The 72089-nt window shown below is 37.0% G+C and overlaps 3 protein-coding genes across 9 annotated transcripts; all 3 read right to left on the bottom strand.

Moving 5' to 3' along the window:
• Positions 1-14342: 14342 nt before the first annotated feature.
• Positions 14343-17528, bottom strand: LOC121653766 (regulator of G-protein signaling 21-like). Of its 3 annotated transcripts, XR_006012851.1 has the most exons (6): positions 17169-17519; positions 16787-16846; positions 16423-16487; positions 16101-16267; positions 15132-15930; positions 14343-15090 (listed from the first exon to the last, which is right to left on the bottom strand). XR_006012851.1 is itself a non-coding variant. In XM_042007436.1 (5 exons), the coding sequence occupies exons 1-5, from the start codon at positions 17246-17248 to the stop codon at positions 15742-15744; spliced, it is 558 nt and encodes a 185-aa protein (XP_041863370.1). In that variant the 5' UTR covers positions 17249-17528; the 3' UTR covers positions 14343-15741. The 3 variants fall into 3 exon arrangements, 2 of the variants coding, with proteins under 2 accessions (XP_041863370.1, XP_041863369.1); XM_042007436.1 differs by having other exon boundaries at positions 14343-15930; positions 16423-16484; positions 17169-17528; XM_042007435.1 differs by having other exon boundaries at positions 14343-15930.
• Positions 17529-24019: 6491 nt separating this feature from the next.
• Positions 24020-32219, bottom strand: LOC121652520 (regulator of G-protein signaling 21-like). 4 transcript variants are annotated; one of them, XM_042005315.1, is made up of 6 exons: positions 32201-32219; positions 28051-28104; positions 27868-27963; positions 27735-27790; positions 27473-27639; positions 24020-25223 (listed from the first exon to the last, which is right to left on the bottom strand). In XM_042005315.1, the coding sequence occupies exons 2-6, from the start codon at positions 28074-28076 to the stop codon at positions 25038-25040; spliced, it is 531 nt and encodes a 176-aa protein (XP_041861249.1). In that variant the 5' UTR covers positions 28077-28104; positions 32201-32219; the 3' UTR covers positions 24020-25037. The 4 variants fall into 4 exon arrangements, with proteins under 4 accessions (XP_041861249.1, XP_041861248.1, XP_041861246.1 ...); XM_042005314.1 differs by lacking the exon at positions 32201-32219 and adding an exon at positions 31461-31496; XM_042005312.1 differs by lacking the exon at positions 32201-32219 and adding an exon at positions 28245-29682.
• A 7387-nt stretch (positions 32220-39606) lies between these two features.
• On the bottom strand, positions 39607-52780 carry LOC121652554 (regulator of G-protein signaling 13-like). Of its 2 annotated transcripts, XM_042005363.1 has the most exons (5): positions 52497-52780; positions 47686-47747; positions 44285-44451; positions 41600-41690; positions 39607-40481 (listed from the first exon to the last, which is right to left on the bottom strand). In XM_042005363.1, the coding sequence occupies exons 1-5, from the start codon at positions 52499-52501 to the stop codon at positions 40360-40362; spliced, it is 447 nt and encodes a 148-aa protein (XP_041861297.1). In that variant the 5' UTR covers positions 52502-52780; the 3' UTR covers positions 39607-40359. The 2 variants fall into 2 exon arrangements, with proteins under 2 accessions (XP_041861297.1, XP_041861298.1); XM_042005364.1 differs by lacking the exons at positions 39607-40481; positions 41600-41690 and adding an exon at positions 43094-44025 and having other exon boundaries at positions 52497-52733.
• Between the last annotated feature and the right edge of the window lie 19309 nt (positions 52781-72089).

Below are 72089 nucleotides of genomic sequence, written 5' to 3'. Positions count from 1 at the left end.
GCTTTGAGAGCTTAAATAAAATATGTGTTCCAGCCCAGGAGGACATGTCTGTTAGCCAGGCGGAGAGAATGAACCAATTTTCTCTCATTTAGACATAAACAATGTGGCAGTGAGAAGAAATGAAAGAAAAACAGTGGAGAGTAGCCCATCTACCTTAATATGGACTTTCTAGCCTAGCTGTAACTTGTATTTATGATTAAGAATGTAATAAGTGTCCATGAAAAAAACTACAGAGCAGCTCAATCTGGTTTCTGCTCGGAAATTTAAAAAACCAACTGAAGCATCTCTCATCCTAATGTAAAATACTTTATTAATCCCAGAGGGAAAGGGCAATGTTATAGTAGGGGTTTTATTTGTTTTAAATTACTTTTTAAATGAATAACATTTTACTTATCATAAATAAGTATGAATAAATGAATTAAAATATCTAGCGTTTATCGATAGTCAGCCTGGCATTATTATAGATTTAAATGAATTCTGAAGTGGATGCAGATTCCTAAAAAGAATTTTGGCTAAAATATAGAAGAAACACATGCATCTTTACTGAGACAAATCTGCACGTTTTTTTTTTTTGTTTTTTTACCTTGTTATCCCTTTCTGCAAATCACAAGACTGGAGTTTTGTGATTCCACAAAGACAAAAAACTCTTGTTATGAGCACATAACAAGAGTGTGATCAAAAGCCTGATGAAATGAGTATTTTGGTGTCATCCTAAAGGAAACACTTGTGAAATGTATTACTATGTGTAGATATCAGTATGTTACTGGGGAAGTATAATTGAAGATGGCACATAGCACAAATGCAAAAAAGTTTCAGGCTTGCCTAAAAAGATCCAAAAAACAAATCAAACCAAACACTGTCAGGGTGAATATGAATATCCATTAGAAATATAAAGGTATAGCTCTAGATCTCCATCAAACCATAACACAAAATGTGAACATTATCTCTGCAAAAGCCAAATAGAATACAATTAGAAAAGCATTAAAGGTGAGGTCTCCAGAAGTGGCTATTGGGTTTTAAAGGTTAATGTAGGTGCCTTTTCTGTAGCACCCAAGAGTTTGATCACATCTAACTTCCTGTTCAACTTTTATGTTGATCTAAACTACTTGAACATTTTTGTGATTGTATCTTGCAAGTTGGGACACTATCATGTTACAATCTCTTTAAAGACATCTAGACCAGACAAACATCCTTGTGTCACCAACACTCTTCTAGGAATGTTTGTCCACACAGCATTAATGTCACAGTTTATGTTTCACAAATTTTGAAATGATCACAGAGCCAATTGCTTTGCTGTAAGGTAATACCCACATCACATGATGACACACTGTGACTAGTTTATCTATCCCTTTATGGCTCGTGTAATGAAAAAATGGTAAGAAAAGTCCAATTTTTTTAATATGAGGTCATTATTTGGCCCTTAAAAAATGTAACAAAATAAAATAAACAAATTTTGTATTTGGGGGGTATTAACCATGTATTCCTATGTGATGTGTGAAAATTATTATAGTGTGTTTTTCTGCTTCCTGGTCTATTAGATATAACTATTAGGGGGCAGAGGACAAGTATAAGATTGTGTCCAACATGATTTTGAGCAAAGTTTTTACCATAAAGTGGTACAAAATGTCTCAGAAACTGTATGTATCAAATATCACGTTGGGTTAGTTCTGATCCTATTTTTAATCATGGACCTTAACTATTTGGAAGCAGAAAAATGAAAGTGTCCAAAATGTTTATCGGGATGGGTCTCAAACAGGTGGTGTCTTGAATGGAAGTCAGGAAGAGTAGAGTCTTTTGTTATCCCTTAATTTCACTTAAGCGTGAGAGACCAAATCCATGGTGGTTAACTTGTGGAGTGGGCATGATGATGTATTGTATAAACAAGATGTAGACACAGGAAGACATGTAGATTTGTTGAACCTTCATGTCATCATATAGCGAGTTATATAGTAAGTCAGTATGAACATGTATTAAGATGTAGGTTGAAAACATACTTTTGAACCTAACGTTTGCAGCTTACAGAACAGCATGTGTACACTAGAAACAGCTGTTATTAGCATAACAGCATGTGTGAATGCTGTCATGCTGAATGATTGGAATAAAATGCTGAAAAGTGGCTGAAGATGGTTGAAAAAGGCTGAAATGTCTTTGTTGAAGAAGGATTTATTAAGCTGAAGTGAAAAGTTGAAGGACCTAAAGCTCAAAGTGGAGTGAAAAGGTGCTGAAAGGCTGAAAGGTTGACCTGAAATGTGCTTAAGATTGCTGAAGATGGCTGAAAAGGGCTGAAATATGGTTGTTGAAGAAGTGTATATGAAGCTTAAGTCAATAGTTGGAAGGAATTAAAGCTCAAACTGGTGTTTAAATGTAGTTTAAATGGTAGAAAGCTGAAGTGCAATGTGCTTAAGATAGTTCAACAAGGCTGAAAATGGATGAAGTCTGGGTGTTGAAGCATCAGCTGAAGTAATCATGAAGCTGAAGTCAAAAGTTAAAGTATTTAAAGTTCAAACAGAATATTAAAGGTGCTGAACCGGTTGAATGCAGAAGAAGTCATTGTAAAAGGCAGAAAGAGCTGAAACAGAGTTGAATTGGCAGCTGAACCACAGTCCATCATGTAAGTGAGCAGCAAAGGACATGATGGGAGGACAGACAGAGGAGGAGAGATAGAGGAGGACATGTGGCCTGATGTAATGAGAAGGACAAGGAGGAGACAGGAGAAGAGGACAGAGACATACGTGGAATCAATAGGAGGCCAAAACCAGGTGAAAAGTCCATAATCTGGATCAATAAAGCTGAATGAATTAGGTGAAAGGTCAGCTGGCTGCTCACAGCTGAGAGCACTCAGTGAGTTGTCATGACAACGGCCCCCCACTTAACTGACAAGCAGAACTGCACTGTTCCAATCACTCTGCGCACCTCCCGAACAACTCTTGTTTAAGAGAAAACTATGAGCGTTATCCGAATAATTTTTTCACCGTGAGCGCCAGGAGGGTCTGGGGAACGCAGGGTTGTGGTTTATTTTACTGTAATGTGGACAGAATTTAAATGGTGACGAGTTAAAAACACATGAGAAATGCATTTTCCTCTTAGAATCCAGATTTGAATGGAAGTCTATGGGAGCAAAAGTAGACTTTTCCTCGCTTGGAGAGGCATAGCTCGAGATCTGTAAATCCCAGCTCTGTCATTCTTGGTTCTGCTCGAAGCCAACTTAAATTCCTCCGTGTTGATGTATAATTTATGTCTCTACGATGAAAGTTGTGGGAGTTATGAGAATTTGTTTGGAGTAGTGGAACAGGCTGAAAGGTTAGAGTGAGGGCTAGAGTGGGAGAGAGTGGAGTGAACATTCTAAAAGTTATTGATTTTTAAACTGCCATAAATCAATAACGCTAAAAGATATCAATAAGTTGTATACAAGTTTAATAGCCCAATCCCTTGTAAGTTGTTTAAAGTTTGAATGGTGTTTCTAGCTGAAAATATGTAGAAGTAGTAGGAGTTGAAAGAGGTGGAAGTTTTTGAAGGAGTTGAAGGCTGAAGAGCTGAAATGCCATTCATTTCAATGGGAGCTGAAAATCAATAAATGATCAATAACTTGAAAAGTTGAACAGATAACAAAAAGTTGAATAGAAGCATAAATGTCCTGAACGAGCTGAACGTTTTGATACCAAAATTGTTGAAATCGGCTGAAGCTAGCTCAAGTTATAACGTGACGAAAAACGGCGGAAGAATAATAGAAAATAACTAGAAAAAGCTGTTATTGCATAACAGCATGTGTGAATGCTGTCATGCTGAATGATTGGAATAAAATGCTGAAAAGTGGCTGAAAAGTGGCTGAAGATGGTTAAAAAAGGCTGAAATGTCTGTTGAATAAGTATTTATTAAGCTGAAGTGAAAAGTTAAAGTATTTAAAGCTCAAAGTGGAGTTAAAAGGTGCTGAACTGGTTTAATGTAGAATAAATCATTGTAAAAGACAGAAAGAGCTGAAACAGAGTTGAATTGGCAGCATAACCACAGTCCATGTAAGTGAGCAGCAAAGGACATGATTAGAGGACAGACAGAGGAGGAGAGATAGAGGAGGACATGTGGCCTGTTGTAATGAGAAGGACAAGGGGGGGACAGGAGAAGAGGACAGAGGGACATGCCTGGACTCAATAGGAGGCCAAAACCAGGTGAGAAGTCCATAATCTGGATCAATAAAACTGAATGAATTAGGTCAAAGGTCAGCTGTCTGCTCACAGCTGAGAGCAGTCAGTGAGTCGTCATGACAACGGCCCCTCACTCAGCTGACAAACAGAGAGCAGAACTGCACTGATCCAATCACTTTGCGCACCTCCTGAACAACTGTTCATTAAAAGAGAACTATAAAAGTTATCCAAATAATTTTTTCACCGTGAGCGCCAGGAGGGTCTGGGGAACGCAGGGATGTGGTTTATTTTACTGTAAAGTGAACAGAATTTAAATGGTGACAAGTTAAAAACACATGAGAAATGCATTTTCCTCTTAGAATCCAGATTTGAATGGAAGTCTATGGGAGCAAAAGTAGACTTTTCCTTGCTTGGAGAGGCATAGCTCGAGATCTGTAAATCCCAGCTCTGTCATTCTTGGTTCTCTTCGAAGCCAACTAAAATTCCTCCGTTTTGATGTATAATTTATGTCTCTACGATGAAAGTTGTAGGAGTTATGAGAATTTGTTTGGAGTAGTGGAACAGGCTGAAAGGTTAGAGTGAGGGCTAGAGTGGGAGCGAGTGGAATGAACATTCTAAAAGTTATTGATTTTTAAACTGCCATAAATCAATAACGCTAAAAGATATCAAAAAGTTGAATAGAAGTTTAATAGCCCAATCCCTTGTGAGTTGTTTAAAGTTTGAATGGTGTTTCTAGCTGAAAGTATGCTGAAGTTCTAAGAGCTGAAAGAGCTGAAAGTTTTGAAGGAGTTGAAGGCTGAAGAGCTGAAATCCTATTGATTTCAATGGGAGCTGAAGATCAATAAATGATCAATAACTTGAAAAGTTGAACAGATATCAAAAAGTTGAATAGAAGCAGGAATCTCCTGAAGGAGCTGAACGTTTTGATACCAAAATTGTTGAAATCGGCTGAAGCTAGCTCAAGATGTTGAACGTCAAAAAACGGCGGAAGAATAATAATAATAAGAACTAGAAAAAGCTGTTATTGCATAACAGCATGTGTGAATGCTGTCATGCTGAATGATTGAAATAAAATGCTGAAAAGTGGCTGAAGATGGTTAAAAAAGGCTGAAATGTCTGTTGAATAAGAATTTATTAAGCTGAAGTGAAAAGTTGAAGGATTTAAAGCTCAAAGTGGAATTAAAAGGTGCTGAAAGGCTGAAAGGTTGAACTGAAATGTGCTTAAGTTTGCTGAAGATGGCTGAAAAGGGCTGAAATATGGTTGTTGAAGCAGTATATATAAAGCTTAAGTCAAGTGTTGGAAGGATTTAAAGCACAAGCAGGTGTTTAAATGTAGTTAAAAAGTTGGAAAGCTGAACTGAAATGTGCTTAAGATAGTTCAACATGGCTGAAAAGGGCTGAATTATGGTTGTTGAAGCAGTATATATGAAGCTGAAGTCAATAGTTGGAAGGATTTAAAGCACAATCAGGTGTTTAAATGTAGTTTAAAAGGCGGAAAGCTGAACTGAAATGTGCTTAAGATAGTTCAACATGGCTGAAAAGGGCTGAATTATGGTTGTTGAAGAGGTATATATGAAGCTTAAGTCAATAGTTGGAAGGATTTAAAGCACAATCAGGTGTTTAAATGTAGTTAAAAAGGTGGAAAGCTAAACTGAAATGTGCTTAAGATAGTTCAACATGGCTGAAAAGGGCTGAATTATGGTTGTTGAAGAGGTATATATGAAGCTTAAGTCAATAGTTGGAAGGATCTGAAGCACAAGCAGGTGTTTAAATGTAGTTAAAAAGGTGGAAAGCTGAACTGAAATGTGCCTAAGACAGTTGAACATGGCTGAAAAGGGCTAAAATATGGTTGTTGAAGAAGTATATGAAGGTGAAATGAAGAGTTCAACAATTTAAAGCACAAATTGGTGTTTAAATGTAGTTAAAATGGTGGAAAGTTGAACTGAAATGTGCTTAAGATAGTCAAACATAGCTGTAAATGGCTGAAGTCTGCTTGCTGAAGCACCAGCTGAAGTAATCATGAAGCTGAAGTCAACAGTTAAAGGCTTTAAAGCTGAAAGTGAATGTTAAAGGTGCTGAACTGGTTGAATGTAGAAGAAATGATTGTAAAAGGCAGAAAGAGCTGAAACAGAGTTGAATTGGCAGCTGAACCACAGTCCATCATGTAAGTGAGCAGCAAAGGACATGATGAGAGGACAGACAGAGGAGGAGAGATAGAGGAGGACATGTGGCCTGTTGTAATGTGAAGGACAAGGAGGAGACAGGAGAAGAGGACAGAGGGACATGCCTGGACTCAATAGGAGGCCAAAACCAGGTGAGAAGTCCATGATCTGGATCAATAAAACTGAATGAATTAGGTGAAAGGTCAGCTGGCTGCTCACAGCTGAGAGCAGTCAGTGAGTCGTCATGACAACGGCCCCTCACTTAGCTGACAAGCAGAGAGCAGAGCTGCACTGTTCCAATCACTTTGCGCACCTCCTGAACAACTGTTCATTAAAAGAAAACTATAAGAGTTATCCAAATAATTTTTCCACCGTGAGCGCCAGGAGGGTCTGGGGAACGCAGGGATGTGGTTTATTTTACTGTAATGTGAACAGAATTTAAATGGTGACAAGTTAAAAACACATGAGAAATGCATTTTCCTCTTAGAATCCAGATTTGAATGGAAGTCTATGGGAGCAAAAGTAGACTTTTCCTCGCTTGGAGAGGCATAGCTGGAGATCTGTAAATCCCAGCTCTGTCATTCTTGGTTCTGCTCGAAGCCAACTTAAATTCCTCCGTTTTGATGTATAATTTATGTCTCTACGATGAAAGTTGTGGGAGTTATGAGAATTTGTTTGGAGTAGTGGAACAGGCTGAAAGGTTAGAGTGGGGGCTAGAGTGGGAGAGAGTGGAATGAACATTCTAAAAGTTATTGATTTTTAAACTGCCATAAATCAATAACGGTAAAAGATATCAAAAAGTTGAATAGAAGTTTAATAGCCCAATCCCTTGTGAGTTGTTTAAAGTTTGAATGGTGTTTCTAGCTGAAAGTATGCTGAAGTTATAAGAGCTGAAAGAGGTGAAAGTTTTGAAGGAGTTGAAGGCTGAAGAGCTGAAATGCCATTCATTTCAATGGGAGCTGAAAATCAATAAATGATCAATAACTTGAAAAGTTGAACAGATATCAAAAATTTGAATAGAAGCAGGAATCTCCTGAAGGAGCTGAACGTTTTGATACCAAAATTGTTGAAATCGGCTGAAGCTAGCTCAAGTTATAACGTGCCAAAAAACGGCGGAAGAATAATAAATTAACGATAATAAATAAAAACAGGAAAACTATAGTGTGAATGCTTGAAAGCATTCACACAACTAGAAAAAGCTGTTATTGCATAACAGCATGTGTGAATGCTGTCATGCTGAATGATTGAAATAAAATGCTGAAAAGTGGCTGAAGATGGTTAAAAAAGGCTGAAATGTCTGTTGACTAAGAATTTATTAAGCTGAAGTGAAAAGTTGAAGGATTTAAAGCTCAAAGTGGAATTAAAAGGTGCTGAAAGGCTGAAAGGTTGAACTGAAATGTGCTTAAGTTTGCTGAAGATGGCTGAAAAGGGCTGAAATATGGTTGTTGAAGCAGTATATATAAAGCTTAAGTCAAGTGTTGGAAGGATTTAAAGCACAAGCAGGTGTTTAAATGTACTTAAAAAGGTGGAAAGCTGAACTGAAATGTGCTTAAGATAGTTCAACATGGCTGAAAAGGGCTGAATTATGGTTGTTGAAGCAGTATATATGAAGCTGAAGTCAATAATTGGAAGGATTTAAAGCACAAGCAGGTGTTTAAATGTACTTAAAAAGGTGGAAAGCTGAACTGAAATGTGCTTAAGATAGTTCAACATGGCTGAAAAGGGCTGAATTATGGTTGTTGAAGAGGTATATATGAAGCTTAAGTCAATAGTTGGAAGGATCTAAAGCACAAGCAGGTGTTTAAATGTAGTTAAAAAGGTGGAAAGCTGAACTGAAATGTGCTTAAGATAGTTCAACATGGCTGAAAAGGGCTGAATTATGGTTGTTGAAGAAGTATATATGAAGATGAAGTCAATAGTTGGAAGGATTTAAAGCTCAAGCAGGTGTTTAAATGTAGTTAAAATGGTGGAAAGTTGAACTTAAATGTGCTTAAGATAGTTTAACATGGCTGAAAATGGATGAAGTCTGCTTCCTTAAGCACCAGCTGAAGTCAATAGTTAAAGGATTTACAGCTGAAAGTGAATGTTAAAGGTGCTGAACTGGTTGGATGTAGAACAAATCATTGTAAAAGGCAGAAAGAGCTGAAACAGAGTTGAATTGGCAGCTGAAACACAGTCCATCATGTAAGTGAGCAGCAAAGGACATGATGGGAGGACAGATAGAGGAGGAGAGATAGAGGAGGACATGTGGCCTGTTGTAATAAGGACAAGGAGGAGACAAGAGAAGAAAACAGAGGGACATACGTGGACTCAATAGGAGGACAAAACCAGGTGAGAAGTCCATAATCTGGATCAATAGGACTGAATGAATTAGGTCAAAGGTCAGCTGGCTGCTCACAGCTGAGAGCACTCAGTGAGTTGTCATGACGACGGCCCCTCACTTAACTGACAAGCAGAGGGCAGAACTGCACTGTTCCAATCACTCTGCGCACCTCCCGAACAACTCTTCATTAAAAGACAATTATGAGAGTTATCCAAATAATTTTTTCACCGTGAGCGCCAGGAGGGTCTGGGGAACGCAGGGATGTGATTTATTTTACTGTAATGTGAACAGAATTTAAATGGTGACGAGTTAAAAACACATGAGAAATGCATTTTCCTCTTAGAATCCGGATTTGAATGGAAGTCTATGGGAGCAAAAGTAGACTTTTCCTCGCTTGGAGAGGCATAGCTCGAAATCTGTAAATCCCAGCTCTGTCATTCTTGGTTCTATTCGAAGCCAACTAAAATTCCTCCGTTTTGATGTATAATTTATGCCTCTACGATGAAAGTTGTAGGAGTTATGAGAATTTGTTTGGAGTAGTGGAACAGGCTGAAAGGTTAGAGTGAGAGCTAGAGTGGGAGAGAGTGGAGTGAACATTCTAAAAGTTATTGATTTTTAAACTGCCATAAATCAATAACGGTAAAAGATATCAAAAAGTTGAATAGAAGTTTAATAGCCCAATCCCTTGTGAGTTGTTTAAAGTTTGAATGGTGTTTCTAGCTGAAAGTATGCTGAAGTTCTAAGAGCTGAAAGAGCTGAAAGTTTTGAAGGAGTTGAAGGCTGAAGAGCTGAAATGCCATTCATTTCAATGGGAGCTGAAGATCAATAAATTGATCAATAACTTGAAAAGTTGAACAGATATCAAAAAGTTGAATAGAAGCATAAATGTCCTGAACGAGCTGAACGTTTTGATACCAAAATTGTTGAAATCGGCTGAAGCTAGCTCAAGATGTTGAACGACAAAAAACGGCGGAAGAATAATAGAAAATAATAAAGAGAAACAGGAAAACTATAGTGTGAATGCTTAAAAGCATTCACACAATAAAGAGAAACAGGAAAACTATAGTGTGAATGCTTAAAAGCATTCACACAATTAGAGAACTTACACCAGATAGACTTACTGGATCTGTAGGTTGTAAACAAGACTATAGACATGGTGACAATAGAGGAGGTGGTATTTTGTTCATTTTGATATCATTGCAAAAAAATAAATAAAATAAAAAAAAAAAATAAAAATAGCAATAAATGGTATTTAAGGTCCTTAAAACACGCCTGTTTTTTTTTTTTTCTATGAAAAGTTCCACCATTTTTACCACTGTCAATCCTGTCACATTACTTCCAGTCAAAGTAGTCTTTATGCTCTAAAGATGGATAGAACTACTGCTAGTCTCCTGTATATTTTACGTGTGTGATTTAGTCAGTTTCCAGAACTCTTGCAAAAACATCCCTGATGCAGAAAACTGAGCAGAACCACTGGAAAACATGGGGCAGTATTATGGAATATAGCTGCCATGTGACCAGCGGAAGGAACACAAAAGAAGAAGCAGCTGCTATGTATTTAATGACGACACCCTGCTGCGCTGCTTCCTTTAGAGAATATATCATTATCATGATCTCCTCCAACTTCGCCATGTTTGCTTTTGTCTGAAACAGGTGTCAGAACTTAGAGGTGAACTCTGAACTTTCTGCTACTGTCTAGTCTAGGCATTACTAAACAACCATGCCAACACAAACGATGCATGGAGAAAGGCCACTGGATCTTTCATGCCACATTTCCGTTCATAAGGTTAACACAGATATTGTGCATTCGATAAAATAAGCAGAGCATTCATTTATATATATATATATATATATATATAAATGTGTGTGTGTGTGTGTGTGTGTATATAAATTACAAATAACATGATTTGTAAAGTTTCTGGCCTGACCTGTGTACACTTGTCAGCCATAAATATGTAATCTTTTATTTGCTGAAGTTTACCTTACTGATTTCCATTTCACATAGTCCATTATGACCTCTAATAACCGTTTCTGATAATATAAATTACAGCGTAGTGAAGTCTTTCTCCCTGTATGCCCTAAGCTGATGTTTGAATGTCATAACTGATGGATAAAGAAAAATCAAGTTAAAGTCCTTGGCATTTTCTTAATTTCTTTCTTTTTTTTGGCTTCTTTTTATTAAAGCTTACAATCAAGACACAAGCCAAAACAAAAGAGAGCAAAATCTCATCCTGATGACCTTTAATAATAAAAAGTCATGACTCCTCCCTCCAGAAATTAATGGCCAAATATCAAAACATTTGTGCCAAATAGTTTTCATGCTTTTGAGCAAACGTGAATTAACACTGAAAGTGAGGAGTGGCACCTAAGATCCACTGAGGCGTTTGATCCTCCACTTCACTCGGTTTCACATCAATGAACACACCTTTGCAAAGACAAAAATAGATTCTGAGCATAAGAAAGGTCAAATAGCAACACACATCTCTGATTCATTGTGAATTGATTGAAGTCTGTTGTTCCTGTAGAAACAGGGAAGCCGCAGACATCAAAACGCCTCTAGAAAAGCTTTCATTATGGATTGGACTTTACACTCATGTTGCCTTCCCACACCTGCCACTATGCTACTGCTAACTGTCGTCTTTCCTCATTGCTGTCATCATGACAATCATCCACTGGGATATGTATCACCAGAATTGACATAAGAACATTTTAACTTATTTCTCATATAAAAATCATATTTATGTCTCTTTTGCTCTCTCCCTTTTGTCCTCTCTTCAGATGCTGCAAAGGTATTTGAATGTCAATGTCCAAAAAAAAAAAAAAAAAGACAAAAAACATTATATGTGTAGTATTGCAAAACATTTGTCATTTTCTATATTGCAGTCTCATTTCTAGCATGTCGTAACCTGTCTGGGAATCTTAGAGTTACATCATTTTTAACTTTTGTATATTGCTACTCAGTGTAAGGGATGGATGGAAACCTGGTAACACCAAGGAAAATAAACATGTTCCTCACATGTTTAGTCAACTATGTTTCTATTTCTAAATTCCTTCTGCAGCTGATGACATCAACATTAACATTTCCCTGTCCTCACTAAATTATACTTTGTTTTCTGCTTTGTTTTTCTTGTGTTTTGGTGTTTGTACGGAAACTACAGCCATCATCAGGAAGCTGGCATTAACTCAGTTCTTTTACACCACTCTTATCTGAGAAATATTTCAGCTATACCACATCAATGACATAAAGCCGCAAATGTAGGCATGTTTTAAATCCAGTGCGGAAATATTTGCACTATTTTGACTTTTTCCACTCATATGTGAGGCATTGTTTATTTTGATAACAAGCCCACATCTAAGCCTGGTCCTGCAGGGTATTTATAAAACAAGCACATAATTAAGCTGACGCAGTGTTGATAGGAGAGCTATTCAATCAATCACCTACTGTAGAACAATAAATCACCTGCTGCAGGGTTGACAACCGGCCTCTCCCATGTTTCAGTTTGTGTTTGTGCATGCAGACACGTTTCAAAGGAGAGGAAAGAAGTGTGTTGCTTTAATGCTGCTGACTGTCCTGTTGAGCTTACCTACTCTGCTAATGAAAATATTAAGCATTTCAACTGATGTTTGCCTTTTACAATAATTAGGTGACTAATTAAGCCCCATTTGCTGATGTTCTGGCTGTTTTCCTGCAGTTGCACAGCAATCCATTTGCACTGCACTGCCTTTTATTCTGTGAGTTGTAAAGTTGTACAAAACTCCCAAAGTTTTACCTGAAGCAACATTGAAATGACCTGCTGTTACTTTTAGTGGCCTTCACTGGCTTCTTGTTAGATTTTGTAATGATTTTAAAATCTTTCTGCTTGTCATCAAAGCTTTAGCCGTGAAACGCAATGCAGATTTACTCACCTGATACTGTTTGTGCCCTTCCTGCCACTAAAATCCAGTGGTGGTGCTAGAGGGGGGCCAGGGTGTCACTGGTCAACTCTGAAATTTGACTGGACAACCAAGGTGCCACATCAGGTGATTCTTTGGTCACTGAAGGAGGTGAACAGAAATGTCTTTTCAGATAGGTCTTGCCACTGATGCTACACCAGTTTGAAGTATATTTTAAGGTGGTTTCCTAAGGGTAGAAGTGGCTCAGGTGTTCTAGCGTGTTGTCCAATGACTGGAAGGTTGGCAGTTTAATTCCCACTCTGCTAGCCATCTGTCCTTTTGTCCCTATGCAAGACAATTCACCCCCCTTGTCTCCACTGGTGTATGAATTTTGGTGGCTACACATGTAACTTACCATCACTCAGGTACCGAAAGGATCCAATGTAAGCACATCGAGTGCCACTAGCAATTAAAAATATATATATATATATATATATTTATAGATAAATAATTTATTAATGTTTATAAATTTGGTTGCACATTTCTTGAAGAGACTCAGTTTCCATGCAAGTACAATAATGATATGCAAGAATGTTAACTAAATGTTAGCATGGAGCAATGCAGCAGTGCTAATCTAGTTTTTTGGTAGCATGTGGTTAGTTTAAGATGATGTGGGGAAACCATGTTATATTTTCAAGAGTTTCACGTCGGGACACACATACACACACACACACACACACACACACGCACACACACACACACACAAACTATAAATATGCAGAGTACCTCTGTATCCATGTTACTTAGCACCCAGCTACATGATCCTGTTTAATTTAAACAGAAGACTGGCATGGCTGCTAGCTGATTTTTTTAGTAAACTACAGCACACAAACGTGAAAAAATATATCTTGCAACCAGTGTTTTGTATAAGAAGCTAAAACAATAAAGAAAATGTACCTGAAAATATAATAGAATTTTTTGTAAAGTAGGACACAGCTGAGGTTGAGATAGACCCTAACCACAATTGTGGAGTTAGCTTGTTGTGTTAGAACACAAATCCACCACTGCTAGCTCTGCACAATAAGCCAGAACTGCTGGGGAGAAATAATAATAATAATAATAATAATAATAATAATAATTATTATTATTATATTTTTTTTATTCATAAACTATATTTATAGATAAAGTTATGAGAATAATTTGAATTTTAAGGATGAAAAAAAATCCTTTTTTTCATTATTGTAATGAAAAAATAAAATAAATAAAATAATTAAATTATTTACTATAAAAACACTGAGATCTTCATTGTAATATTCTTTATAATAGTAAACATATATATTGTTTTCAATTGTCTGTTTGATTATTGAAGCATTTAAAAAGCAATTTGTGCCCGGCTTCATTTTGCTTCACATAGCAGAATATTACTTATTTCTTCAGTCTGTGTGAAATTTGTTGATCTCCTCAAATGATGGTATGTATTTCAGTAAAGAAAAGAGAGGATGTAAACTCAACTCAAGAAAATCTCATTTCTCATAAAACCTGATTTGTCAAGAAACTGGAAGTTCAGGCCTTCCTGTTTGTGAAAGAGCACATTTCACTTATGCGTCAAAAGATGCCTTTTGGTGAGAAAAAAAAAATACAAAAACGTAACAGGAAACTGCAAGTATCGTCCTAATTATCAAATGCAATATTTTAAAATGTGCTTTATATAATGTGTGTTGCTGTCTTCTTGAAACGGACCATGAGACTGAAATTAGAGCGGTGGAAGCTGTACTGGAAAAGTCATGAGAGAACTAATTAAACTCTTGCATGTGGAAAACCAAAGAAAGTCCACTTACGTTGTAATCAAGCTATTAAATAATTTAATGTCTTTGAAATCATTAATATTTTCACAAGCTTTTCAACACTGCAGCAAACTTTGCACTTGAATAATGACAATGAATAATAAATAATAATATACATTGTTTAACTTTCAAGTTAATTGAACTATTAACCACCACAAAGTAATAACACATCCACACAATGTGCTTTGGAAAACAGTAACAAGGCTTAGTCTCAGCCTAAGCCTATATACATACATACAATCATATATATATATATATGTATATATATATACATATATATATATATAGGAATTTCAACATTTCATCATGCAAAGTGAAATGTCCTATTTCTATCATTATTAAACTCAAAAGTTTCATTACACAAATCTCTTCACATTTCAGTGTCATAAGAATTTGGTTTGGATTTTGGCCAGCCGTCACCCTGTGAAGAATCAAATTTGAAGTCAGCAGCTGTGAATAGGAAGTGCAAGTTATAAAAAAAAAAAAAAAAAATACAAACCAAAAAATGTGCACACTTATGTTTGGTTAGTATAAATATATATATTTCCTGGATTTTCATTTAAAGAAACTATTTATACTTTCTAGGAAGAAAGTATTTAATCTTGAATATGCAAAATATTGGTACAAAATATCAACTGCACTCAGCCTAAATGTGTAAAAATGAATGTGCAGAAGTTTTTTTGTTTTTTTTTTTAATCCAGTATCAGAGCGATACAGGTTGACAGGAAAGGAAAAAGTTTTAAAGAGTCCTAGAAAGTCTCCTGCAAAAACAAAAATAGCATTCTACAACTTTTTACTAAAGAAGTCATACAGTGTCAGTGTTAAATCCTGTTTGCAGGGAATTCTTTTTGTTTTCCTTTGCGCTGTCATTTGATAATGAGCCAGCTTATTCAAAGTAAATTTAAACAGTTCAACACCATAACTAAATTCTCCTTCTCAACACACACATTCAGTTAATCGAGTGTGACTGTTGCATCGTACATCCTCTATCTTTATCTGCATAGGAAACACCTCTGCAAAGAGCGTCTGTAGAATGGTTTGCTTATGCAGCTGCACACTTAGAGCAGGAGCCTATCACCCTGCTGATTCTTTAACTGTCAAAAGTGTTCAGTCATCCAACACAAACTTATCATCCAGTGCAAACACACTCTACAGGCTCGTTATCATGAAGGCTGCTTCCTGTTCATGCACAGTCCTCAGGTGTGTGGTGCTCATTGTGAGGAATGGCTTGCTTGTGGATAAAGTGGTGATACTGAGCTGCGAGGCCTCTGCTTGTGTCCGTGCATTGCACTAGCTGACCCTCCTTCCTTCTTTTTGTTGTCAGTTCTTCCTCTTGAAGGAGCTCAAGCATTCCAGTTATGGGTTTCATGTCCTTTCTCTCTCTTCTCCTGACCATGCTTTCATCCTTTTGTGGCGTCAGCGGCGAGGTTTTCCAGGAGAGTTCTATAAATGTCTGAGCGGAGGAACCGCGGGTACGAGTCTCTTTCCATCAGCCCATAAACTATCTTCTGAGCATCGTCAAAGCACTGCGTGGTGGGAGTCTTGACGTTCCTTTTGATCTGCTCTCGAGTGTGATAGTCAATGTTGATCTGGAATGAGGCACACACAAAGGAATGAGGGGATTTGAGCCAAGAGTGAAAGATGCTAGATTCAGCATTTGAGCTGGTGTTTTTTTCTTCTTTGATGCTCATTGCTTAATATGTAAGACAGGGATAAATTGTCTGTGTTTGAATGTAAAGCCTCTCTAAACTTGACTCACCTCTTTCGGTGACTCTGCTTTGATAAACTGCTCGTAAATCTTTTTAGCTCTCGACGACATTCGGAATGAAGACTTGATCTTTTTGTAGTCCTCACACGTGAGCCAAAATTCAATATTCTCATCGCTGTATTCAGATTTGAGAAAGTTACGAAAAGTAGCCAGTCCATCTGAGGGAAGGACAAACAACAGCATGCATGAATCACAAATAACATTCCCTTTCAGCTTTTTCTTTAAACCAATTATTCTCTTTAAACTTTCATTCTCACAAACTTAATTTACTGTTTTAGCAGCGTTCTCATTCTCAAGGGAAAAAGGAACCTACATTTAGACTCGAGAAGCCTTTCCAGTGACTGTGACCATTGTTGGGTATCTTCTAAACTTAGCCTGCTGGGAGAGAATGTAAGTTGGATTACTCAACCAGAATCAAATTTGGGTAAAATAAATCTGCAAGGACTGCAAGGACACAGAGGCAGTCTAGTCAAGAAAGCATTGCAGATGGGCTTTAAAAATTCATACAAAAATGTTCAACCCTGGGACATGCTAGCGTCCGTGCGTGCTGTGCCAAAGCAAACATGGTGTCTCTAGATCATTTGAATCCTTTCATGATTCCATAGATGGAAATGATTGGAGCTGGCTGGCTATTTTAAAACTGAAATGTATGCAAAACACTCCATAAGACTCCTTACCTCTCAGAGCTTGACGAGTGGGAGAACATGCACTGGAGTCGGCACATGAAGTTCTTTCCACTGTGTAGAAATAAGAAATACATGAGTGCATCCCTGCTTGATTTACTGCTGTTAAATTATTTTCCACTGAATCTGTCAAAGCACGTTGGGCATGTAAGTAATTGGAAAAGAGAGCATGTGATATGTAGGATTTAATTACATTATTAGGTATTTTCAGAAGCAACGATAAACTATCTGAAGCAGTTTTGTGTTTGCTTTTTTTTCGGTGTGACAAGTTTGATATAAAAACATAAAAACTTCAAATGAATCATCTTGTATATCATCAAGTACCAAGTTATGCATGTACTAAGAAAGTCTGGTTTAACATACAAGTTTCACTCACATGTTCTTGTTTCTCTTCCTGTCATCTCTGTCCATGATGAAGTGCTGTGTGTTGAGAGGTTCGGCGATTAAGCTTGGCATTGTTTTGTTAGGTCCACACTCTCAGGCTCTCGGTCCTGGTCATGCTGTGGCTCAGACACTTGGGAGGGTTCCCCCCTGCGATGCAGCTTTTATACTTTCTGTCACTACAAGCTGGGGCTGCTGGGATACATCAGCAGCTAAACCCAGACTAAAGAGGAAGCACCCCTTCCTCCTCCTCCGCCTTGTTGCTCCTCTCCTCCTACTTCACAGTTAGAAACAACACATACTCACAGTGTGCTACATGTATGCCTCCCTCCTCTTGATGCCTTACTCCCTATTATGTCTCGCTGTTTCTCCTTCTTCCCTTCTGCTGTTGCTTCTGATTCCCGCCTCCTTAGTGGACTGGCCAAACAAACAGCACTCCGCCTGAAAGCATGCTGTGTTCCCATTATTTTTAGTCCAGCAGCACAGATGCAAATGACAGTAGCAGTAACTGTGATAGGCAAATTGTAACCTTTTCGTGCTGTATGTTTTAGACTATTTTTGAAACAGGACTAAATAAAATTGTGAAGTCAAATGGAACGACTGGTCTTCTTGGCAAAAACCTCAGCTTTAACATTTGCTAACTTTGTGCATGTCATAAAACAAATTTTTTTGAGGAAACTGGCACAACTCAAGGCCACAGCCATATGTGAGAAAGAGGAAACAGCACTTTTATTGCAAAAGAGAGGTTCAGCAAAGCAGCAGGAAGTCAGAAAGACTGCCATATCATGACCAGTATCCTGTTCAAGCCACTGAGTTAAAACTTCCAACCAGGTCAGACTATTAACTGAGATTCCTAAATAGTGGACAGAAACATTAATGTCTTTAATTTAATGCCTGATAATCGCCCCTCATGCAACCAGCCCTCATGTTTTTAGTCGGCAATGTTTTCCTGCTGACAATAGTAGAGATTAAAGGAGATCAACAGTGATATTTGGTATCTTGTGATTCAATGATTCAGCTCAAAATAGAGAAATCATAACACCACACCGCGTGCAAAGGAGATCTGTTTAAGAGCTTCAATAATGAATATGGATGTCACTGCCAATGTCAGCAGACTCATGCATATTTGCTGCAGCACAGCCTTTTTACATGTGAGCCTGTTACTTTTTTAAGAGACAGGGGTGAGGAGAAACAAGCAGGGTCGGCCAGACTTCCAGCTGCAGTGTGAGAACTTGTAGTGAGCTGGACAGTGTCTTGGCAAGGGACTAGCATTGGCTGAAGTTAGCATTAGCAGCGGTGACACTTGATGTTTCATGTTTCCCCTCAAATCAGCAGTGATCAGTCCCAGATAATTTAGCTTGCTTTTATGTAGAGGTTTCTGCTGATAATTGGAGCCTAAGCGTGGGAATTTATGAGCTTCAGTATCTGAACCTGAACTCAAATCTTGGTGGTTGGATGCTTGAACCAAACAAGTGGCAAGTTTATATGCCTGTTAGAAAACTATGCTTAAGGTGAATGAAGTATTTGTAGAGTGGACTTTATGCTAGCAGGCTTTTGCTGTTTTGTTCTTTACAAAGGTGAATCATTGCTAATCTGTAACTGTTAAAATGCATTCACAGTTTGATCGGGCCAAAAAATTACGAAAAATTTCTCACCCTCATTTGATTTGGTTTGCTTTAATGAAGCAATAATAAATGTCTTGGATTTGGTTTCTTAGTTTTCCAAGCAAATGCAGTTTTCACAAGAAGATGTCCAGAATGAGCAGCTGGAAGGGCTGCAAGATATTTAAAAAGCTGCACTACAACGTGCCCTTCATTACTTTTGTCTTTGGTTTACTGATGGAATGTTTGCTTTCACACTGCAAAGGAACTGCATCAGGGTTCACTTGCAAGTAGGGATGGAAATCAAAAACCAGATCCACTCAGGAAAGACTAATAATAATAACAGATCATAAGACAGACTTATATCCTTGCACAGTGGAGTCAGCAGCCTAATTGCTGCTCTACTCCGTGCTCCTTACATGAGTACTTACTGGAAGTCTGCCTGATGTGCAGCTGGAATATAGATTTTTTTTTTCTTTTAAATCAATCCAGTTATTATATTAATGGAATAACTGTTTTCTGTGGATGCCAGAGAGTTCATCACTGACCAACTGTGAGTTTTCCTCCTTCTGGTGAAAATATTACCTCTGTATCTCTGTCTGGAGGCTATTAGCAGGTCGTTAATTTAGCAACTACCTGTAGAGCTACAGACGTGTGGCTCCACAGGAATAATTATGTGTTTCATGGAGAGTTTAGTAGGAAATAGTCGGGCCCGTTGTTAATAAAATCTATTCTGAGAGTGAAGTGTTGAAACAGTTATGAGGGACGTATTTTGGGACGTGCATTCTATGTGCTCATTGGGCCATGCGCAATACAGAGAGCAGAGCAGAGGAGAAATTACAGAGTTTTATGAATTAGACAAATAACGAACTATTTAGCTGTTTATAAAACCTGTGGTAAATGAAAGGTCTAAAGGCAGGCGGGGCGCCACCCTAATATAATTGTAGGAAAACACTGTTATGAGAAGCATTCAGAAGACAGATGTGTTTATTTTATTGTATTATTGGTTGACTAAACATCTACAGCTTTTATATTAAGTGATGTATTATTTTCCTGTTTTCAGACCACATCTATAGTTTTGGCATCCATATCTGTTGAAGATATTATTGATCTAAATAACTTTCTTTACTCTAAACTCAAAGTTTACTTTTATGAAAATATAAAGAACGAAAAAGAACTGGCTCAGTAGGCAGAATTGATAATTGCACTGATATCAATAACATCTAATCAGTTCCCATCACTACTTGCAAGTGAACTAAGATCAGAGTTTCCTGGTCTGCACCAGAGTAGCAATGAGCAATTACACTACCCCAAACCAACAGTACTATTCATATATGCAGACCAGGGTTCCTTTAAAGTAGACCAAAGGAACCCAGTGTGACTACATCCTTTATTTCAAAACATTAAAGAATTGAATAGCAGTAAAACCCTGAAGTTTTGTCCCTAAACCCATCCTCAACTGCCAGGACTGAATACTAATTAGTGTGAAACAACACTGTCTGTCACAAACAGATAGCTTGGAACCTGGCAAAAACACAGCTGCCTCACAAGAAAATCTATGGGCCCCCACTGCACAAAATGGACTAAGTCACTGTGACAGGACAAGAGAGTGTTTAGGTGCAGCAGTCACTGCAATGCCTTGGTTTAAGAGGTAGTGCAGTCATCTATTGATCCCAGTGTCAGTGGATTGATCTCTGGCTTTTCCTGCACATATACTGAACATTACATTTCCTAAAATGCATGGTTGGGCAGTTAAGTGCATATAACATTGTAAGACAGGAATCCCTGACTCCAGTCCTCAAGGCCCACCGTCATGCAGACTTCCGATGCTGCAACACACCTGACTCAAATGATTGGCTTAATAGCAGACTTGTGCAGGGCTTGTCAGAGATCCTGTTGCAGCAGGGAAACATTTAATACCTGCAGGATAGTGGGCCTTGAGAACGAGGGTTGGGGTTCGATATTGTAAGAGAATACTGATATGTGGATGGGTGAATGTGGCTTTTAGTGTAGAGCTTGAGACTACGTGAACAGAACTAAACGAATCACCATACAGCATAAACAGTAAAACATATATACATTCTGCAGGTTGACTGTGAGGTACAGCAACAATAGGTTGTCTGTTAGTCTAAACACAATTATGATAGAAACAAATATTTGTGAATGTCACTGCTGTCATATAAGCAGATGAAATTCAGGACATGCATTAAAGTTAAGGCTCTGCTAGAGTAACAGTAGAGGCACTGTCAGTAGTTGCAAATGTTCATTTATGACACTAAGTTTAAATCAGATTTCAGATCCCTGCAAGTGTAACTACTTTCCTCTCCCCATGTCACAATGGCTAACAGTACTGAATCTCACTGTCACACCATTTGCCTTTGACTTCACACTAGCTCAGTAGGAAGTTCATTTTTCCCATTTTCTTTCCATATTTTGTAAGTTCCAGTGAAAACACTCTGTTTTAAAATGATGATGATGCTTAATAATTGATGATGGTAAACAAAATGAGAAAAGAAGGCTGCCTCTGTTTGGATTCTGTTTATATTTTCTGTTTTGAATAAATTTGAACATCTGTGTAAATGAAATGCAAATTTGTTTCTCACCAAACTTCTAGGCAAAGAATTTTTTTTCTCGATCTGATTTAAATATCAGTGTTAAAAAACACTAAGCTTTTTTTTTTTTATTTCAATTTATCTGAAAAAATAAGCCAAATTTTTAATATATCAGGTTTTGATTCATAATTCTAATGAATTATAATTTGATTTCTGACATTAATAAAATATTTTTTCATATAAATCTTTTGAAGCTGATTTAATATTTTCAGTCTTTTTTTTTTATCACCACTGATGAAACCCTGCTGCCCTGTTACAACCTGTCCTTTGTGCTTTGGCTTCATGGAGGCTGCTTTCCTTTTTTAGCCCAAACACGGTTATAAGCTCTGAACCGTTTCAAGGAGACACATAAAACTGAGAAGTGATATCATATTCTGTGTACACAGTTATACTATTAATGGATGCACCAGTGAATATGATATATCATTTAAAATCTCCAACATCCAGATATGATTGTAAAGTTCCTCCAACTGTGAATGTCTGGACTAAGACTGTGAAAGTACTCACTTCCTTTTAGCTGCCATGGTAACGGTGCTGGGCAATGAGAAAACAGTGACAGATTTTGTGTGAAGAATAGTACACCATGTGATGAAGGAGATGTGAGATCTCTGTGATTTATCAGGAACAACCCCTGACAGCCCAGTGTACTGAGAGTTACTGACGTAAAACTGAAATAAGCTGTGGTTCCCATAAATTTAAACTCCTTTTTATATTCTGTGGTTACATTGTTTTAGTCTGCTGCCCAACTTTCATTTATGCATTGATTATCAAAGCCATACATTTTCACTTTCCACATTTAGCAGACTTGTTTCATTTTTTACTGAGAAAATACAATTTTAACCCACTAATGCAGCTCTTGTAAACTTTGTATGGCACACAAATCATTTGTTTAAGGTCAGAGAGAGAGATTGTGGTCATGGTTTGAAACTGAAAAAAAAGAACTTGAAACATAAAGAAGAATATACTTCATTTACTGGAAGTTTTTCCATAACCATGTCTTTTTTTTTACTGGAACCTTAGACATTTGTTTAAAACACATATACAATTCAGAAAACAATTCACAGTCTGTAAAGTCAGTTGTGTCAGTTCTTACTGGAAATAGTCCCACAATTACAAGAGTAAGGTTGATGAATTTGAAACTGAATGTCTTTATGACTGCATCATTTTCAACTTAATTATAAACTAATGATACTCATGACAATACAAACTATTTGCAAGTGCAGGGTTCTTTCCAGGTTCTTCAGCTTCCTCCTGAAGTTCAAAAACATGCCTGTCAGGTTAATTGTGTTTATACAGTTATTATAAGACTGAGGGTTGTTGTTTGTCTCTGTGATGCACTGCCAAGGGTGTACCCTGCCTATTTCCTCATAGCAGCTGGGTTTGAGTTTGGACACTGGTTTGAGCAGGCATAGAGGATGAATGGAAGAAATTTCTGGTTCCAAAATTTCCCTGAGGACTCTCTATTCTAATCTAAATAGCCTCCTCTCCTCACATAGGCTATCTAATATCATTCCCATAGTGTCAGATACACATTTTGTAAAAGCTGACACTGTGTCAAAGGTATCGTTAATATGCTATCTTTCAGTGCCGAGGCCCTGATGACAGTGCTTGATGGTGGGAGCAGATGCTGTCTTACTGAGGAGTGGCTAACTCTGCATCAGGAAGTGAAATAGATGCTTGCAATCACATGATGTTTGATTTGGAGATATTCAGCTTAAATGTGTTAACTGTTGTTTCCCACTAACATCTGACTTGCAGGTCCCATGGGACTTCAATTTTTTTTGTCTTTTGTCTTTTTTTTTTTTTTTTCAATTACAATTTAATGGAATTATGTTATTAGGATTAAAAAATGTCAAGTTTAGTTTAAAACATGGCTTTCCAGTGTGTCAAAATAAGTGAAAGAATACATTCACTGTGATGTTATCCCATGGCGTCCTAAAAAAGTTGACTTTCAGCTGTGTTGGTTAGGATTTTGATCCTAAAAATCTTTCTTAAATGAATGTTAAAACAAATAAATAAGTAATTAAATAAACAAATTTTAAATCATTTTTTTTTTTTTTTATTTTGCTGCTGGGGACCCATTCTTAGATTTTTATTTTACATTTTTCTCCTTCACTGTCCTTCAAACGAGGTTGCGTTAGACATAAAAGAAAACAAACAAACAAAAAAAGAACATGGTTAGCAGTAGAATTGATAAACATGATCAGATTTAGATCTTACATAATACAGTTGGTGAAGATGAAAACAATTATGCTCCGTCAGGGGTTACACTTTTTACTTCCAATGGTTTATGTCTCTTGTTGCGTCACTCGGATGCTGTCTTACACAAAACAACTGCCTACATAACTAACACGTGATTTCTTATGATGGAACTATTTTATTTTAGAGATAAGAACAAATGTACTAATGACATATTATCTGATTACACCGGATTGACAAAGCAGATTTTATACAGTCAACCCAGGTCATATTCATTAGCTTTTCCCCTGTAACCAGTTTTAGAACCAAAAACCTGTTTTAATAATGACTTACCTAAACTAACAGTATAAGTACTATAACATTGTCCATGTCTTTACTCTGTTTGAGTCAGTAAATCAGAAACCCATTTGAGAAAAATCTTTATTGATGCAGATTAAAAAGGTGGTAGGAAAATCTTATACTTAAACAAAAAAACTATCTTTTCTTAAAGTGCTACTCTTTTTTTCTTGGTAAAAAAAACTTGTGTATCTGTCCCATCATTGTCTGAGGGTGATGAGATTATTCCCCTAACAAGGAAGCACATTCAGGCTGTTACGCTTCAGGTTGTCCGATGACTCCACTGTTGTTGTTTAAGCCCCTGAGTTATTATTAGCTGTCTCAGAACTCCTTTTTTAGGCAGCATTTTTAGGAATAAGGACATTTAAAGAACAGAGTGGGATCAAGGTTCAAAGAGGGGTTTCTTTTTTCCAGTTCGTCAAACCCTGTTGCTGGTGTACAGAGTCATCCCAGTACCTAATTAGAGGATATATCAGCCATGTGATCTTAAACAGAATCTCATTGCTGGGTGAGCTATGGAAACTCTCAATCTCTTTCTTTTGACTCATGCCCATCAGCATGTCTGCAGTTAGTCAGTCAGTCTGACAAATATAATTTCTGATAATATGTCATAGACGATGAGTAGGAATGACCACAAACACTAGCTGGAATTAATGCAATGTTGGCAAAGAAGTCCCATTTTTGTAAATAATAACATATTGCCTATTTATGTAACTAGATAGTGACATCCCACAAAATCAAAAACCATTTTCTCTCATTTTATCATTTTATTAATGTACACAATGCACCTTGTTTAGCTTAAAATTACAGTAAACAGCATTTTAAGCAACCCTGAACTGTTTAACATCGTGTCACTCACATTGCTTTGCTCCTGTGGTACCTAACCTGCTTTATTCTGGTAAACAGCTTTTCATCAATACATCATTTGACCATCACTGAGAGTTTAAAATTACACTTGGTTGAAAGCACAGTTTCAGTTTGTGTTTACCGAAAGTAACAGATGCTATTTCCTGAAAAGACAACTGATTGGAAGCAGGCTTCACCTCTCTTACAGTGTGAAACACCTTCTCAATTCAGATAAATAGAAAATGGGAACAACAGTTTTTGTTCTCTAAACTAAAAGTACCAAACAGTCCTGGATTTGCCTTTAAGACTCAGGTAGGCGTCTGAATGCAGGAATCTAGGGCAAGAGTCTCTTTGCATCAGCAGGTAGACATGCTTCTGGGCTTCGTCGAAGCAGGAGAGACTCGGCCTCTCCAAAGACCGTTTGATCTTCTCTCTGACATCATGGTCTACATTGATCTGGAAGAAAACGAATTAGTAGAGTCAACATTTATGATGCTGAATGAAGTGAAGCTGGACTCAAAACTATGTGTTGACAATGTGTTGGCACCACAGAAACCATGACAATGGAGAATCAGATAGCAGCTTTTGGAGGATACACACATCTTCATTCAGTTAAATCAGGATTAGGGTTAAACAGTGTCCAAGTAAACATGCAAGACAAGAGCTTTCAGCTGGTTTAATATTGAAATATGGTAGTATGGTAGTTACTCTAGCTAGCTTTCAGTGATACTGCTATGAAGCCTCTATTTCCCTTTACACTAAATCAACTCAACTTTAGTAAAGTTGACTTGTTGAGATTAAAACATGTCTTTTACAAGAAGGTCCTGGCCAAGATGGCAGCAGCACAAGAGAAATGACAGCTATTCAGAACCACACTACAGACAAACACATAAGATTAAAAGCAAATATGCATACATAAAACATGGACTAAACCACCATCAATGCTACAAAGTCCCTGAGATCTGAAGCAAAATGTTAAGCAAAGCATCTACACTCTGATCTATTTGTCCATAAATTTTAAATATTTTTAAAGCAAGCAGTGAGACGAGGTCCTACAGTTCCAGATCATTTTATTGCAGGTTGTTCCAGGCAGCAGGAGTAACATGTTTTGTCCAGCTCTGTTCTGACCCTTAGTTAACATGAAGAGTTCTCATGATTGAAGATTTTTTATTTAGTTAAGTTAATCCACGATATGAGGGAAGCATTTACAAACGGGAAACCAACAATGCTTTACTCTTCTCTTGAACTAGTCAGACCAACCAACGTGAGCATTTAAAAACAAAAGGTGAACCATTGTAAACCAAATCAAGGGCAGGAGAGAATTTAGAAGAAGCATTCATATATATAACATCACCATAATCAAGCCACCAGTTTCTTCTTCTCCGCAAAGCAAAGGCAGAATTTAATCCTGAAGTAAAAAACCCAGTTTTAACTGAAGTTGTTATACAAGCTGCCACGTGATTTTTGTTTTCCTTCATAAATCAATACTATTGGTCACCCTTTCTGTCTGTCTGTTGTTTTACAAAAATTTAACCAAAGATATATGATTAAAACACAATACAAAGTTTGATGACATTATGTCCAGTTATTACAAAACCAAACAGTTTTTTTCTTTTTTTGAATAATGACAGTTTTGGAGATAGGAGGCTTGAAGGAGAGGCCGTCATCTTATCTGTACTCCAATACTGCTTCGATGAGTTGGCCTTGTGAAGTGATAATTCTAGGAAGGATCTGTGGTCTGGACTTTAAATTTGAAAACAAGTTTTATATAGTTTTAGTCACATTTATAAGCAGTTTTAAATCACATAAAATCCCCGCAGCTCATCTTTGTCTTCGCAGCTCATCCTGCACGCTGGGAATCTAAAGGTTCATCCGAGATTTCTACGAGAAGCATCATCAGCATAAGCAAAACTAAACTCTGGACTTTAACTCCTCTTTTGCAAATTTGTCCAAATCTAAACTCTTGACTCTAGTTTACATAAGAGCATTATACCAGCATCATAAAATAGACTTGCATCAACATGACATTCATTCATTTAGTAACAGGAAGAGGTAAGGGTGTCCTTCTTGCACAAGGATGCTTTGACCTCTTTGAACTCCGGCCATGCCTTTAAGCAGACTTTAAACCATTTGCCAGATCATGTTTGTGGCATAAAAACCATGCTGTTACCACAGAAGATTCAAGCCACTCAAAAGTTTCTTTAACTTATAGGTGAAGAGCTTCATCCATGCTGTTACACAAAACATTAACATTTAGGAGTCAGATATTTCACTTATTTTACTTGTGTACAAAACAAATTGCTCAGCATTAAATTGTCTGGTAAGTATTCTAAACATCATAATTACAACATTTAAAGGCTGTGAAGAATAGCCGAGGGATCTAAAAGGTTTAAGGGCTTTACATTTGAGCAGATTCAGTTCTAAACTCAGTTTTATATGAATGGAATGGACTAACACAGGCCAAGCATGCAGCACTGCAAGCAGTGGAAGTTGTGACATTAAGTAGTAATCCATGTTGCTTCACTGACTTTAAGAATCACTTCCTGATTCATTTTCTGATCAGATGTACTATTTATTGGGCTGATGCAATCACAATTTCCCCTGTTCTGTAATGTGTGTATGAGCTGTTTTTTTTTGTTTTTTTCTAGGAGTGAGAACGTTGGCAAAAAGAAATTTACCAACCCTGGTCTCACTGTCAAACTGACCTCTCTGTGGGCTGTAGGCTGGATGAACTCCCGATAGATCTCCTCTGCCCTCCAGCTCAGGTCATCTGGGGAAGCTGTTGATTTAAAGTCTTCACATGCGAGCCAGAACTCAATGTTTTCCTCGCTGAACTCAGACTGTAAGAAAGAGCGAAATGCTGCCAAGTACCCTGAACAGAAGGAAGGAGAAACATATGAAAGTAATTAGTCACTGTTTAAAATCAGAAAGATTGATAAAACTAATTTTGTGAGCTGTTTCACTTACTTTTATCTCTCAGCAATTTCTCCAGAGATAAGTGAAGTTTATGATCAACCTGCAAACTGTAACAAAGACTTTTGAAAATTTATTTTTAATTAATTGCAGGAAGATAGAAAATCCTAACAAAGACACACCCTACCTTTGATCCGGAGGATATGTCTCATCATTTATTTTCTGTTCTGAAAGGCATTCGGTGTCCTTCTTTCGCCTTGTCCGAGTCAGTATTATATCAATCCTGTAAAAAGATATACAGTCAGACATAAGAAAGAACATAAAGAATGAATGTAAGTCTTAATGTTTGTCCTCAGGTTTTCTGGCTTACCTTCTGGGCCGTTTCATGTTTGGCATCAGATCCTTAATATCATAAAAGCGAATCCTTGAAAACAAAAGTTTAGGCATTTTAATATCCCTGGCGCTTTCCTTTGGAGAGATTAAACTGTCTGAGCTCGTTTTTAACTTTCCAGGGAAGGTATAAAGCCTGACGCTGAGGGCCTGCTGGTGCAGGTATCTAAATACCTTTTGATGAAAGTAGCTGGTGTCAACATCTGGTGTCACTGACTCACAGCTGTAAAATTCCATTTGGAAAGGAAGATTTTTTTTTCCCTCCCCACTCCGTGTCATACATGTCATGCTGCACATCACAGTAAATCTTTATTGGATAAACACTAAACCATTGCTGCGGGTTTGTTTCTCATTCACACATTCACAATCTCACTCAGTCAGTGGTGGTGAAGCTATCAGATGAGGTCAAAGCTCTCCATCTGGAGCAAGATGGGGCTCAAAGTTTTGCCAAATGGCATCTATTGAAAGTCTGAGAAGAATTGTACCACCATCTATCTATCTATCTCTCTATCTCTCTATCTCTCTATCTATCTATCTATCTATCTATCTATCTATCTATCTATCTATCTATCTGTCTGTCTGTCTGTCTGTCTGTGTCTTTGAGTCTTTTTGGACATAAATATGGGTGTGTTTCTGTTTTGTGTTCTTTTGGAAACCCTCAGGTGTCTCACTGTCAGATATGCTGGTGTGCTTGTGGTTAGGCTAATGCTAAAGTGGGTTTGTTTCAAATTTCCTTTCTAGAATCGCAGGAGCAGTGAGTGCACATGCAACATTGGACTCAACTTTTCAGTGGCCAACACCCTTAATATTGCATGCATGAGTAAATTGTACTTTCACACAAGAATGTGGGAAACTGTAGTGAATGCAAATTGTTTTGGTCACTGAGCACAGTGTCATTGTGACAGATCCATTGAGTTTACACAAAGTTTTTGTTGAAAATGTTTTTTTTTCATGCATATAATGCATCATATTGTAAATTGTGCACTGCTTTTAAAAATGTTTAAACACTGCTTACTTGCTAATGTAAAGTAGCCTCATGACTGAGCATTGTTCATGAAGTTGTGTTTTTAAAGGATACTGTAAATCATTTTTATTTTGGTCAAATTAAACAAATGTCTTCATAAGAACTCAAAGTTATCCACTATATGTATGAAGTGACATTAGCTGTGATTTGACTGGTTCCCATCCTGCTTAAACTATGTTTACAATTACATTTTTAGGAGTTAAGTTGTTTATATATTGAATTTTTTTTCTGTCTAATTTATAACAATCATTCAGGATTGTTTTCTGATCGTGTTTTCATGGAAGATGATGTCCCTTACAACCCTTCCAGTTTTTAATAATTCTTTAGACAATTCTTTATCCATGTTTAATAGTTTTCTGACGCTACTCAGATATTTTCTTTGCCTGATGACAGTAATTTGAGCCTTCTTTAATAGACTAACATCTTTTTAATGACCCCAGGACGTGTCTTTCAACATGTTTTTTAAGAAACGAGAAGCTACTCATTGCAGCATTTTGTGTTGAATAACTTGTTGCCAGCTGAAAGATTATTGCCCATGCAGTAATTATCCAATAGCAGGGTCATATCTATTTGCTTAGACATTGAAAATAGGAACAGAATAAAACATGATGCTATTGTTTGATTTCCACAGCTCCAAAAGAGAGATTGTACAACCCACGAGGCCATAAAAGACACTTTAGTATTGTAAATGCATACGTGAAGTTGTTGTCCGCGACAATGAAAGGCAAATGAAACCAAAGATAAAATGGAAAGGACCATTTACTTTCCCAGCAAACTATATTTGCAGGGTCATACTGTTCTTTATTTAAGAAGTATGCCGGGCATAAACCTTCTTGCCCATTTATATTTACTCTACCTCTAATTTCTGAAAAAATATATTTATCTGACAGACATCAGAGGTTTAAGTTATCTGCATCTTCAGTCTTTAAGACTGAAGACAAGTTTCATGACACTGTGTCTAAATGTCTCCATTCAACTGACAACAAGGATGATAATCTCATTTATTAAACTCCTTTTAGTTTTGTATCCTAAGAACAAAAAAACCTGAAGCTAAATTAAAAACTCCAAAAGCCTTTTCCGTCACCTGAATAGGTATCAGTTGTAGGTGCACGTTTGTCTGGCTGATATTTTCTAACGATCGTGGCTACAAAACTATTGTTGTAACCTGTGATTACAGTCGCACTAAAAAGTACACGATTTAAATTTGATGACAACACCCAGTTGGTGGAGCTACTCCTCATGACTTAGTGGAAAATAATGGTAAACCCACACCATTAACAAGTACGAGAAACATTAACACTATTAACAAATACCTGTTAGCTTTTACTGATAAGCTAACAGGTATTTGTTAACAAAATGATGTCTCTTTTGACAGTTCACTCATATCTTGTCACTTGACACGCATGTGAAAATTAGGTCACGTTGCCATTGCTGGCATCAGGCTGAAACAATGATGTGGTTGTAATTTTTTGCTGTCTTGGCCAGGAAACTATTGGGAAAGAGATTTTAATCTCAGTGAGGTTCTTCCTGGTTAAATAAAGGTTATAATAATAATAATAATAAAAAAAAACGTGACTTCAATACTTCAGTTGAAAATTAAAGTCACAAACCTGTCCAATGCAGTTCTCAACAGACCAAGAGTCAAAGCCAGACTCCGCTCTGCTGACACAGTCAATAAGAATTAGCCACAAAAGTCATCTCAGTACCAGCAACATAAATCCAACGCTCCAGTGACATACTGTAGTTGAAAAAATACCAGTAACATTTTCCATAACCTGCACACGCCGATGAACAGATAACAACTTAGCTTTTTAGAAAACATTCTTTTCATAAATGAGGCATTACGCAATCATAAAGCCCCCTTTTTTGGCTTTTAGGAGGAACAAGTTACTGATGGTGAGCCACGTAGAATCAAACTGAAAATGACTCACTTTCTGTGCCCATTTTCTGCTTATTCCTGTCATTTAGAAGGTTAATATTAAATGACATATTAAATGTGGATGGAGGTTCGGCTGCTCAGATAATAGCTATATTGTAGCCTCATAGCATAATTTCCTAAGTCATATTTTAAGGTTTCATAACAAAGCAACGGTGCACGGTCAATCAGCAATACTAGGAGAGTACAGTTAAACAAACAACACATTTTAGCCCAAATATGAATTAGGTAATCATGCTATGAGATTAATGATATGCAAGGTAAAACACAAATCCAACATTTTCTGACAAAAAACATCACTGCATCTACAAAACACCATTAAATCTAAAATGCAGAAATCATTTGGATTTCATAAGAAAGAAGGAACATTCAAGCACTGATAAAGAACACTAGTAGCAAATCAAATCTACAAGTAGCCTCATCAACTTACAAATCTTTTGGTCCTTATTTCACTATGCAAGTAAACACTGACAGTACACGATCTGACTGCCTGGAAATTTAAATACTTAGTGATTCTTTTAACCACAGTGTTTCAAAGAATTAACTTCTGTATATTTTCACTGTGATCATAACACCAAAATTCCCCCTAGTTGTTGGCAATAGCTCTCTTTCACCAGTCAAGTGTATAACGCCAACTTTTACATGTTTTTAAAGAAACTTTTGTGACCCTAGAATTACATAATAATGGGAAATCAAGAAATATTTCAACTGCTTAGTGCCGACTGACTGACAAAAAGTGTACTTTGACAAGATGAACATTCACAGAATAACAATGTACTGCGTGATGACTGCTGACTAAAGTGTTCTGCTTTCACTTTTATTTGTAAAACAACACGACAGAGTTAAACAATGGCTTACTAAAGGTAGTTATGGTATTAAATATGGCCAGGATTAGTTGCTAGCAACCTTCCTTCTCTTGTAAAAGTGTAGAAATGAAACACTCCTTTCTTCCATGTTGGTTTTCACATTGATATGATGCCCCAGAAATAAATTTATACATCTTCCAGTTAATGACAATGAACAATACTTTAGGATATTTCAGACATGCAGATAATCATAAAATCATTCATTCAGCTTTTAAATTGGACATGTTGTCAAAAAGAAAGAAAGAAACAAAAAACAGGATAGCTCTGAGATGATGAAGATTGAAATAATAATATAATTACTTACAGTTACTGGAGAATGTCCAAGAAGCTTGGTGTTCCTAAATCCTTTGTTTTCTATATAATTTGGGTATTTATGATTTGTAGGCATGTAGCCACTGTTGTTAGACAGAAGATTGCTTGAATGGGTAAAAAAAAAAAGGCACAAATCAAGTAAAACCTAAAAAGTGATGCAATGAAAGAAAATGCTGAAGGACCCAAAAGTTTCTGGAGGAAGTATTGTATGGAGCCCAGTTGGTGACATGGGAAGGAAATTGATTTTATTGAGTGGTTATGGGTTTGTTATGCACTGGAAAGGGATGTTATTGTGGCTGGATATCTTAGTTGGTAGAGAATCTGTCTCCCATGTGGGGGACCAGAGTTTGATTCCCCCAGGGGATGAATATTAACATCCTCCACTTGGGTCCTTTGGCAAGACCCCTAACATTACTACCTAACCATTGTAAGTCTCCTTGGATAAAAGTGTCTGCTGAATGACTGTAATGTCAATGCCTGGCAGGCAGTTTAGTTGTGGCCATGCATAACTGATGTGTCCACTGATGTGTTTATAATGGTGGATATTATTGTATCTGACCATCTTTTTCTTCTCTTAGTAAGAAATCCCCCCCAGGTTTCCCACAGAGTTGGCAGACTGTAACCTGTTTTTGAAGGATTAGTAGTTTTTGGGGAATAATAAAGCAGTGAAGCCTCCATTGAATGGTGTACTTGGTGTCCTGTCTCTGTTGTTTTTGTCGTAATCTATTCAGTTTGACAAACCCAATAAGCTCACTTACATAATTGTAATTAATCTGAAGGTTAAAATTAAATTAAATCAAAATTAGCCATGTTACACATGTGCTATAGCCATAAATTCCCACGCATAACTAACGCGTGACCGCAAGTTAATTATCTTGTCCTGTTTTGTAATCCATGACTTGTAACACATGGTTATGTATTAAAATATTTCTATTAATGTCACCAGACAGGCTCATTGCTATTGAGATGTTACAATGGTATATTATCCTTCCAACTAGAAAACACTACAGAACATACATCTAAAACCACCAACAAAAAACAAAAAACAAACAAAAAAACGCTGATCAACAACTGAACTATCTTGTGGCTAATAGATTAATAGACGAAGCCTCTTTAAGTATATATGAGGATAGTGGCATTTTAAAATGTCACAAAAAGAAGTGATTTTCTGTTCCAGATGTGACTGCCACCCAAAAATCTCAAACTTTTGCATCTACTCACTCCTCATTTATTCACATTTAGTGTTTAATTTCAATTTAATACAATATCTGGTTAGGTTTAATGGTTAATTAAGGTTTAACTGTTGAAAGCAAATTGGTAGAATTAGGAAAATTTCACAACTTGACTTAGAATAGACTCCATCACACCAGCTGCATCTAATCATTTTTTATGTTTGCTCGCTAGCTGATGGAGGAGAGCAACACGTCCGTTTTATTAGATATGGAATAGTACATCATGTTTGAGACAAATATGATTTCTTTTTAAAAAAACATAAGACTGGCTGTGATTTTTCCCACATCTGCATTTGTGGATGTTCTCACATTTTTTCTCACACATTTTTGTCACCTGTGCTTGAACCTGTTCATCTGATATGCCTGGCTTATCTTCCATCAATGCCTTAGGCTCAACTAAAATTGGCACCAAAGCCTGCAAAAGTATGATGACTTACGTGGATCAAAACAAGACTTCCTGCTATTTGAGTCATCACACACATAATCTAATCCGATGGAGGCATTATAAAATGGTACAGAATGGTGGTGGCACTTCTCTTTCTGGATTACAGGGACATTAAATTGAAACAAATGTTTTTCTGAACAATCAAGCATTAAATAACCAAACTTCTTAGAGGCAGAGATATGCGAGGTGGAAGAAATGCACCTCTGAGTCATTGCTGTTGATCTTGTTTTGACTAGTCTGTAGTTTCTATTTTTGTTATCACGTCTAAAGACCTGTTTTCTTATCTGAAAGCATCAGTGAGTGACCAGTTGAGGCAAAGAGGAGCCTCAATGACTAATAAAAAGGCAACAAAACTTTTGGCAGGTCAAAAAAACTGAACTTCACACAATATGGATGCATGCAAACAGTCTAGCAGGGAAATGGCCACAGTCAGATGATTCTTATTTGAAAGGAAATCTTTGTCTGGGATTTTCTTTCTCATGGATGAGAGACAGGATGAAGAACTGCTGAATTAAAACATATACTACACTGAACAATCACTATAAATCCTTCCAAGATTATGCCTCAGCTGGAAAGCATCACAGCTGCAGTGGTCTCTCCTTATTGAAAAAAAATGTATAAACAATCTCTCAAGTATTTTAGTTTGCTATTACTTGTTACTCCCCTTTGCTGTCCCTCAGTGTGGTCATCCATTGTTGTGTTAGCAGAAGAGTAGTGCTGTCCCCACTGCCTAGCTGGGTGGGGAATCAGTGTTGCAAGGATTTCACCAGAAGAGTCTGTGGAAGTGAAACAGCTTTCGGTATAGACGAGGGACGTGAAGCCGAGGCAGATTCAGGGGAAGTCAGACTGACAGGTTCCTATTATGCTGTCCTTTGTCCTCAGACAGAAGTCCCTGCTCTGAGAGTCACACGCACATCCCTGGTGAATTTGACTTTACTCAGCAGGAACCTTTAACACGCCACATGCACTTTTGTTTTTACTCTTCTGAATTATGAAATGGCTTAAAATAGATCTTTCAAATATGCATGTCTATTTAATTAAATTCAATTTTCAGTTTATTTAGTTCACAATCAAAAGGTCATCTCAAGATAAATTATATTGAGAAAACTATCAAACAGTTTCCAGGTGATAGTTCATTGAAACCCTTACAAGAGATGTTGGTGATGAAATTTCAGGTACAACATTTGACACTGGGGTCTTCACTCACAGCTAAACCTTCTATAGTTTTGTACAGTAATGACGTTACTGAACCTGAAATAAGTTCAGCCATTTGTCTCCATCTAGTGGTCATGTACATCCAATGTTGGGGAATACTGAAGCCAATGCAGGAGCTACAAACTGCAGCAGTTTACATACTGATTCCTAAAATTTGACAAAGAAAAGTAACAGTGTGTGCTGTAGATATATTACAGGGGACAGCCCGTCTATTATACTGAACCCATAAAGCCACCAGAGGCCTTGCAAACACTAAATTTCTCATGTGTTACAAATATGTATGATCCTGAAGGGATCAGGGATCATAAGGGATCATGCAGTATGTCATTTCTCCCTTCCCCGAATGTGATAAAGATTCAGGACTTCATATCATATCATATCAAATCTATAGTGACTACTAACAGCTACAAACTGATTAACTTGCCCTGGTGGCAATGGATTTTATAGAAAGATTCACATTTTGAATTGTTCCTGCTTTTCTATCTCTGGATATAACCTAAATATTTAAAAACCATTGACAGGGGAAATGTATAGTAATGACTTACTTGTTATACTGCAGTGTTTGAGAGGGAGACTTTGGTTTAATTTAGATGTTACTTTGACACACACAAACCACCTTTAACATGGTTACAGACTAAGTATAGTTATTTAGTGCAACAGCACTCCCTGGTGGGCGGTGCATCCTCCATAAACAGTCTCCTCAGACCTCCTCAGTTGCAGTGCAAATGATTCTCCAGGAATGTGGTAAAAGGTTGGTTCAAGATTCAGTCAGCTGTGGTGAGAGAGTCAACATACCATACGAAGCAGTTGCTCAAAACCAGACCAGGGTATAACTTATACTTTTTATTTTCCTTAAACGATGACATCAGACCAAAGCATTGACCAAGTTTCCAGTCAACCCATCTCCCATTACAACTGAGCATCTATGTAATATTACTTGATCTATGGAGTCATAACCACATAATACACACCCAAAAACTACAAAACCCTTTAATTCTATACACAAGAAACAATGGGCATAAAATATAATAATTATTTTAATCTAAAGTCTTAATTTGACCCTTTAACAAAATATGGAAAAAAAAAAACCCAAAAAACAAAAATAATTATCTTTCTACCATGTGAAATGTCACATGGTATTATTATTGTAGTGCAAAACCTATCCACCAGGGAACAGAAACCAAGTATCAGATTGCTCATAACAGCGGTTGAAGTATAGCTTTTACCATGAAATGATGTAAAAGGGTCTCAGAAAGAGTATGTATCAAATATGATATGTATGGTGTTAAAGGGTTAATGGTGTGACTGACCTCATGATACATTCTTTTCTAATCAAGCTTTCTTTGAATATTAGCAGTTTTCTTACCACCTTACAGGAGGTCACTAATACTTTAATAACAGAATCACTGTTCAAAAAGACTGTGAGCAATATAGAAAGCATGTAGAGAGAAATCACATGCTGCAATGTAAATATGACAAATGACGTCAGACTGTTACGTTTTTAATACAAGGACAAAGCAAAAACCTGTTATAGAGGAGGTGTAACCTAAAAGACGCATTACGTAACTTTCCAACCTTAAAACTCTGCATTCCAGACTTGTTTGATGGCACAGTGACATCCATTATGTGCATTTCTGAAGCCATTTCTGCCCAGCAGCGTCTCAAGGTTGAGAAACTGCACTATACAACTTTTTCATTTAGGACACTGCGTGACGTTTCAAAACGAGTTTCCCTTTACGCATAACATCACATGCTAGCAAACAGAAATCAACACACTGGCCATTGTAAGCGTGCATTGTGGCTGATTCAGCAAAGAAACCCTAGTAGACATTATCAGAGGAAGATAGGAAAAGAAAGAAAGAAAGAAAGAGACAGAACAAAAATTAGACAAGAGTCAAGATAAGACTCTTTTACTGGCTGGAGAGAGCTCACAGTACAGGTAGGATGCAAAATGGCTGCTGAATTGGCCCGCGATAGGGGGCGCATTACAGAAAATTGCCATAGTTCTGTACTGCGTCTCTAAACAACCAGGTGTTGTGGCCACAGGATTCATCTTGCAATTTGTAATTGAAACTGTTCATATCTCAATCTTGTATCTCAATCTTTAGAATATAATTTAATTCATATGTCATCTCATGTGGTACTCTTCCATCTCATGTAAAAGAAAATATTTCTCCATCCACACTGAACAAAATCTGGAATTTAAATGATGAAATCACATAAAAAAAATCCCAGTATTTTGTTTTAGAAAAATTACAACAGATTTTTTTTTTTCAAAATAGGTCAAAACTACTGCTGCCATATCCTCAGTAAATATCCTGTTTTTTTATCATAACATTTAACTATGCCTGTTCAATATACAAAATATTAAATTGATTAGCACCACCACAATTAGTGGACTATGTCAAACTATAATTGCTCATTGGAGGAACCATGAGAGCCACTGCATGAAGAGCCTGCATGTGAGGTCCTCTTTTGGGCAATGCTGTTAGTGAGGGGTAGTAACATCTGGAACATGACACCACCAGCAATGAAAGAACACGCCACACACACCACTTTTAAATCCCATCTCAACAACTGGCTGATAACCAGCCAAACCCATCTTCACAGCTAGATAGATGCTCTGCAGCTCACTGCTCTCTACTGCATCTTTCCTGCTTTTTTGTTGAGTGTTTTATTTTTGTTATATATTGTCATTTACTTATTACTGTGTGTGTAAATGGTAAGCCATTTTAGTGTTTGTGCTTATCTTGTATTTTTTTAAGTTAAATTCCAATGCCATGCACTTCAAATGTGCATTTTAAATCATGCACTTTCAATAATATTTACTAGAAGTGGTTTGCACTTTATTTTGTATTGTCTGTACCTTGCTGTTATATCAGTTAGCTGCAAGTTAGCTTCTAGGCTAACATTTACTCTGTGTTTTTACTTATGTTCAATAATGTGCAACTGTCCCTTTCAAACAAACAAACAAAACGATAAACATGCCACAGACATCTGATGATTTAAACTGAACCACATATTTAAACATGAATCACACTGTAGTGTTGCATTCTCAAAAAGCATTTAAAGAAATCCTGAAAACAATGTTAAATATCTCCTGTTATTGTTGCAGGATGCTGTTTGGTTTGGCTCTTTGCTTTCTACATTAACACAGTTGTCACACACTGACTAGCAGGAAGATGCAAGAGAAATGTTGCTGGGTCCCTAGATCCTTACAAGATAGTGTGGAAAAAAAATCTCCTTCATCCCTCCTACTATTTTTTAAACCACTGAAAGTCTGCCACAGGAGGAGTTAATCTTTTGGAGTCTCTGTGGTCGAGACTGATGTAAAGTTTCTTCCTCCCCAGTTAGGAAGAAAGAACAGTTTGTGGCAATCATCACTGACTTGGTTGCCTTATCTCCCACCCACTGTGAACCTCAACATGCACATGTCCCTGAGCCCAAAATTCCCAGGGCATTATCTCTGCCTCTGCTGCTCACATTGTCAGTCTGCAGTGGCTTAGCTGCTTCTGAGTCCTCCTTCTCCGCCCCATGCATCCATCTTCGTTTCCACCCTGCTGAGCATCATCCCTCAGTTTGTTCTTGCTTCCTAGTTTCCTTTCTTCCCATCGCTTTTCTAACCTTTCCACTCATGTTACTGCTTTAACACTCCTTCTTGTGACTCCTAATACTCTTGCCTCATTTCATTGTAAACTCTTCATAAATCTTTCTGTCATTACTCACTTTTTCCCTATGATCTCTCAGTTTCTAATTCCCTTAAGCACTATTTTTTTTCAAACATTCTATGTCTTCTCCTGCTGTTCACCCTTTCCTTTCCTATCCCGTCCTGTGCAGTTCAATTCTGACCTCTCTTGTCCTGTCCTGTCCTGTCTTGTCCTATCCTATCCTATCCTATCCTATTCTATCCCCATGCAGAGTTCCACTGGGGGCCAAAATACAACCAGAAAATGCTGGAAAAGGTATCCTGTAGAATTACTTGCTTAGAGTGGTCACACTCTGCAGATGCATTGTGAATGAATTTTAGAAAGATGCAGATTGTACTAGGACATATATTATATATATATATATATATATAAATATATATATATATATATATATATATATTCTTTTTACAAGACTTTTTGAAAAACTTAATGGAGCTCTGTTTGAACTCCTTTAAGTTTTTCAGATAATGAGCTCATTTGGGCAAAGATTAGGCTGAACACTGTACTGTGATGTGATGGATCATGAACACAAATTTTTCAATGACAATGTTCTCAATACAGAAGATAGAATTTGTTAAAAAAGCCAGGATCTATGGTGGTACAGGAAGGACAAGGCATAACTGGAACATCTGTAAAGGTACATATGCACACAGACACACACACACACACACACACACACATATATATATATATGTGTGTGTGTGTGTGCCTGTTTATGAATGAATGAATGAATGAATTTATTGTCATTGCACAACAATTACATCAGCAATCATTGGCAGTGAAATTGTTAAACCCCAGGCTCTCTTAACAACACTAAAAAGAATATAAACCACAAAAAAAATAGTCAAATACCAAAAAGCAGGAATACCACAAATAAGTTATATTTAATAAACAATAAGAAGGTGCTATTATTTAAAGGTGGCGTTGCTGCTGACAGCATTAGAAGTCTTATGGCCTGCGGTATGAAGCTGTCCCTGAGTCTGGTGGTACGGGCTTGAATGCTGCAACTTGATTGGACGGACCACTGTTGAATGGTTTGCTTTACTGATCCGTAACACTTCAATTTCTGTCTATAGGAAGGCAGCATCAGAACTGAGGCGTGGTCAGATTTCCCAAAAGGAGATCAAGGGAGGGCCTTATACATGTTTGCGTAAGGGGTGTAAACATGATCGAGTGTGTTTTTACCACGCATAGAACAGCTGATGTGTTGGTGGTATCTTGGCAGGACTTGGCACTGTTAAAATCCCCGGCTACAATAAACGCAGCCTCCGGCCATGAAGTCTCTGCCTTGTCGATAACTTCAGACAGTTCTTCCATGGCCTCGCTGGTAACAGCGTGTGGTGGAACATACACTACTGTCATGACAACCAATGTGAACTCACACGGAAAAAGGCCAACATCTGATCATAAGCTGCTCCAGGTCCGGAGTGCAGCCCGTAGAAATAATTCCCACATCTGAGCACCACTTGTTCACCATGAATCAGACACCTTGCTCTTTCCTGAATGTATAGTCTGGTCCAGCGATAAACGAAGAGTCCTCAGGAACAATGGCCTAGTCCGGGATCGAGGGGTCGAACCAAGTTTCCGTTAAAGCAAAAACAGTACAGATGTTAATCTCCCGTTGAAACGTCGTCCTGCTCTGAAGCTCATCCAGCTTGTTGTCCAACAGCAGTTCTAGTGCAAATCACAAAATGTACAAGACAATGCAATACAATTCACACACATAAACACACACATTTATTACTTGATTGTGAGAAGAGGAGCCTTTTGAGTTGAGCTTTGACTATAGACACAGCAGTTATTGACTTCAGATTAACTTTCAGCTTGTTGCAGAACTGGACCACAGTAACTGGAAACAGCTAGATGTCCCACACATGATAACCTGAGAGCCCACCTCAGCTCAGCTGAGAAACTCTATCAGGTTATACACAGTGAGCAAGTCAGAGATGTACTGATAGACTGAATTATTGTGTGCTTCACAGACCAAAAAGACAATTTTTAACCTCTAATTCTAATCTCTTACTTTGGAAACTCCCTTGGGAATTCACAAATATTGTCTTAAAAACTTTTCTATGCCTTCTGCTGTTGTTAGAAAGAAAGAAAAAATGGTTTTGCTTGTGGCATTAAGAATTATATCACCTATAAGCGAAAAACCTTTGCTGAGAAAGCTTTAGCTTGAATAGCATTTCTTATTTTTAGACTGTAAAGGCAGGTCCTGGAGACCAACCTCAGTCGTTAAAGTTGCTTACTTTTCATAACAAGCTGTGCTGCAGCGATTAGGCGAGCTTTTCACAGCTGAATCTATCATCTTAGAACTCACTTTAGCTCACTTTTGCCTTCCCAGTTTTCTCCAAATATTTCAACATTAAGCCCTATATGAGATTGGGGCACATTTGCAATTCATCTATCTTCCTTTTATTTTTATTTATACTCATTTTCTTTCCGCAGCTTTGGTTTTAAAAACATCTTATGTGTGCAGGCAAAGCTTAGAATAAAAGTTTATGACATACTGTCATTTAATTCAGCTTTGTGGTGTTGAGTTAAACCCAAAGTAAAAATGTGTGTCACATAAAAAAAATGGATGACATGAGCTGGCTTGTTATTCATACCCTAACCCATGACATCTGGCTAATTTCAATATACAACAGAAAAACAAGATGTTGTTTTAATTCAGTGTTTTCTATGAGAAAACACTACAGCATAATTTTCTTTCATAGATAACTTCCATTTAATTCCTTCACTGCGGAGTTTTGGTAAAGGGCATGATGGAATCTTATAATGTCAGCTTTTACCGGTCAAATGAAATATAATGCAGCCATTTTGAGTCTTTGTAGCATGCACATGAACAGGAAACGTACTGCAGGTACAAAACTCCCAACATGTCTGCAAGAGGCAAAAGAAAAAGAGGATTAGAAGCTATGGAAGAAAATCAAAGAGACAAAAACAATGAGCTGTTTCAGTGGGTGAGTGTTGTGCACATTTTGTATATAAACAGTATATTTCTTGTAGGTTTTTGTGTACGTGAATAGAAATGGCCTTGACTGTGCTGGCTCTATGCAACGAAAAACAAGTGTTCTGCTCTTTTTTTTCCACTTTGCAATCATTTCATCTGTCAGTTGAAAAAAAATAATGTTTGATCATCATTGCAAATATAGAAGCTCCAAATATCCTGTGATGTAGCTAGTCTCTAAGCTCTAAAGGAATGTGAAATCAAGCTATATGAATGATAACCTTTCTTTGCAAAGCAGTTTTTTTTCCTTAGACTGAACTGATGGAGGCTCAGCTCAGTTGGGCTGCATTTCACGTACAAAGATACTTAAAGAGTGATTAAAGTTTCCAAACAGGATCATGACACAGATGTTAACTGGACCAGGTGTCCAGTTAACCACCTGTCAGAATACATTTGATCCAGAAAATTTAACACGTCTTTGTTCCAGCAGTGAAAACAAACCTCATTCAAAGCGCTGCTGTCGCTACAGAGGACACGGATGTCACATTTTCTGCCTGCTTTTTTTTTCAGTTTTGACTTTCTATAATTTTAAGACTAAATAACATGAAAGCTGACAGTTATGAAGTATCTAAAAAAATGAGTCCTTGAATGAATAAAGAAAACTCATGGAGAAGATTTGCATGAGATTAAGTTTTATTTTCAACATCATGCAAGTCTGATATTCCAACTAAAGGTATACTCATATCAAATTAATTATGATTCAGTTTTTTATTAGCCCTCAAACCAGTTTAATTCACTTTAGATGATCTAATTTAAAATGTTTTAAACTGACTCAGCTCAGTAGGTTTTTCCAAATTAATTTAATTTTGTTAGTTTAAATTTAATTCATCCAACTAATTTTACTTTAATAGAATTCCGTTTAAAACATTTAGTTTAACCAACTCATGTAAATTAACTCCATCACAACTGATTAACTCTAAAAAATTCTAAGACTTTTGTCCATTTTTTGAGAATTTCCCCAACTTGCATGTGTTAAATAGCTAACACGGGTTTAACACTCCAGTTGACGCACATGATCACAGTCTGGCCTAATCAAGTTATCTCAATATAACTGAATCTAACAAATGTTAAGTTGTTGAAATTTATGCAAGTTGTACATTCTTTAATTAATTTTATTTTGGAAACATTTAATTTTGTTGGAATGACATCTTAGATTGTTGTAAATTTACAAAACACCCACAATTTTGAGTTTAATATAGAAGTTTATGTGTTCTTTCAGGATAAGCGTTTGCTAAATTTCACATCCAATCTCACCTTCATACTCTAAAACACAAAATCAGGATAAAAAAAAATATTTTATTTCCTTGCATGGGCATTTGTGTTCATATAAGTTTGAACAAATACATCCACAGTAATTATAACAACATTGCAGCCATTTTACACTTAATATTTACTGTCTAAAAGCATTCTGGCTGGGAGTGTGTAATGAAAGTAAGAAATTTAATAAACACATTTTTGGGATTCTCAGCTGAAAACCTGAAATTGTTCTTGACTGTCAGATGATTTAATGAGAAGAACTCTGGTTAAAAACCTTGAATAAAAACAGTTATGTGTAAGATATCCCACAGCAACACAACAGAAAAAACTTTAGCTTCCCTCCCACCATGTTCATACTGGACATAAAATTCTAAGGCAGAAGGATCTGTGCATATGTCCTAGGTGCAAAACAGTATCCAAACTTTTCTTGTAATTCATTGTTTTTGTTTTTTTTTTTTTTTTTTTACTTTTGACTAACTTGGGGAATTGTACAAACACATACCAACCTTTAAAACACTGGTAGCCTTATTTTAGTTAGTTTGTGCTCCCCCCCTCAAAAAAAAAAAAAAAAAAAAAAAGAGAAAACCTTCAAGGAGCTTAATACATTATTTAGACCTTGTTTGGCTTTTAGATCCTGTCAGTTCCTACAACAGCAGCTCCTTTCAATTCTGCTTCCTCTGACAGCCACGTCTTTTTAATTTAAACAGGGATTCTAAGGTGTCTTCTGGTCATTCAAAGATGCGTAAGACAAGATTCTTTTTCTTCACGTTGCTTTCATCGCCCTTCAGCCTGCTCCATGAGAGCTTGGTAGATCTCCGATTTTAGAAATCGTGGATAAGAGTCGTTTTCCATCAGTCTGTATATCAGTCTCTGTGCCCTGTCGAAGCAATTTGGTGCTGGCTGAGAGATATTCTCTTGGATTTCTTCTCTTGTCACGCAGTCAATGTTTATCTGCACTCAGAAAACAAATTTCGATCATGATGTTTCTGAGAGTTAACTGAATGTCAAAGCAGTCAAAGAAAAAACATATTGCATGTTGCACCAAGCAATGCAAAAGGAAAGATGGCCTTGAATCAGAACTGTTTCTTTTGAGTAAATGTGAGTGAAACTGTGAAGAAATGACAGAAACATAAAGCAATCTAGAAGCTGAGGCGGATGTGAAGTTACAAAAGTCTGACTTCGTTCACGTCTCAGTAGAGAAAAACCATACCTGTCTTGGTGCACCAACTTGGACAAAGTCCTTGTAAATCCTTTTGGCAGCACCCACCCTTTCAGTCGTGCAGGACATATTTTTGTACTCCTCACAGGCCAGCCAAAATAGAAGATTCTCCTCGCTGTATTCTGTCCTCAAGAAGTTCTCAAACATCAGCTGGCCTGCTGCACAAAGGGAACAGAGACATTTTGAAATCAGGACAGTTTCTAAGAAGACCCACTTTAAACTGCACTGCAACTACACAGAACCTGCAACACAGACTACATGCTGTTTAAAATTAGGTTGAAAAATATATGGACAGAAAAATGGGTTGTAAAATACTGGTATGTTAAATATTAACAACAATCCTCATCGTTTAAGCATAATTCAGACCTCAGAGGGATATACTACTGACAGAATGCATTACTCTGAATAATTCATGGCATCAATAAGGACAGAGTTACAGATCAACATTTCCAAATAAAATTCGTTATACAAGTAAAAACTTGTAATGTGATTCTAGTGAAAATCGTCAACTCAAGGGATAAATACATGATTTATTTAGTTTTAAAGTTTTAAACTTTAACAGCTACCCATGTGAAAATACAGCAGTGGATGTTCTCGCAGCTCACAGCTTTTTCTCCATCTGCCTGCCTTTTACTTCCTACTGATGGCTATTTCTTCTTTTTTTTTTCTTGTTTGTAAAGGGGTTTTGCACCTCTTTCTCAGTATTTCTAGGTTTTCCTCCACTAAATAACCCAGCTTATTGGTTTGTTTTTTATTTAATTTGCATTAAGTATTCTGCATTAAGGTCTGATTGTGCCTGATGCCTTTAGTGGAGGGCGGATTATTACATTATGTTACGACCCGGCCCTGTCAGGAGATATGAGACGTAACAAAAGAGTACTGAGGACAGGTGGTAAAAAGGGAGCTAATGGATTTTATTGTCACAGGCAGAAATGAGGAACAATCCAAAAAGGGTGGTGAATCACACGTGTTCGAGGTAGCGAAGCTGCTTAAACCAAAAACACAATATAACAGATATTTTCTAAACTCAACACAAAACAAGCCAGTAAAAAGCAAAACCAAGAATAAATAAACAGGTTAACGAAAAACTGGCCAAGTAATCTACGATACATTAACAAAAGGTGAAGCAGCTCCAATATCTAAAATTTAACCAAAAATCCTATACAACTACAAGCCTAAACTAGCCCAACATCTATTTTTAACTAAAAACCAACTAAATACAACAAAAAGAGAAGCCAACGTCTTACCAAACAAATATAAAGAAAAAAAAAAAAAAAACAAGACAGTAAGCCAAACGAGGAACACAGAGCCAGTCTCCGGTGGGTGATGGCACACAGGCATTTACATACAAAACGAGAGAGTCGTTAGACAACATCCCAGGCAGCCGTAACACACTAACAAAATGCCATAGTAGTTTTCACAGGTGCTTAACAATACTTTATGCAATCTGCAGTCTTCTTCTTCAACAGTAAGTGTCACTACTGAGAAATGGTATAGAAATAGCACCAAGAAGTTTTCCATGGTTTAACACTTCTGTTTTTCATTTGTTCTCTCTCTCTCTCTCTCTCTCTCTCTCTCTCTCTCTCTCTCTCTCTCTCATATATAGAAATCAAATAATCAGGTCCAACAGATTTCAAGAATTCTGAGGTGGGCAATCAGCCAAAACAACACCACACCATGTTGTGTTGAGACATCAGTGTTGGTGTGTGTTGTCATTCACAAAGTCAATAATAACAACCAGTGAACTTGACCGAAGAATATATTAAAATAATTAGTACAAGTCCCTTAAGACACACTGAACATATTACAGGATCGACTGACAGAGCAATTAATCGTTTTTGCCTCCAGACTACAAACATGCCAACACACTTTGTCGAGAAAGAATAAACACAAAATTCCCACTTGGAAAGAATTCCTAAAGACCTCTTCATTGTTCTGTTGTTTGTAATTTCCTCTTCCAAGTTTTGTTTCTTATTAATGACTATTTATTTGTCAGGAGCTGTCGACCTGTTCAGCGTGTACCCTGCCTGTAGCCTGCTAATTGCTCTGATAGGCACCAGCTTTCCTTTGACCATTAATTGGACTAAACGGTGTAAAAAATAAATAAATGAATGAATGAATGAATGAATAAATAAATGAATGAATGAATGAATGCAGAGTGTAAATTTGAAGAAAAACTGGTTCTGGCACCATGCAGCCTGGATTCCAAATATCCCAAACCAGTAAATGGAAAATAAACCGGTCATTTTTTATATGTAAATCCCCAAATGAATGGGAACCCAATCAATTTATTAAAATCACCAACTCATTTATAATTTTCCTTCCATTTCTTACTCCTGTTGTATGACCAGTTGACTAGTCCATTGAAGAAGAAATGTTTCTCAACTCTAATATGTTCCAATGAAGTCCTAATCCTTCTTTACTCATTGTTCATTCTAACTTATGAGCACAAATACATTAGAAAACCAAGCTAAGATACAGAAAACTGCCAGATTGTGGTGAACGGCCCTTTAACTTAAAAAATCTTGAAAACCAAACCTTGCGAAGATCCAACATCACATATCTCATGCTCTTGTTATCTGTTCCTAACACCTGTTGCCATTGTTATGGGTGTAATCATGGAGCGATGATGCCAGCTTGGGTGTCAGATTCCTATGTCTACTGGGAGCACAAACAAACAGCTTAACTCCGAGCAACAGTGCTATCCCCACAAATTGCTGTACATAAATCACAGCTGGGGCTCTGACAGTAACTGACAGGAAACAAAAACATCCAGAGGCAGCTTCTTCTCATCACTCCAAATCTGAGCCTCCGAGCATAACAAAACAGACTTTTTAAAATCCCACAAGATGGTATATAAATGCCATCAGAAAGCTACTGCCATTTACACAACTGTTTGATTTTTTTATTTTACTACATTTGACCTGTTTGTAAATTTTTTCATTGCATCTCTTCAAAGGTAAATGGAGTATAGTGCAAGGATAGTTAATCTTGGTGCAGGAGATAACAGGCCAAAATGAAGTCATTTCCTTGAAGTAATGAGAGAAGAAAGACAGAGAAAGAATTTATCTGCCCCTTCCATCATTTTCAAATGGAGGCCACCCAAATGATCTGGTGACTGTCATGAGTGACTGGAAACATCCCATCTACACTGGCCGATTATGCCTCTTGTCTGTAGGAGTGACGTCCCTCTCAGATATATCTCTAAATAGGTCTGATGAACTGGAGGGAAGAACACGTCCTCAATCATCCTAAAGGAGCCAGAAGGCAAATCACAGCGATGTGCGCCACCAAGAAATCAAAAGACTGAAAGGGTGAAAAAAAATGATGGAGAACAGAAAAAGTAGCATTCAACAGGAAAAGTGAAAGAGTAAATCCATCCGTTGTCTTACTTTTACACTCTAGAAGATGGTCGAATGACTCTCCCCATGTCATGACATCATCTATGGGAGCCCTGTCAAACACAAAGGTCATGAAAGTTTTCTTTAAGTATGGGCTGAAGTTCATTGTTTTCTATCATACTTTATAACTTGTATTGGTATTTAAATTCACCCTATTTGTAGGGGTGTAAAAATACATCAAGCTATACCCATCCATCAATTAAATGATCAACGATACAGCAAAGATTCAAATTGTAAATGTTGATCAAATATAAAACATGCTTAAGAATTGTGTTCATTTGCTTTGTTCTAACAACCAACATTAATTTGATGAGGAAAAACAGGTGTCCAGAGGTGAAGTGTAACTAGCAACGGCATCTCTGCATTTAGGGCCAGTGGGGGCTGGCACCACCAGGTGTCGCTGTGGAGCTCAATGCTATTGTAATATAATTAAGTGGAACAGAATTGTTTTTTTATACTCTAACAATTTATAAAGAATAATATTATTCTGTTCAAAGTGGCCAGAACAGACACACCTTCGTCTCCTTCCCTCTGGTTGGCTCACCACTCGACCAATCACAACGCAAGCCACCATCCACCAGGAAATAAAGGACTGCTGCTGTGATCATTCTGGAGGGTGAAGCTGTTTGACGCAGATGGTTTCTCCCTCAGCTTGGTAGACTTGTGTTTGCTATCGATTGTGTGCTTTCTGTGTCTAGTTGGTGGCAAATTTTGGTCTTGGTATTGTTTAGAGCAGGAGTGCCCAAAGTTGGTCCGCGAGGGTCGCTATCCTGCAGATTTTCCAATATTTTCTTGCTTCAACACACCTGACTCAAATGAAATAGTTCCAAAAGCCTATTTAGTTTTGCATAATGACTCATCAATTTGAGTTAGGTGGTTTTGGAGCAGGGACACATAAAAAACCTGCAGGATTGTGGCCCTTGGGCACCCCTGGCTTAGACTTTTCAGCAGGGTTAAACCTGACTGTGGTTCTGTTTTTTTTTTTTTTAGTGTTAAGAAGTAGCCTCGGTTTTGGTTTTGATCACATACAGCTTGTTTGGCTGCTCTTTAAGTTCTTTTGTTTTCAGTGTTTGACTAAGCTTTTGTGTTAAACCTTAGCACAGTAAAGTAAGGGGTCTGGAGTGGGCGTGGACACGCACCACTCATGAACATTTAAATTTTCAGACACAGATTCGGCTCATTCTCAGTAGAGCTCACTGGAGCTATTTTTTGGAATGGCTGAAATTAAGATGTAATGCACTTTGAAAACAATGTTGTTGGACCTCTGGCACCCATATGAAATTGTTGAAAAAATGTATAATGTGGGACCTTTAAAAGAACAGATTGTTTTTCATTTACATATCTCAATGAGCACGGGAATTAATATACATATTCTATAAATATTTGATCATTTAATTGCTTTTTAGGATTTGATATGAATGGAAGGAATAGAGTGTGAACTTATCTTATATGAATTGTTGGCTCCTGAACTGAATCAAATAAAAACCATATTAACAGAATTTTTGATACCAGCAAACATTGAATTTTTATCTACTATATTAAAATGATTTTGAATTGTGATCAAACTATATTCCTTAACACGCTTAGATCCCTTAATATCAGGCTTGTTTTCATGTTTATAATTTCTTGATAGTTCAGTGAAACACATTTACATGCTTAAATTGTTAAAACTGCACATTGCTATCACACATCTTCCTGTTCATTATTCATTCGTGTTTTTAAGAACTTCTTCCTAAAATGTTCAGATGTGCTGTTTGTTCAGTTATTAGATCAAGACAACAGTGAAGAACGAGTAGTGACTCATTTATTTCTTCAAGTCATGCAGAGTTAACAGTTAGACAGGAATTATATACATGTACTTAAGGTGACGTAAAACGCTATGTAAAGAAGCCTGGAGTATAAATAAGGTATTGTAGACAACTCAGGAACAATGATTTCTGTGTGAGACCGACCCCCCTTTGCTGTGAATTAAAGCTTTGCATCTCAACTACATACACAATAAGCTGTATAATACTAAAAGACAAGAAGAAGAAAATAAGTAAAACTGGCTCTAAAAAGTCTCAGTTCACTCATTCATTCACTTATTACATTAGAATAATCAACCACTTATTTTTTTTTATCTCTAAATTAACAATCTTAGGTGAACTAATCAGTTTGATCTGATACTGGATATCAGTATAGCACACCACAGTATAGCACATGTCACCTCAGGCAGGTCCCTGGATAGAATTCAATCCTGATCAGAAAATAGTTAAAAGATGGATCATAAAAATAAAAAGCTATTTTCTTTTGTATTTTAGATGGTGAGGAGTGTATTCAGACCTGATGTGTGTGAATAGAATCACATTATAGAATCACATTATCTTTTTACCAAAAAAAGAAGGAAATACTAATGTTAGTCAAAGGCTGTAAAAGATTAATTTTGTCCACTAGGCTCAGGCTCCAATGGAGTTCCCATTCAAAAAGTGTCAGCTTCAAATGAAATCCTAACTGAAGTTGTTTTTTTTTTTTTTTATCCCACAAGCCAGTGTAATGCCATTCACTAGCTAGTTTCTTTCTCTTAGAGTGTTGGAGGTCCTGAATATAATTCAATAGCAAATTTAATTTTAGGCTGCAAAGATATTTGTACAATCCACAATTGTACAATTTGTTTCATCCTATTGGGCAAATATCTTTCCAAACAGACTAGGATGGTGAATTAGTACCGAGCTGTTCAGAGTATGTGTTGTAATGTAAAGTTTCATGTTTAAACTGCTACTGTGTAATGATGAAATGTGAATTACTTTAGCTAATGGTGTAAAATTAATAAAGAGATTTATAAATATTACATATTGACTGACTGTATTTGCTAATACCCAAATATGAACAAGTAAAATTCTAAAACAAAACAAGAAATCATGGTGCATTTAAAATATATAATCTTTCCACTTTTTTTTTTTTTTTTTTTTTTGTATTAGCTTGGAGACACAACTCGTTGATATTTATGTTTCCCAATTCAATTTAAGATATCTGTTTAAAAAACTGATTAAAAAGGTCAATCTGCCCCAAACTGAGTTTTTTCCCCTACACAAATTGGCAGCACTGAAAATTCACGTTTTAGTTTCAACTTCCCAACTAGTAGATATATACAAATAAATAAATACTTTCTTTTTCTTTTTCAATGGCAAACTAGCAGCATCCTGCTTCTCATATTCCAAGATCCTATATTAGATTTCATTTTAATGATCCCTCTGAATGGCTGCAGCACAAGATAATTAGATAAGAAAGAGCCAGAGCAGAGGATTCTATGAAAAGACTTGCAGACCTACTTGTGTTATTGTGATGTGGATGGCATCAGCTCTCTGCAGATTATGTCTATGAAAACCATAGATTTGCATCATAAGCAGGCATCCATGCTTTCTATAGAGGTGATTGTTATTTTTATCTGTAGATTATGAATTCAGATTATTGACAGAGCCTTTGGTGACATCCCCATAGGGTTGCTTTTTATGTGGGAAAACTACATAACACATATTTATAGCTCAGAAAGTTCTTAACTTTATCAAAAACTCTTTCAGACTTTAAATGCAAAATGTTAAAAACATTATACAATAAGAAAGTAATGCTAAAGTTTCCAATACAGCCTTTGTAGCTGTCAGTGAGAGCTGATATAGTGTAAAAACATGAGAACCTAAGATATTTTTCTTTTTTTCTTTAGGCCTGTCATTAAGCCAGATGCATCAGCCAACTCTGTCAGCCAGGCATCAGCAGTTGGAGTGAGAGTGCCCAGGGCAGTACAGTCCACCAGCGTGCTGCAGTGAGCCAGCTCTGCTGAGTGACTGTCGTACATTTTCTACTGTGACAGCTGCCCAACTAACTGAGAACAAAAGACAGTTGCTGGAAACTTGTGCTGCTGGCAAACTAACAGATTTCCTGTTATTTTTCAGTCTGATTCGTGTGAACAGATTGTCTAATACTGTGGCTCATTCAGCAGGGGGCTTAAATGAAAGATGAAGATGTCTCCATGCCATGGTGAAACAAGGGTCTGTCAAAAAGTGAAAATCATTTTTACAGTATGCATGTAATTTAAGTTTTTCAGTGCAGGTTTATGGATTAATATACAAATACATATGGTCATGGTTTTTATGGATGAACCCACTTTTTATCTGAATAAGCGAGAGTCATTTTCTTCTTGAATATTTAATAGAAATTTAGCTCTTTCACTCAAATGCTGTTTGAGTATTAGATAATTGTTGAAAGACAAAAAAGAAAAAGCCCAAACTTGTTTCTGTACGAAATTGCCTGAAACTTCTGACAGCTTTGACAGTGGTGTTTTGAAGTGCACTTCTAAGACATGTATTTGCAACCCGTCCCTCAAGAAGTAAGCATAAGGCATGAAAGACCAAAAGGATCTTAATGCAGACACTTGGTTTTTTTTGGGGGGGGTCATCGTATAAAGCAAAAAGCACAGTCAGCTTCAAGAAATCCTACTTATTTTCTTCTATTTTCCATGTGCTCTCCGGGCATGCTAGAAATAGAGAAACACAGAGGAAGAAACTCCAATAAAACTCCAATAGAAAAGATCACAGGAGCCCCGTCAGGAAGACTTGTCCAGTCATTCACAGACTCTGCTAACCACCCGCAAAACACATCCTCATTTTGTTTTAGCAATGTGCTTTCTGGCTGGGTGAGTACAGAGACAGTCACCCAGTAGAGACAAATAAGGCAGTCCAGAGAGTACGTAAAATAATGCCGAACAGGACCAAAATGCTTTCAGCCAGACTCGTGTTGGTACGCTCTTGTAGTATAAAGCTCATACTTACAGCATGGTTTCCTTCGCTGAAGACTGCAGTATGCTTTATTGTTGGTCAAAAACATGTATAACTTCCTAGACTTGTATTTCCCTACCTGACTTACTCTACAGGTACAAGCCTATACATGTTGAGGTGCAGTGCAGGCGTGCCCAGTGTTTACAGTAATGTCAGTTTGCACAATTTAACCTAAAGCTCTTCAACAGAAATCAGATGTGTCTGATCACAGCTAAAATATTAGCTCCTTTCTGTTGCTGTGTTAGAAACTCAGTTAACTAAATAGGGAAACAAAAACACAAAAAGCTAAAGGGTTAGGTTTCTAGTTACAATAAAGGTTGTTACTGTAATAGCCAAACCCATCGGAAGTACCCCCACCCAAATGTGCCAAATCCCCTACAATAATCTGTTTTGAGTTTCTTTTTTTTGGGGGGGGGTGTTGTTAGCTCCCAGACACTGGAGATATGGGATCACCACTGGCTCCTGAATATCTTTCAAATATGACTAACATTCAATTAGGTGCCAATCATATACCATTGGCTCACATCTGGCAGCCTTTCAACCTCAAAACAAGAATGACTATCAAGGATTTTGGCACATTTATGGGGACACTGCCCACATGTTTAGCTGTGTTACTCATTCCACAGAAACACAATCCTAGCAAGTTATACCTTGTTGTAAAGGTGACTAATCAGACTTCCCAGCAAAGTGTAATACAACACCAATTGGTGTTATCAAAGCTGAGGGATATTTAATCAAACAGAAATTCCCTTACTTTTAATGATATGTGTAAATATCTTATAAGAAGACAAACGCTTCGTGCTAACTTTCAAGCACAGTAGTGTTGGTGATGATTTGGGTTTTATTTGCAGTCAAAGTACCTGTATAGCTTGCTGCCATGGAGTTCAACTTGAACTGTGTTTAATAAAGTACATTTAGACAAATGATAATTCAAACATGAATAAAATTGTGTCAAGCAGCAGAATAATGATCCCAAATACAAGAAATCTGCAAATCTGAAGAAAAGAATCAACTTCAGCCTTATGTGACCTTATGAGATTTCTGCATGAACAAATGCCTGCAAAGCTGACTTTTTAAAACAATGCAACAAAAAGATTGAGACAAAAGTTATTTACAATGATCAGTTATTTGAAGTTATAGCTGGTAAAGTTGGTTCTTCAAACTGTTAAACCAAAGATTGTACTTAGTTTTTCACAAACTGCTAATGCATTTTGGCTTATTTATTTATTCATTTGTTTATTTCTTTTAATTAATGATGACACTATGATATGACATGTTCTTGTTCATATGAGGTTGTACTAAATAATTCAAAGACCTGGTAAGGAGCAAAAACTGATGATTTTTATTATGTTACAATGTGTAAAACATTAGAATTGAAAGAGTGTGTTCTTTCTTTTTCCATATCTGTATCATTGTCACAGTTTTTGGACAGCAGTTATGTGTAGTTCAGCGTCTTTTCTTTTCTAACTTAATTTACTTTTAGCAGACTCCTGCTCTAGTGGAGAGGTTTTATTTGACAGTTTTTTTTGCCACATGTGTGAGAGTAGTCCTAATGAATTAGATAGTGGTTGCATGAAAGGACTTTTTTCTTCTGCCCTAAAAGACAAACTGCAGGCAAAAACAGACTCGTGCTGAAAAGCACATCTCAAAACAGTTGCCCCCTCATTACTTTCTACTTCAACCCCCACAGCTGTGGCAGCTTCTCGAAACTGTCCTATTTAAATGTGAAACGTCATCAATAATGGATTTTTTACAATTTTTCTTTTACTTTTTGCTGTCTTCTTGTATGTCTTGGCTCCTGAAGCAGCTTTTTTTTTTTCTGCTGCTCTTTTCCATAAAATTGTGGTTGTTGGGATGAAACTACCCAAGATATATACAACCCACAATCCTATCATTACAAAGAGAGTGGCAGTGGAGATATTATCTAATAACTTGTGATAATTTTGGTGAAAAATTTAGTTAAATGAATATCCATTTGCTTGTCAAGGAGAAATCTGTTATCAGTATCTGTGCAACATAACTTTATTTTGAAGCTTTGTAAGTAGGTTAAAACATAAGATTAATTTTAGGATAAATTGAGTCAAAAAGTAATTGTTATATAACCTGTCTACATTGAGCATGTAGGTTGTTTTACTACTTTCAAGGTGTATCATTAATTAAAAATTGGGACTTGTGCTCAGGGGAATGCAAAGCCACCCAAACTTTTCCCGGTGAGAGGTTTTAAGTCTGCAGTTTTGTACAAACACCTTAATAAGGTGAATTGAAAAACAAGGTTTGTGTTTTGGACTGATGGCTCAGATGGCTTGGGAAAGAAGCTTGCAAGGAGTTTTAGATCTTGCAGACATGTAAATGTAAATTTACAGATGAACTACAAAAAAAATTCCATTTTCACCGTGGTGATGCATGGGAAGCTCAGTGCATGTCATGCAGCTTTACATAAAGACATAGCTTTATTTTTGTGTCTTTATAGTTTAATACGTTATTGTTTTATTAAAGGGACAAACACCAAACAGAAAGACTCTGGGCTAAAATTTATCTTCTCCACCATACTGAAAGTGGATCGAATGCCAAAGTATTTTTTCCACCACCCCCCTTCACAAAGTATCATCTTTTTCACCAACTCACATCTGGCCACACTTCCATATTTTCTCTACTCAAACAAACTTTTACTGATTTTAACATCTAACATGGATGTTTTACAATGACATAACCTATCACAGATAAAAAGAGACAAGACTGATCAGTTATAGCATCTGTAGACAGCTGGCAGCTCATTCGCTGTCCTGCTGTGTGGGGCTGATGTCTGCTGTTCTGCATCAAATAATGAGCTAGTCTGAAGTTCTGAGAAACTTGTGCTTATCTGAAATTGTTGCCCAACGTAGACTAGATACAGTGTAATACCATACCTTCATATGACCATTGCTTAGGCAGGTTATTTATTTATTTATTTATTTATTTTCTGGACTGGTTCTGAATACATTGTAGCTCCCATAATACTGAAGATGATCACTGCTGCCAATAGAAAATACTTTATATGCAGGAACATCCATTAAAACAAATAAACTCTCAACTTTTTAATGTAAAAATGGCATAAATTTCTGAAAACATGGCAACAATTTCTAAAATGTGTCAAAATTACTTGTGTAACCGTTTTGACTCCACTTAATGATGAATTGGCTTTTTTTAATATGAAAGTGCCAAGAAAAATTCAATAATCTGGTGACGTTTCTTGCAGAAATACAAAATTGACTGAGGGACTTTTTAATTTGGTGTTAATGCAAGGCTTACTGTGGACCCTTGTTCCATCATTTTAAATGAGCTCATTACATTGGAAAAAAAAAAAAAAAAAAAAAGACTTCAACAGAGCAAAGGACCTCCTTCAGGAGCTGAGTTGATAATGTCTAGTTAAAGGTAGAGTAGGAGTTTCTGAAGAAACAGTTTGGACAAGCTACACTCTGAAAATACACATTTCAAAAGTCCAAGCCCCTTTCTTCAGACTTCTCTCCGAAGCCACGCCTCCAAAGCATAGAAACAGCAAAGCTTGTTCTCAAGGGTTCAGGATAGCTGGGTAGCATCGATTCACTAACCTTACCTAACATTTTACTCATGGTGACGTGTGTAATTTAGTTGAGTCAGTAAACCACACACACTACGAGATTCACCTGGAAAAAATCAAGCATGTTTGAAATACTGCGACTGCAGTTGTGCATGGTCTGTTCGCCTCAAGCATTTGCCAATTTGAGGCCAAACCACATCACACACTAACGGATTTCTGCGCCAACACGTTATGTTGACAGTGCAACTAGTGCCAACTAGTGTCGACTAAGCACAAGTGGAAATTGAAGGGAAAATCTGGCAAAAAGTCGTGTAGTGAGCCGCCATCTTTTTTTTTTACTTACTCAAACTTAGCCTAGTAAAGACAAACGTTACAGTACTACTGACATTGCAGTTCTTTAAATTCGTTTTATCCTCTAAGTGGCTGGATACTTGTTAAATGACAACATGATGGCGGAAACCAATGAATACTCTCTGAAAGTCACAATGACATAATCTTACCTATCAAGTAGTAGAGCTCTTGTTTGGCTCTCCTTCAGCTTTTTTCTTGGAAGTAGCCTTCACAATGACAGCTTCTCTTTTCCGACTTGATAGAGGCACCTTTTCTGCCATAATGTCCTTTGCGTTTAAGTGTGTACCATAATTTAATGTATTGAGAAAAATGTTCACTTCGTTACCTTTTCAAGTGCTCCAAGCCTCTGAGAGCATGCAATTTGTGCACAAAGAGGAGTAGACACAGAAGGGTTGAGGGACAAATGGCAGTTGAGTTTGATATATATACATATATAATTGGAAATCTTGCTTGTAACCTTGTTCTGCTCCATCCTGATTAATTTAAATAAATATTCACTTGGAAAATTGTATCATCTCATCAGTGAGACTGGATCAGGTTTAGATGCAGTCCCACTTCTGTAATTTAGAAAGATAACAAGAGTGTTGGTCTGTTTTGAAAACATTTTCTTTCAGTTAGACCACAGTATTTCCCAAGTATGTTATATAGCCTATTTTCCTTTTTATGGACCATATATCTTTACAAAACAAATGTAGGCTTTTTGACCCAGTTCATGCACAGCCCCCAAGAGCATCAAACTCTCTGGAGAAAATCATCAGCAGAAAGAGGCAGATGCTCAAGTCAGTTAGAGGTGGGGTGCAATGTCCTCATCTAACACGGAGAGAGATGTGGAGAAAGATGGTGCTATGAAAATGACTGATGGGAGCACAAATGGCAGAGCTGTGATCAGGAGAAAAAAAGGAGGAGGGGGAGTGACAGGAGGCGAGGGACAACGGTGACAGCTGAACGGGCCTACCTGTCCTCCCATCTCTCGTTTTCTGTCTTGATTTGTAAGTCCTCCACGGGACACTTTCCGTGGCTGTCCTGGAAAACAAGAACAGGTGTCATAAAACACTGCTGAGAATGGGATTTGCATCTATAATGACCTCGCAGGAGATGCTGACAGTATTACGTTCCCAACAAAAACCTGTCAGATACGCGCCGTGAGTGGTATTCATCACCAACTCAGCTGCAACCTTTTTGTCGTCCTTTCACTTAACAATGATGGAAGACAGCTTTTTTGTCTCCTCAGTGCTATAACATGTTGCTTATCTTAGCATTTTGCTGAAGGCTCACTTTGGTATTAATTTGTAGCAGAATTAATCACAGTCACACCTGGCCAAGCATGAGAGACTTTTAAATTCAATAAAAACCAGACTGTTGAACTCTTACTGTAGATCAGGTATGACCCACATCCAGGTGTACAGTCCACTAAACCTCCAGCTCCAATTATCAAATGTACAATTGGTATATTATTTCAGACATGAGCCAAAGCTGAATTTGAGAACATCCTGAGTTAGTTTTGCTTGTGTTTCATTTATAGAATTCTGCATGTGCCTCCCAGCTGTATTTGTGTCAGAGTCGACTGCTCCAGTTTCCCTTTTATTCCTTTTCCTTCTCCCTCCTCTGGTCACTTGTTTGACACAAGAGAGGAACCTTTTTTAGCACCTTCTTCTTGATTCTGAGCAGTTTTCAGACCCCATTCTTATCACACCTTATTCTCATTACTTCATCAGTTCCAGCATTGTATTTCTGACATGTCATTCAGTCCTCATTAGTTCTACCATCAGTGAATTTATTTCAGGGTTTGTTCTTTTTAAATTGCCTTTAAAATCAGATCTGCCTCCGGTTTAGCCCTCTCTACAGGCCTTCTCCAGCCCTTTCTCTGTGCCTGCTCAACCACTTACTTCTGTCATTCTCTGGTGCCACTTCTGCCATCTTAAATCCAAATCTTCCACTGAATCTTTAAAAACTTTTCTTGGTTTTCTGTGTCATGTTTGAGCTTCACCACTTTTGCTCAGTTGTGAATATCTGGCACTGTACAAAGAGCAGTGTTGGGATTTCGAAAATATAAAGCTGCGATTTAAAACTAATTTATGTGTTAAATCTTTTTTACATATAAATTTAGGTGACAGCCAGTTTAGCACAGGATTTGTGAGACTAAGATTGACAAGAACTCTGACAAGACTGAATGAGTAAACAATATCAAACCACTGATGGCTCGATACAAATCAAACTGATGTGGTTACAAACTGCCTCCAAGAAATCTGCCCTGTGTTCTCACTTATTTACGACATAATCAAACCTGTCATCTTTCCTGCTTTTATGTGTCCAAATTAACAGTTAAAAATATAGTTTTCTGTGAAATATAATCACAGAAGTACTTGAACAAGTGTGCAGAAAGCAGTGTTCATGCCGGTCTGTTCAGCAGAGCCAAGCTCCTAAACAGAGATGACAAGGGAGTCGACTGAACCAACGGCCAAAAGAGAAAATGATTAAATATTCCAAGGGGATTGCAGCCCTTTGTCAAGAGCCCCGCGACAGGGATCCAGCAAGTCCCAAAAGCAGGAAAGTCACTTCAACACCAACATTGTGTCTAAAAATGCAATACTCTCATTCTTTGCCATACAACTTTATCTCTTATAATTAACTGTGTTCTGCACATAGATTTTCATTTGAATAAACCATTGTCCTCTTAATGACATGTGTATATCAGGCCACTCAATTGCTCACTTGAACAGGTCTAATCATTCATTGTCAAGAACAGTGCCAGGATCTGATGTTTCCTCTGTATATTTGATAACAAATTTATTAAAATAATCAGCATGATTCAAGCCAACAATGCAATCAGTTCCAGCCACTGTCTCTGATTAAACTAGCTGTCAATTCTGTCTTGTACATTATGTTCCCTGTAGATGTCATTTCTATTAAATGTGGCAAGCTATTAAGTATAATTTTCAATCACATTTATACTTGATGAGACAAGTGAAACTAAGGTTACCACAAAGCTGCTGATGTTTTTAAATGGTGAGAAGGACACATTCTACAAAAGGGAGGTAAGATTATTCAGATGTTGTTAGCTTACATTTTTTCATCCATTGATATTACAGCTAAGAACTGTGAGAGTTTGGGGGTTTCATTGCTAAACTTACAATCATTTAAGAAAAATTAACCACTTGATACATGTTTGGGAATTAAACATATACTATTATTCTATCCATCCTTTTTCTAATATATAGACATAGCTTTACATAACCCACCGTTACTTCTGCAGTCGCAGAACTTAGACTGTAAATAATGTTATTTTAAATTAACTATTAATGTGAAATTCAGGCAATTTGGTGGGTAAAAGCCATGAAAAACAAAAACTCAACCAAGTAGCCTTGGTTCAAATGAAAATATTTCAGCATAAATGTCTGAAAAAACAGTATTTAAAAAATATGAATAAAGATTTTAGCAAAATTGTGATCTGAAAGAAATACATTGAAAAAAATATAAATAAAGAGTCAGATTTACATGATCAATATGGGAGACAGTTCTGCAGGTGATAGCTTGAGTCTGCTGCAGGTACAGTTCTTCTGGGGTGGTGCATCCCTGCATTAAAAGCAAGAAAGTCAAGGCGGGAAAGTACCATATTTTTATGAGAGGGGACATAATGGAGGCGACATGATGGTCTGCAGGGTATACAGCAGTTGATTGAAAGGGGAAAAAGTGTAGAGTGCGAAGGGACCAGATTGTTAGTCTTATTACTAAACCACAGTCAACTTTCAGTTTATTAAAAGTTTTAAAAACTTTATCCAGGTACGGTATATAACATTGAAGGGGAACATGCTGTGGTTTATTATATTACATATGAAATTTCAACCATTTAATTAAGACATTTAATATATTTTGATAAACTAACTTAAAAATTAACTAAATAAACCAGAAGGCAAATAATATTACACTTTACATGTTACACTAAACTCCATCGATCTCAAGGAATATTAAATACTTATCTTTATCATACATGTTTTTTTTGTTTTTTTTAGACATGTTTTTAAAAAGCAAACATTTAGAAGCATTATATTTGTAAAAATGCACACACATCTGATATTCCAACAATTGTGACTTTTTAAAATGTATTCTGAGCACTGCTACACACTCTCCTTTGTAAAAAATAAGGCCAATAGTTCTTTTCAGGAACAGTTTCTGGGAACAACTAATGATTGCATTGTGGTCATTCAATAGCCAGTGTACCAAAATCTATAACAATGCTTTATTGCCTGATGTACAAATACTGTAAAAGGCTTTTTTCTTCAGCTCAGCTTGATTCCTGTTAAGTGAAATCTTGATGCTGCAAGGGAAAAAAAAATCCCTCCTACACACATAATAACCATCACAGATTAGCGCAGACGAAGTTGACCAGCCTCCATAAAGCCCTGACCTCAACTTCATCCAGCACCTCAGGGATAGACAAGAATGCTGACTTTAATCCAGACCTTATCACCTGACATCAGCGGCTGACCTCGCTAATGCTTTTGTGCTTGAATAGGAACAAATCCCTGCAGGCATGCTTCAAAATTCGGTGAAAAGTCTTCCCAAAGCACCTGGTGCAGCATTGCTTAAGCATGAGATGTTTAACAATGACATGTAGATAGAATACAATGCTCACTCTGCTACATTTTTACATATCATTGCTTTACTTTTAACAAAGATGAAGGGAACAAGAACATTAAATTGGGGTGCAGGTAGGGGCAAATTAATGAAAAATCTAAATAAATGATCCATTTAATTGGAGTTAACTTCTTTTAGAACTTGATGGTCTGGGATTTTTATTTCTAATCACTTTAATCTCCCCTTGCTTCTCACTCCGTCTTGTTGTCCCTCTGATTACAGACGAAAAGTGTCTGAGAGTGTTGATTAGCCTCCCTCACCCCTGTTTGCCTGTTTCCATCCTTTTCTCTAATTACATTATATTTGACAGAGTTCTCACAGGGTATGGCCGACTCCGAGCTGAGTAGTAAATATACCACCCCCATCTACACAGCATTTGATTTGATGAAAAAAACAAGCAACACAGGGTAAACAGAGTCCTTCTGGCAGGGACATGATGCTGAAAGCACCAATAGTGCATCTTAAGTACCCTTAAGCTCTTTTTCTTCACCTACTTTAATAATTTCTGCCATCATGTAACAAAAAATATACAAGCATGTGGACCATGATAAGAGGGTCTAATTAAACAATAACAGATGTGATCAGCAGAAATGAAAAACTGGGTTGCTGGTTAGGTAAATAGAGTGCAATGACTGCTTTACATATCTTCTCTTTTGTTCCTTGTAGCATACAATAGATGGTACAATAGAGCTCCACTGTGGGGAGCTGTGTCTCTGTGTCTGCTCTCTGTTTCCTCCTCTCTTTCTTTCTCTCTTCATTTTTTCTCTGCATGTTTCTCTCTCTGGCACATAGCATCATATGCAGTAGCTGTGAGCCGTTGTTGCTCATGTTAAAAGCTCAGCTGGGAAGTCAGAATCCCTTGGACTGATGCTTTGTGGCCTTGGTGTTACACAGCTCTGCAGCTTGGACAGACCATCTGGGTTATGGGTGGGGAGATGGTGTATGGATGTATGTGTGGGTAATGTAAGTGATGGAGTGTAGGTGGTGGGCAGGCAGGCGTGTAAACATACTGATTATCTTTTTGTGTGCCTCCTTCTGTTGCTATGCATACAAATGAGGTACTTTTTAATTTACAGTCTTTTTACAGTCAATCAGTCTGAAATGTACAGATGTGTTTGGTGGTACTTAGTGTATGTGTCACATACACAAACTATATATGTCACTATAAATTAATGGGAACATGCAACTTTTTATAGCTTTGTCCAGTTAACAAGGATTTATGACCATAGACCAACAAATATTAGTGTCTCATTTCTTGACACAGACTATGGTTAACTTGTTCTGGCCTTAATCTGGATACAGTTTCAGAAATGAATAATGTTTATAGAAGACTTTGTACAAAGTTATCCCCCCAAAAATTGCAGAATGCCCATAAAATAGAACCAGGAGCCACTGAAAATATCACTTTGTTTGGCCTGCTAGGGAAGAGCTTTGCCTCCCCGTGGAACAGGCGAAAGACACAGCTGTGAAGAGGGAGGTCTGGGAATCTCTTCTCAAGATGCTGCCCCACAACCCATTCCCAAATAAGTAGCCAACGGTTAGGTTAATGGAGGATATAAGTAAATGTTGCACTTGCCAATGTGGGATTTTAGCACACCACATTATGTAAATAAATGAATTAAAATACATTTCTGATCAGGTTGTTATACTGCAATGCCAGTGAGTGACATACTTTCAGGTTGTTACAGCTATTACACCACAATCCAAAAGAACTGACAATTTAGTTGGTCTCAAATCAGGACCAAGTGAACTGGATCTTTGTAAAAGCATTTAGTAAAAGTTGTGCGTTTCGCTAAAGTCTAAAGTCTGGAACAAGAACTGTACAGTAGGTACCAGTATCTATCTATCTATCTATCTATCTATCTATCTATCTATCCATCCATCCATCCATCCATCCATCCATCCATCCATCCATCCATCCATCTATCAATCAAGTTTTTGTTTAACCCTTTAAGACACTAGGAATGATTTTAAGACTGTTGGTGTCAATGGATTAACCCCTTCATGTCTCATGATAGGATGTTTGCCACAGAAGCTTTGAAGCTTGTTTCACTTTATTGAAAGAGACTGATTTGAAACACTGTGTCGAGGCTCACATAGAGTCTTCGTGATCACATGAACAATGATGTTTGAGGCTTCATAGTTACAATGAAGCACCACACATGAAGTGACTGATTTAAATATTTGGCATTGTTTCACTCATCCATTTTCTATACCGCTTAGTCCAATTAAGGGTCGCAGGTAAGCTGAAGACCCTCCCAGCAATTAACAGGGGAGAGGCAGGGTACACCCGAGACAGGTCGCCAGTCCATCATAGGGCCAACAACCACTCACACACTCCATCCTAGGGAGAATTTAGAGTGACCAATTAACCTATCATGCATGTGTTATGGCTGCCACTCATTTCCGCCACCTGGGGTTAATCCTGCATGTAAATGCTTGCTCTCTGTTGCCTGTTTGGAGTTGGCTGGATTTGACACACCTTAGCATCCTTCCTTTTGACTGGATCATCACTGGTCCAATCTCTGCTCCTGATGTCACCAGCCAGGATATAAAAGACTGCTGCGGCTGTACAATCATCGGCAACTGTTTGGCACAGACGGTTTGCCATTGGCTTGTTGGACTTTGGTGACTTTTGATCATGTGTTTAGTCGGTGGTAGTTTGTGTAGATAGGCTAGTGGTATCCAGTGCTAGTGCTAGAGGTAGTGGACTTTGTTAGCCCCAACTCTTCGGACAGTAGAAGGAAAACAAAGTAACTAGAGAGAACCCCCTCAGGGGGAGAACATGCAAACTCCACACAGAAAGGCCACTGTTTGAACCAGCCAAGGCTTGAACCAGCGACCTTCTTGCTTTGAGGCCATGGTGCCAATCAACGCACCACTGTGCAGCCTCTTATTATAAAGACACGATATGCTTGGTGTCCCCTTCCAGCTTCATACTGTCAGTTGTTGGAGAATGCAAATGGAAGAAAATGATCCTGTGCATGGAAACACTTTGATCTTATGTCACCTATAAAATGATAAACTAATATAACATGATATAATATGGTATTGCTGAATGTCTCGCCGTGACCCTTGTGGCGATTTAATTGTTGTAGAAAATGAATGACTGTTAGAAAATTAAGTTCATTTAATTTCTGACAAATGTGGCTGTTAAACCTACTAATTATTAAAATCATAGCCCATAATATTTTCTTGATTTCTTTCATTTTCTCTATTGTGTTTCAGTGTATTTTTAAACTTAGATTCACTGCCATGTTCACAAGCGTTGAAGAGGAAATAACACCTCCTCTATGTTGAAGCATTTGTGTGCTGCAACCAGAGGATGCTGCAACTCTGCAGTCATGCACCTCAGCTGAAACCCATCCTTACAATTCTGATGTTGTAATCATTGAGTACAACCTATTTTTCTTTTGAATCCAAATAGGATTTAAGAGTTGCACACATGTACTGTTCCAGTCAAAACTTTAATGTTTAATGAGAAGACACAATGAATAAACCTCCACCAAGTAGTTTTCAAATGTCCAAACATCGTAATTGATTAAGTGTAGTTACAAAAACTGTACATAAATCATACTGAAACACTACAAATGCGATATTTAGTACAAGTACAGTTTACTGTAGCAGCATGGATACAAAGTTTTTCACTCAGAATTTTCACCATATGTCGATGCAATGCAAAATCCCTCTCTACTTCTCTTTTCATCATGTCTTCTCAGCTGCTAATGATCTTCAGTTTCTCTGCCCAACAAAGAGCACTGCCATTGTGCAGACAAAGTCTCACAGGCTACAACAAAATAAGATTTAAGTCCTGACTTTGATGTGCACTTTCCTTTTTTTAAGACAGGAAAAGATCATAAAGAAAAAGTGGGCCACCAACAATTAAACAAGCAAATTTCAAGGTTTGCTGAAGCTGAAATGGTGTTTTTTTGTGGAGGAGCAGCAGGGGAAAAGGACGTAGGCCCCTTGTTCTTCAAAGAACAAAGACTTCCCACCTTGTTTTGCATCTTTTTGAATCTCTCCAGCCAGAAAATGCAGATCAAGACAGGGTAATTATCCTCTGATTGAGTATTCAGAAACGATTATGCTATTGTTTTGTCCTTAATGATGCAAATTACAACTAATTATCTTACGTTAATGGATACCAAGAGTCTTTATGAGCTGTGGAATGGTGCAATTATGAAACTGTTTATCTAACAGTGCCATGTGTAAATATTAGCTGTAGGTGTCTATGTACTATAGTTAATGTAAGCGTGACCATTTGTCGCATTTATCATCTGCATGAGTTTGATGAATGCCTGAGGCAAAAAAAAAGGCCTGACTCTACTTTAGGAAAACTAATTCCATAAGCACACACATGAAAAACAGAGCTTCATGAATAGAATGACATAATTATGGAAGTTTAGAACAATGCTACCCTTCTCCCTTCTTTCTGAATCACTTAAGGTGCAACCTAAGTTGTTTAAGAAGATGATAAATATATTTTTATTCAATTTTCTTTCTTGTGGTTTTCTGTTTTATTTATTTTTTCCACAAGACCGGTTGTGTCATCTGTCAAAAAATCTCTAGTCAATCATGTCGCAATTTTGGCACTTTTGTCATTAAGACCGTTGTACCACCCTGTGATCCTACAACTTCTCTCTGATAAGCTAGAAAATAAGGTCTGTAAAAACTGAACAAAGACAAGACATTGTCATTACTCAGAAAGCTCAGTCACACACTTACAGCTGGAATGCATAAAAAATCCTTTAGCTGTAGAAATTTCAGCCTGTGTTGCAATTATATTAATTATTGATGCAACCAGAATTAGCCGTTACTGTTATATTATGCACAGAGATTCTGCTGTTTCTGCCACGTAAGCTTTATTTTCTGATTATAGCATAAATCTTTAGGAAAGACAAGTTGATTCAAGGTGGCCTCATCTCTCATTTCCTGTTATATTTCATGATTGATTGGAAGGCGTAATGCTAAATTGGTCAAATAATAGCAGACAAATGAAATACAAAGTAGAAACAAAACACATTTCTATTTACCCAGGTAGGTAATTTAAAAGAAAGGCATCCATTGTCTAGCCAATATTTCCATCTGTGGGAATATAACTTACACAATATCAAGAATTTGTGGACAAATAAAGTCATCATTGTTTTCTGATGCCAGTTTTACTCCTGATTTATTTATCCTGCCTCAAGGCACGACAGAATCTCTTACACTGAAATACTATCCTAAAATAACTGAGTAGGTGTAAGGGATTTTTCTCATCCAGTGGTCCGTTTTTTCCAAACGGGACTTTTAAATCATGTTATCCCTTCTCTGCTTGAGTGAACTTTTTTCTTTTCTTATTATATCAGACAATACTGAATTTCCTTTAATGGAGTGTTGCATTTCCCTCCTGCATAGTGCAAGTTGATGCAAAATTAAATAAAATATGAAGAGCTCAGACATGTTTTCTGTAATCCACATCAGCGAAATGGTAAATACGGGATAATACATGTTGAAAATTTAGATTTTATTTGGGCTTTAATGTTATGAACTAACACACTAGGATAAGGATTAGGATAATGTAGGTGAAGAAAAATGGGTGGACTGGCATAACGTCTTTTTGCCCTGACAAAACGTATTTTGATCAAAGTGAGTAGTTTAATCTTATGTGTGCCAATATATAAACAGGATAAGAATTAAATGAAAACATACACCCTTTCTGTAAACTCAGACTAAAACAAACCCACAATTGCAAAATAAGAAATTCCAAATAACTGCAATAAAAAAATACATTTAGATTAAAAAAATGACTAGAAACAGTATCAATCTTGATTCTACTGATTTATGGAAAATTGATCTTATACAACAATGTAATATATAGCCTGTGGGAAATGCAAAATTCATGCTGTTATGTTCAAGTAGTTATACCAGGACATTAGAGAGTAGTGTCCTGGCACTCAAACCTATATGATGTTATATACATTAAAATAGTAGATTTGTCAACTGCAGCGCTAAAATCATCATCACATTTCATAAAGTCAGCAAGGGAACTTTTGCAGTATTACAGCACCAAATTTATTGGACTTTTGCATTAGTGTAATGAAGTACCTTCATTTATCAAGGAATTCATTCTTTGTGTAAGTGACTAACATGGACATTATAATAACTAAGACAAATAAATTAGACATTTTTGCATGCCTCTTTGTAAAAGAAATCCACATGGACAAAAATACATATTATTTTAGTTTAAATTGACATTTTGGTAGATTTATATTGAATATAGAATTTGGTTGTATATATATTTATGTAGATCTATCTATCTATCTATCTATCTATCTATCTATCTATCTATCTATCTATCTATCTATCTATCTATCTATCTATCTATCTATCTATCTATCTATCTATCTATCTATCTATCTATCTATCTATCTATCTATCTATCGAACAGAGACAGATAGGAACACATGAAGCTGAAACCAAAATACCTAACAAGGTAAACAATGAAAAGCCAAAGCCTAAAATTCTGTAATTAACTCATAAAAACATTTTGAAAAGAGATGGGTTCTAAGTTGTGACGTTAAACACCCAAGAGACGTTCCATTGGTTCTCAGTAAAGCAAGGCACAATAAACAGATCTAGATCAGAAATGTTTAGTGGTCTTATATGAGTTTTAAAGAGGAAAATGTTTACAAATGTATTTAGGCAACAGATTGTTTGAGGCTTTATTCACGGGGAGGATTTTGAAGTGGATTCTGAATAAAGTGTGACGTGAGCTTGAGTGATGTGAGAGCGAAATGAGGTGTTAGTGAGCAGTGGACCACCTGTAAACAGGTAGAGGAGTTTAGATTTAGCATGAATTGCTCCCTCTAGTTGCTGGTAGGACAGTAGGAGTGTAATTTTGCATTGTTTCTCCGGTAAAAATAGCTGCAGTGGACATCTGACTGACATCGTTGTCAAGTTTTAATTGGTCATGAAAGATGAAAGATATAGGTTTTTAAGGAAAAGGATCAAGTACACTGACAATGATTTCTAAAAGATAAAGAAATATTAGCGACAGAGTTATTTAAAATATAGTTAATGGATCTGAAAAGAAGTCTCTGATTATCTTTGTAAAAAGTAATGGGCTTATTAATTTGAGCAGGACCAAGACCTAATGGTACTGCTAAGTGACTATCAGCTTCTTTTGACTGTTTCCTATCCTCTAGATAACTATTTAATGGTAAGTCCCAAATGGTTGCCAGTAATTAAACTCAATCAAGTTGAGAAATGTGTAGCAGAAATTCCATCAAATCCAACCATCTCACTTCTTAAGCAGTCACTTTCCTGCTACAAAGAGGACCTCATATTTCAATTATTAATTCTACTAATTCCTCTTCTCCAGCATATTTCACCAAAGTCTCCTGTTATAACAGCAATCAAGTAAATATGAAATATGTTGTTGTCTTGTAGCTCCACAGTGCAAATTTATAATCGCACCAGCCTGCCTTTCTTTTTCTTGCATTCTCTTTGGAAACCTGCAACAGTAAATGTGCGTCTGTATTTCTTTATAAGTGCTTTCACCCAAATCCTGACACTTTATCTTCCTATATGGTTCATAATCACCTCAATAGCAGAACGTTTCTCCTGTGCACACAGATGTAAAATGGTACATGAAATAAACAAAAGGTAACCTAAAAAAATGATTGTCTGTTTTCCTTGTTTTCCTTTTCCATTTCTAATAGAAATCCCGAGTTTTTCTTTGGCCTCTGCCTCTTCTCACTTATACAGTAATTGAGGGATGCCCCTGAATAAGTCAGAAGCTGTTTTCTATCTTTTTTTTCCTGTCTCTTCATCTTTTTGTTTCCAAATAGCCCAGAAAAAGCATTTCAGTGGCAGCATCTGTCTCAGAGGATGAAAATGGAGTGGTGAGAGGTCCCTTCCACATCTCTGGGCGCTTCATTCGGGCTAAATTACATGTCATTGCAGCCTAGTTTCATCACAGCCACTTGTTTTTTTCTTCATTTGATTTGCTTATTTGCCTAGGAGTTATAATCTTAGACAAACCAATCTGAATTTGCAGAAGGGCCACAATGTTTTTTAAAGCTAACACAAAATAATTCAGTGTGGCTGCTTTCTTTTGTTTCATCACTTTGCTGGAAACCCTCTTTTTCACAGAATGGCTTCCTTCTGTTGCTATTTATAGCCAAACACTGCATATATGTATATATATATATATATATATATATATATATATATATATATATATATATATATATATATATATATATAAATGAATAGTTTACTTCAAGTGTCATTTAATGAAGGAAAAAACCAGGCAATGGAAACTGGAATGGAAAGCAGTCCGTTGTTTTCAACGGTTAACACATACCCAGTGAGTCATCATCTTGTACCCACCATTATGATAATTTCTGATATTCTGTTTCTCCCAGTTTGACAAATTAGGACATAGCAGCAGACTGGTTTGAAAGCTAGGCAGATAATGTACAGGACAATCTCTTTGAGCTCTCCATCAAACTTTGACCTCTGTGAATTGCAGATACAGCACACTATGTTCCTAATGCTGTGTGTCTGGTTGTCCTTATTATCTTTCCAGATCGCCGTTGTGTAGGTTTCCCCTTATTAGCATTGTATTGTTTGCAGCCTTTTTGGAAAAAAAAGCTGCTTGAAGAGTGTGACACATGACACCTAATGGCATGCATTTGTGGCATGCCAGCAGGGGAGCAAGAAGCCTTTTTTCCCTTCCTGCCAAGCTCCACTATCAAGCTGAATTCTCATCCTAAACAACAGACCAGAATAAGTTCTTAGACAGGGATTAGTGTGAGAGCAAACCACAACAGAAGAAAGCACAAACAAACAAACACATTCTGTTGGATTGGGTTTAGACCGTGTTGGACACACAGGCTAATACTGCATGCAAATACCCATGCATACACAAATATATCCACACACATGGAAGTGTCACACACACAAAAATATGGTTACATGCCCTTCACTCACCAGACTGGTGGACTCACTGAGGCAGAAAGTCATGTTTACGAATAAGCAGGGTTTATGTATTGCATTTGTTTGGTTTGTGAAATTGGGAAAGTGGCCAACTTTTAGGTTCTGCAGGTTTTGTAACACAGAAAAGGCTCAACATTTTTCTCTAGTTAATTATTGTGGAAAACAGTGCATGCTTGATTGACAGAGCTTGTTAGAGGGTTCTTATTTTTCCAATCAGAAAGTAATTATAAGGAAAGCCTCTTGGGCTTCCCCATGTAATCTGGTCACAGTGGTTAGATCAGCCCCAGATAGGAGAGTGATTGCTGAACTCCCTCTGATACATTGCCTAAGAGCTGTCCAACACTTGCCCTGCTGTCTTTATTAAGAAATATATCCTACAGCCATTTGCATATTATAACAACACTTATTTCCTGTGCAGCAAAGCTACTGACTAGCTGCAAGGAGCATTAAAAAATGTAAATCCTTTATGGAAAATGATAAACTTAATGAGTTAACCTAATCATATTTACACTGTTACACAGGAAGGTCAGATTAAAGTGAAATCCAATTACTGTAACAGTATGTGTCAGGTACAGAAGCGAAACAAAACAAACATCTAGTTGACAACACTTTGATTTGTTTCTTCAAAGAAATTAAATAATTGGCATTCCACCTGATGGGACCCAACCTTGCAGCAGGATTTGAAAGTAACTTAGCCATTTCCAAAAAAAAAATTTTGTTTTTATTTTTGTGTTGAATGAATTAGCCCCCCATGCATAGTGGCCATATTTACTCTTGGTTTTAAACTCTTAACTGAGTTGGACATGATAATCTCATTATCATATCCAAATTAAACCACTCTCACAAACCATCTCTAATCTGTTTGATATTTTAATGAAAACAAACAGAAAATCAGAAAAGAACACACACACACACACACACACACACACACACACACACACACACACGAAAACATCTGGATCTATGTAAAACCTATTAGAGATCTTGTCATGGGTTTAACAACATGTCCCTTAATGGTACCACAGTCTTGCCTGTGGTACATTTGTATATATACACACATATATATATATATATATATATATATATATATATATATATATATATATATATGAGTACTATTAATGTGCAGTCATTTCTTATGTGCTGAATCATCATAAGTAGAAAGAGTTCATATATGTGTTTATTCAACAATGAGAAAACAGATTTACAAGTTGTATGTGTGATTGTATATTATATATAATGTTGTGTATTACCAAATCACACAAAAACTTAAAGAACATAACGCATTCTGTTACTGCAATATTTGGTGCAAAGTCATTGGTAAGTTAAAGCAGACTAATACCTTTGGATAACGGACATCAAAAAGCCATCAAGTGATAACATTGAGAAAGGAACATGTGTCAGGTGTCACGCTGCAAGAATCAACCACTTCCAGCAGTTTGGATGACTCCAGCGATGTGGTGAAACCAACAAGATAGTAACTGCTGCTGCAACAGCAGGTGTATGTTTCCCGCCTTCTCTTCTGCATCTGGACGCATCATCTGCAGCTGGATCAAACTCAGTCCGACTCATCCTTATAAAGGAAGTCACAGTTAAAGCTTGTAGTATGTCCAGTTTTTGTCAGCTGCAGATGTTTCCTGACATTTTACAAAAAGAACCAGGATCAGTTTGGTTGAGCTCTAGTTACCTTTCTATAACATTAACTTATATAAACTTATGCAGGTTACTGAGTGTTTCTCCACGGTTACTGCTCCACAGTGACTGGGATGTAGAAGTTTGTTGAGTGGCCTGAGCACAATGAAAACATTTGCATTGTGCTGAGCGTTAGTGTTTTGTGTAAAATTTAATTCGTGTGTCTAAATGTATTTCTCCTAATATCCTTGTTTAGATTTTTTGATTAATTAATCTCAGAGTCAGACAGTCATTTAATTATAAAATGTATTATGGGTTGAATTGACTAGATGGACTTTATTATTCATAAATGAAATGTTCTATTTTCTGTTAAATCTGTCGTGTTACAGCTGATATCTACTGGATCTGATTTTAAATGTCTGCAATTT

This window comes from Melanotaenia boesemani, chromosome 14 (assembly GCF_017639745.1).
Source record: "Melanotaenia boesemani isolate fMelBoe1 chromosome 14, fMelBoe1.pri, whole genome shotgun sequence".
Lineage (NCBI taxonomy): Eukaryota > Metazoa > Chordata > Actinopteri > Atheriniformes > Melanotaeniidae > Melanotaenia > Melanotaenia boesemani.
The sequence above is the reverse complement of the archived record's forward strand: the minus strand, read 5'-3'. Positions and strand labels throughout refer to the sequence as shown.

Bases quoted from the DNA above. Each gene is read 5' to 3' on its own strand.
- LOC121652520 (XM_042005312.1), bottom strand. From the start codon at position 28,273: ATGTTGACACCAGCTACTTTCATCAAAAG. The intron at 28,105-28,244 runs GTATTTAGATAC...TTTGTTTTCAAG, and splicing joins CCAGCTACTTTCATCAAAAG to GATTCGCTTTTATGATATTA. The intron at 27,640-27,734 runs GTAAGTGAAACA...CCTTCTGTTCAG, and splicing joins GAAATTGCTGAGAGATAAAA to GGTACTTGGCAGCATTTCGC.
- LOC121652554 (XM_042005363.1), bottom strand. The intron at 44,452-47,685 runs GTAAGACAACGG...CCCTTTGTGCAG, and splicing joins CCATCTTCTAGAGTGTAAAA to CAGGCCAGCTGATGTTTGAG. The intron at 41,691-44,284 runs GTATGGTTTTTC...TGCCTCTTGCAG, and splicing joins AAGTTGGTGCACCAAGACAG to ACATGTTGGGAGTTTTGTAC.
- LOC121653766 (XM_042007435.1), bottom strand. From the start codon at position 17,248: ATGCCAAGCTTAATCGCCGAACCTCTCAACACACAGCACTTCATCATG. The intron at 16,268-16,422 runs GTAGGTTCCTTT...TCCTTCCCTCAG, and splicing joins AAGGCTTCTCGAGTCTAAAT to ATGGACTGGCTACTTTTCGT. The intron at 15,931-16,100 runs GTGAGTCAAGTT...GCCTCATTCCAG, and splicing joins AAGCAGAGTCACCGAAAGAG to ATCAACATTGACTATCACAC.